Source organism: Trachinotus anak, unplaced genomic scaffold (genome assembly GCF_046630095.1).
Source record: "Trachinotus anak isolate AG129_WGS33_773 ecotype Australia unplaced genomic scaffold, CSIRO_AGI_Tana_v1 ptg000003l, whole genome shotgun sequence".
In the NCBI taxonomy this organism is placed as follows: domain Eukaryota; kingdom Metazoa; phylum Chordata; class Actinopteri; order Carangiformes; family Carangidae; genus Trachinotus; species Trachinotus anak.
The window spans coordinates 14,012,361-14,073,308 of NW_027273854.1; the positions used below are offsets into that span (position 1 = coordinate 14,012,361).

At 41.0% G+C, this 60,948-nt stretch overlaps 3 protein-coding genes across 5 annotated transcripts; 1 reads left to right on the top strand and 2 right to left on the bottom strand.

Annotated features, from left to right (window-relative positions):
- Window positions 1-19,902: 19,902 nt before the first annotated feature.
- Window positions 19,903-25,774, bottom strand: lgals2a (lectin, galactoside-binding, soluble, 2a). 2 transcript variants are annotated; one of them, XM_071473945.1, is made up of 4 exons: window positions 25,756-25,774; window positions 21,536-21,615; window positions 20,828-20,999; window positions 19,903-20,488 (listed from the first exon to the last, which is right to left on the bottom strand). In XM_071473945.1, exons 2-4 carry the CDS (start codon window positions 21,610-21,612, stop codon window positions 20,342-20,344), a joined length of 396 nt encoding a protein of 131 aa, XP_071330046.1. In that variant the 5' UTR covers window positions 21,613-21,615; window positions 25,756-25,774; the 3' UTR covers window positions 19,903-20,341. The 2 variants fall into 2 exon arrangements, with proteins under 2 accessions (XP_071330046.1, XP_071330045.1); XM_071473944.1 differs by lacking the exon at window positions 25,756-25,774 and adding an exon at window positions 24,021-24,158.
- A 4,046-nt stretch (window positions 25,775-29,820) lies between these two features.
- On the top strand, window positions 29,821-37,961 carry gtpbp1 (GTP binding protein 1). Of its 2 annotated transcripts, XM_071473947.1 has the most exons (14): window positions 29,826-30,302; window positions 31,848-31,959; window positions 32,081-32,261; window positions 32,683-32,866; window positions 33,589-33,753; window positions 34,096-34,219; window positions 34,330-34,444; window positions 34,522-34,666; window positions 34,754-34,936; window positions 35,168-35,303; window positions 35,441-35,619; window positions 36,088-36,249; window positions 36,570-36,620; window positions 36,838-37,961. In XM_071473947.1, exons 1-14 carry the CDS (start codon window positions 30,108-30,110, stop codon window positions 36,952-36,954), a joined length of 2,049 nt encoding a protein of 682 aa, XP_071330048.1. In that variant the 5' UTR covers window positions 29,826-30,107; the 3' UTR covers window positions 36,955-37,961. The 2 variants fall into 2 exon arrangements, with proteins under 2 accessions (XP_071330049.1, XP_071330048.1); XM_071473948.1 differs by lacking the exon at window positions 36,570-36,620 and having other exon boundaries at window positions 29,821-30,302.
- On the bottom strand, window positions 37,918-51,453 carry sgsm3 (small G protein signaling modulator 3). Its single transcript, XM_071473946.1, has 21 exons — window positions 51,281-51,453; window positions 46,566-46,655; window positions 46,163-46,248; window positions 45,790-45,853; window positions 45,424-45,635; window positions 45,083-45,190; window positions 44,508-44,651; window positions 44,110-44,305; window positions 43,714-43,859; window positions 43,217-43,450; window positions 42,842-43,024; window positions 42,467-42,622; window positions 42,288-42,342; window positions 42,130-42,179; window positions 41,850-42,002; window positions 41,677-41,747; window positions 41,330-41,378; window positions 41,014-41,099; window positions 40,731-40,853; window positions 40,335-40,395; window positions 37,918-39,679 (listed from the first exon to the last, which is right to left on the bottom strand). The coding sequence occupies exons 2-21, from the start codon at window positions 46,570-46,572 to the stop codon at window positions 39,596-39,598; spliced, it is 2,268 nt and encodes a 755-aa protein (XP_071330047.1). The 5' UTR covers window positions 46,573-46,655; window positions 51,281-51,453; the 3' UTR covers window positions 37,918-39,595.
- Window positions 51,454-60,948: the final 9,495 nt, after the last annotated feature.

Genomic DNA, 60,948 nt, shown 5'->3' on the forward strand with positions numbered 1-60,948 from the left:
TAAACACAGTATCCTGTATGTAAAAAAAATAATAATAATTAGTGGTAATTTCAGGCTAATGGCTTAAAGATGACTTATTCAGCTCTTTACACTGTACAAAAAATTAACAGCACCTCCAGTTCATCAGGTTCACATTTTCAGAATTTGATGAACTTAAGTAAATCAGAACGGTAAAATTATGGTTAGATTTAAATATTCTGTTATCTGCACAATAATTATATAAGATGTTGAGGGAAAATCTAAATTCTGAATTAATCTGAACATTTTTAACCTTCAGTTCTTAATCCAGCAGCACATTTTATTTACAGTGACCTGCAGCTTCACCAGCAACGATCAGCTGCCATGAGAATTCAAAAGGAAGCACAATAATCCCTGACATGGCAAACACATCACTTGAAATAAATACACACCCAGTTACCACAAATCCACACCCTCACATACTGTGTGGCATACAATCATCTGCGACTGGGATGTTGTGTGATGGAGCAACTGCTGCTTGTCAACAGAGATTAGCTGCACACGTGTGTGTGTGTGTGTGTGTGTCTATGCAGGTTTGTATCCATTGTTGCACCTGAGCACACTGAATGAAAGCACCTGGATTATATGCGATGCCGTAAGGACACACCACGTGCATGCACTCACACAAGTGGAAGTCTATCTGCAAAAATAAAGTGACACAAAACGCAGACACCCACACAAACATACTGTGTTCTGATTTCTCTTATGTCTGGCTGTGTCGAAACTAGATGTCACATAAAGATATTTACAATGCAGTGACGATTTACGGTTTACAAGGAAAAAAATATTTTCACTTTCATAAACCACCAGAATTTAATGGCAGGATATTATATCAGCTCTTCAGAGTCCAATAGCAGGGGGTTATTTTTGTTTCTGTTTTGCACAAGAGGAGTGATTCACTTTTTCTCCACCAGACACGAGAGCAACCTCTATCAGTCACGGTCTCTCTGCCTACTCTGAAAGCTGGAGTGAGGCAATCATCATATAGACTATATGGTAAATATTTATTGTTTGTCTCAGGCTTATTGGACAAAGCCCCAGCAAGCTGAAAATAAAACAGTGTCAGTGCAGGGCCACCAGAGCAGCCGAGCTGATCCAGGAAGAACAGATCCTAGAAATGTCCTGATGAAGCCAACCTGCTCTTTGTTGTCATCTGCTGCTGTCAAAAAAAAGCAGATAAGGAAAAGGGCAGCTGCTGTTCTTTTAATAATAATGGCAGGCCCATTAGTGTTGAGTAGATGCATCCTGATTGGCTGAGCTCATGCACGCATATTTGCGTCAGACGAATGTACAAAGATATGTGGTTAAAGCTCGTTTCTTTAAAAGTCTGCCTTAAAGCAATATCCAGGTTTCCATGTGTACACTTGCTTGCCCTAATAATTTCCCCTATTGTAACTCCATGTCTCTATTATGTACATATGACACACACGACATCTATTGCTCTTCCTGAGGTTTCTTCATTTGAGGGGGAGTTTTTCCTATCCAGTTCGAGGATGTAAAGTGTCATATAAGCTGTACAGACTGTAAAGTCCTCTGAGGCAAATTTGTGATTTGTTATATTGGGCTGTGTAACTAAAACTGGACATGACTTTTCTCCCGCTCACACCGGCCATTAAAAGATTCCTTCTTAACACACTTCCAGCAGAAGAGAAGAGAGGGAGGATGATTATGAAACTGAATTAGGTGACGCGTGTGAAAAAATAACACACTGGCATCTTGCTTTGTCACTAAACTGCAGAGAGGTACAAGCGCACACTTAGCACAGACAGATGCATGTGTATATGTACAGTACATGCCTATGTCATGAAGTAGTAAGTGCTATGGTTACCCATTGCCTCCTGATTAACTCAAATCCTCACTGCACTGATTTTATACAAGACCTGAATTGTGTATGGTGTCTTTTACAGGTTCAATGCAACCAACACATTTTTTTCCACACTTACACAAACATTGCAGACTTGTCATTAGGCCTACTTTCTCCCTGCCCATACCTTTACTGTGGATCGAAAGTTGTCTTAAAACACAAGAGGCGGAAGTATGGCAGACCGCAGACCAGCACTCTGTTATCATTCATTGTACAGGTTTAACATTTTATTCCAGTAACTGTAAGTCATTTCCAGCAGGTTTCCCAAAACACCATCTTTTTCTGTGAGGTACTGATTCAGTTTTGTGTTAATATTTGAGTATGTAATTTCTTTATCAGCTTAAGTGTTTGTCTATCCTGCAGTTCCTCTCTGCAAACATCTTTTGGCACATGTTGTCATAACTGTTCAGACTTTGCCCCACACCTCATTAAATATTTGAGGTTTTTAACAACTGAAGAGTTGATGTATTTTATTAATTGGGCCTTTAAACACTTACTCCTTTTACCATTCAAGTTAATATGACTCACCTGAGCAGCTGCAGTTGTAATTGTGATTTTGTGCTCTCGTTGAAAGAAAACCACATCTCGTTGAGGTGTTTTGACAATTTTGTTGACCCATGTATCCTTTTCTTTGATCTACCATATTTGCGGTGCTTTGCATGCAGTCTGTCGCGTACAGCTACACACACACACACACACTCACGCACACACACACACACACTCACGCACATTTGGCCACAATCATGTTCAGTATGAAACAATAGCAGCGCCTGTGGGTGAGTGTACATGAGTCAACAGCCTTGCCTGTTGGTGGCATTCACAGTGACTCACATTTCCAGGAAGAGAGAAGAGGGAGATACAGAGAAAGAGAGGCTTAAAGTCAAGACCACCTGATTTATAATACTCATGAAATAGTGTTTTATTTTTGTAGGGAAGACGCAGCTAAATTCTGAGGATACCAATTAAGTGAGAGACGAACTAAAAACGCTTTAGCTACACACTGTCAGTCAATTAAGATTTCTGTTTTCTTTGTCATTTTCGCTTTCAGCCCTTTTTCTCTTGCAATTCACGCTTCTCTTTTTTTCTGTCTCGTCTGTGTCTTGACTCTCTCCTCTGGTGCGCGTCCCTCCACCCGTCACATTTCCTCCTCCTTTGTTTTCTATCAAAATATCGACAGTGGCGGCAACCGAACCTCTTCCCTGCTCCCTCTCCCCCTCTCTCGCTCTGTCTTTCTGTCTCGCGCTGCCTCTCACTTCGTCTGGCCTTCACAGGAGGCTCTCACGGCGCAGTATGTGGCTGCCCTCACCACACAGTTGTCGAGCATAAACCGATCGTTTCACCTAACTGAATAATACCAGCATTCACTGCAGACCCACTCCCATCCTGCTCGCTGTGCTTCCCTCCAGCCTTTTGTCATTTTCACCCCTTCCATCTCCTCTTCTCTTTCCCTGTGTCTCCCCACAACATTCTCCCTTGATCTTTACACCTCCTGTACCTTCTCATTTCTCTTTTGCCCCCTCCTTCGCTCGATGTCCTCCCTCTGTCTCTCCTTTACGGACTTTCTTGTCTTTTTCCCCTGATTATCAACTTGTCGTTTCTTTCCATTTCTTCCTCTCTCATTTCCTTTATACACACACACCTTTTTTCTCTATTTGTGCCACCGCCTATTACTTTCAGGTCATTGTGAGCTGCTGCTACAAAAGAACTATAAATGCCCTATAAATCTCACACCTGCCAGATCTGACATCCATTTGTGTGCGTGTGCTTTTATGTACACAAAAAAGTATACATTCATATGAGCAGGCGTTTTACCTCTTCAGTGGAACAAACTGTAAATGCGCCTTGACCCTGGTGTATAAATGGCATGTCACCATCATGCATCGCTCCATCTTGTGCTCATTCGAATGATTTTTGCATTGCTCCCTGCTGTGTTTCTTCTTTTAACAGCAGCATAGAATTTGTTAGCTTACTGTCCTTGACTGCCAAAGATCCTGACCCAACAAAGGCAGGCGAGAAAGTCTCAAGGACACAATCTGCATCCCATCCAGTGCACCTCACTGTGTATAAAGTGGCACTGATATTTCCAGAATAAGACATTTGATCGTCACCATGGTCACTGATGCCAGAAATGCTGTGTTTTTGAACAGTTTTGAAAGCTGTGAGTCATTTTCAGAGTTGGTAGAAACTAATATGGCTGGATCTTTTGATACATTCAGTAACGCATTAATTTTGGACAGAGAGGCTGTATGCAACCCTAAACACTCAACAGACATTTGCCTATGCTGGAGCCAGGCTCCTCTCAACAGCAGGCAGCTAATATCAAGAGAAGGGATGGGGAGGGGAGGGGGGCAGATATGAATGATCAGGCTTATTGATGCTTTGTTCCAAGGGTCAGAGTTCACTCAAAACAATTGCCAGTTGCCTCTCGCTGTGCTGCTCGGGGGCATTTCATTATTATAGGGCCTTAAGAGCAACCTCAGTGATCGCAGGAATTCTGCCATTACCAGCATGGACAAAAAGATTCAATTAAGGACAGCAGATTGGAGCTCTGTTCCTCTTCAACTGGGAGCAATACAGGGACAACATGTGTCTCCGGGTGCAATCCAATTATACTATGTTGTAGACTTTAAGATGGCAGTTTTATGCGGAGTCACTTACAATTGGTGCAGCAGGAGAGTGAGCTTACATTTTCAGAAAAATTACAAGCAACCACGGGTGGAGAGTGCCAGACTCAAAGTCAGTCTCGCCCAGATGATAAATACACTATGACAAATGTCCCTTTACCCTTAAATGATCAGATACATACGTGGGTGCTAAGTAAAGACAGTGCTGTGCACGTGTGTGCATGGAGAGCAGAGGAGAGGAGAGGAGAGAACTCTGGTGAGATGATAGTCTCTCTGATCAGATGTTTGCATCACTGTCTTAACTGGGCACATATCTTTTGAAGTATTAGAAAATTGTTGGCTGCATAAAGTAGTGTAATTCTTCTCAATGTGTCCTCAGGGCATGACACAGGAGGCTCCAACAACTTTGTGTGCATCAGTGCAGGTGACTGTTCAGCATCATGGAAATTTGAGGGCCTGTATTTTTTGACTGTTTGCAATCGAAACCAGGGAGGGGAAATGTGGTTTTATGTAGAAGAAAGATCAGTGATTTCATTGAGTCCATTTTTAATTGAACATGTTCAAAAACATTGAACATTCTAAATTAAATTTTTAAGGCTAGTGTTATAAAATGTCGTGTTATCTTCATGGCAACTTTTTTTTAAAAGACCTTTTTACACCCATTTGCAGAAATCTGAAGGTTAAAAAAAAAAAGAAGGTAAAAAGATCACTTGTCGGATCAGTGAGGCTACAGGTCTAATGAACGAGCAACACCTCCGCCTCATCTGCGCGCTTTCTGCCAGCTTTTCTAAAAAAAACAACAACCAAAAAAAAAACAAAAAACATCGGGGCCCTGGAGGACCCCACAACAACATGCTTATCCCATGTCTATTTACACCAAGTGGAAATAGGCCAAACTTACCTTGACTGACATTAAAAAAGGTGTGTCCAGGATTTACTGAACAAAACAGCCGCTGTTTCGTCTTCTCTGAGACCCCTGGCCGGTGAACACCATGGAGAATCACTATCCACTGGCCATTTATGAAAGCGATGCACAAGGAGGCATTTAGGCGAGAAAAGGCGAGAGCGTCGTTGCGGTGCTGCGGCGCAAAGCCCCGGGTCCCCGCTGGAAAACTGGGTAGTGCGTTGCAGCCTTGGCGACTCCGAGTGGTGCGCACTGGTCTCCACTGGACTCACATTTCCATGGAAAGCCAAGAGGAAAATCAAAGGACAATTCTCACAGTGTTTCCTACCACTCAAGTTTTATTTAGGAGCTCCTAGACGACCATCTCCAGCCCGAAAATGTCAAAGATAATCAATATTTTGAGCTCCACTTTAAGCTGTATGCGCTAAGGAATTTGGGAACACTTTTTTTTTTTTTTTTTTTAAACCACGGTCACGTTGACTGAGCACACTGCAAAAAAATCCAACGAAGCAGGAGAGAAATATTTGTCCGAACTAGCGTGTTCTAACAACGTACCCATCTTCTCTGTTTCCCAGTTCCCACAAAAAAATAAAAAATGGCACGAAGAACATTTCACATCTTCCTCAGATCGTTCCGACACCTCAACTTGTTATTCCCAGACGTTGTATCCAAAAGGCGTGTCTGTTTTCAAAAGCAGCTGCAACAGTTAATCACCTGCAGCCTAAAATACCAAAAAAAAAAAATCAATGAGTGTCGGCTTTACTTCGTCGTGCGCCCTCCTAGTCCTCCTCCCGGTGGAATACACCGACGGAGTCAAGCCAGCCTCTTCGTACAGCCAAAATATCCCAAGAAGGTTCACCCAAGGATAGCTTCGAACAAATCCTATGGGTAAAGACTTTGCTCAGAAAAGTGGATCTTTTCTAATAATTCCCGCACTCCATGGGTTTGTTAATTTGGCTCCGGCGCGTCAAAACCTCGTCTTGCGGTTGAATTCTCTGCGAAGAGTTCCGAGTGTAAAGAGAGACAGAGGGAGAGAGGGAGAGAGGGAGGGGGGGGGGGGGGGGGGGGGGGGGGGGGGTTGGGAGGGAGGGAGGGAGAGGTACAGAGTCACATTTAGGCAAATGGAAAACTATAGGCTCCTGCATGAAGAGTAACACAATGCTGCCTGGGGGCAGGGTCCAGGTTTTAGTTAGTCCCCATCTGAAAGTGTTTTGGTGATGGTAGCAAATCTGAACTGAATTTAGTGTTATACTGACGCCTCTAAACAGAGGAAGGAGAGGAACTGCACCCGTCCGCTTCTGTGTGCCTGTGCGTGTGCGTGTGCGTGCGTACCCGTGTGTTTGTGGCGTGTGGAGATGCAATCTGTGGGAGAATCGTGTGTGGAGGATTTAATATTTAATGGGGCATACTTATAGCCTTCTAACCAGTTCACACCAGCACTGTGATTCGAGACACAGGAGTAACACAGCATAAGTGGGTAACACACACACACACACACACACACACACACACACACACACGCACGCACAAATAGCGTAGACAAGCATACAGCGGTGGATAATCAGGCTAAGCGTCTCACGTCTTCATGAGATCGGACAAGCGAACGCACCATCGCAGCGTGAACGCAAAAGACTCACGCACGGACAATTATACCGGGGGGGGGGGGGGGGGGGGGGGGGACACCTTGGCATATGTGAGGATAACATACTGTAGATTGCATTACAGCAACAGAAGCAGATGCGACTTAAGGTGGCGAGGACACGTGTGTGTGTGTGTGTGTGTGTGTGAATGAGAGCGAGAGAGAGAGAGAGAGAGATGGGAAGTCGTGCTTATGCAGATGAAAAATCAGCTGAGAAGGACAGTTATTTGGTAATACAATTACCAAAGACACACATTCTCTCTCTCTCTCTCTCTCTCTCTCTCTCTCTCACTCACACACACACACACACACACACACATTATATTGTATATCTTTCAGCACCATGGACAGCTAACAGGCGTGCAGGCCCTTTTGGGCGCTGTCCAGCGTGCTGAAAACTTCTCATTTGGAAAGTCTCCTATCAATGTGGGCCATTACTCTCTTGTTCCCTCCATTCATCTGCCTTAACCTCCTCCATACAGGGGTTAGGGTGCTCGTCAACTTTCTCACCAACTCTTTCAAATGCTTCCTAGGATGGATTTGACTGCTGCTTTTAACCACCAGGCCTTATCATGTTTGAGATGACAAGTATCAGCTTTTACTTTTTTCTCTCAACCTTTTCCAAAATAGTCTGAGTGACTGTCATTCGAATGTCAAGTCTTCCTCCTCCTGACCTCAGGGGAAGGAAAAATCTCACTTCTATTTTATGTCACCCATCAAATACTAGATGAATATATGTACAACAATAAAATAAAGGCCTGTAGCAGCTAATTTGATAGTTATTCATTCAACTGGTGAGAAGGTCATAGTGGCAGATTGAAGTTGGAGATCCAAGGTCATACCGCATTGTTTCCCTGATACGGAATGTCTGGGACAAGAACTTCAGTGCTCCACAAGATAAAAATGCCTTTAATTGTTTGTTGGTCATTAGTAATAATGCTGATCCATATGATGTAAAGAGTGAGGCTGTAGAGATTTCAGATCAATTAAACATGACTACACTCCTTCACATGCCAGGTCAGTCACACTGAAAGCAGGGAGTTTCTTTGAAGCTTAAGTATACGGGTTAGTTTTAGACACTCTCTACATGTATTGACAGCAAAATACTTATTATGGCACTTTTATACCCCACTAAGGAAAAAAGGCTGGAGGCATGAAAATTGTATGTTTTGCCATTGTGAGGTTATGACTAATTCAAGGCGCCATGTGCAAAAATACCCCCACTTGCCAGCTTGAGGTAAAGTGCGTTATTCATAAGTTGTGAATAATTGAGATTTAGGGAGCACACTTGAAACTGGGGGGGGTGGGGGTATTTGCTGACTCTGTGCTTTGTCTGAGTTGGCACTTATGAGGAAATACAATGCTTGGTTCAGGCAATTAGCAGGAAGAACAAAGAAACAAAGCTAGGTACCCTGTGTGTTTTTATGAAAAAGAACAAGCAACCAAACTAGTCTTTTTCTATCTACTTTGGTAGCTTGTTCTTCAGATCAGATATATCACTGACTTGGTGACACTCCTAGAATTTAGGGGGCTTTTATTTTGGTAAGAGCCACTTTGGCATGACAGTTTAACAACACTCATTAGGCTGCATTAGTTACCAAACACTGCGGGAATGTCTATGTCCAATGAGAATTGCAGCATCATGTTGCATCACATCACATCATGGCACATCATGTCACCTAGTGTCACATCACATCCCATCACTTCAAGTCACTTCATGTCGCACTGCATGGCATCACAACGAGGCAATGCAATAACACAGTAGCATAACAGAGGAAAGTAACACAACAGTGCATCACGAGTCATCTGGTGTTTTTTTTTTTTTTTTTTTTTTAATCAGGACAATAACATTAGTGTGTGATTTTCACCACAACCTGCCACAGTGAAAATCAGCTGTTTTTGTATTAATAGAAATACTGAGGAACAGTGTTTTTCCACAGTGTTTCTATTTATACTGCTAATATGGCACCCGGCTGTGCAGAAGACTGGCGCAAAATGGGAACATTTACTCACCCGGGACACAACACCCCCTCTACTCTTATTTACTGTGAGATAGTGTTGACCTCACTGGCTTTTTGGCATCTGAATACACCTGACAAAGTGCATTGTATTCTAACAACAATTACAACAACAATTCTTTACCAGCCATCACATACAACTGCTTACGTTTAATGTACATTGTTTCAGACTCACTGCAATGCCCCCTATGGCCCATTGGCTACAAATCCAAAAACTCAGATTTCAGCCTCCAGCCCAGTGCAGATACAATGCAGATAGTTTGCTTTATGGCAATATTTAAATGCTCTATTTGACACTGTTTTTAGAGTCTGGCAGTACAAACCAAACATGCCAGAAAAGTCATTTGAAACTTTGAACAAATCAGGTATGTCGGTTTGGGTGACCACGTTGATAGAGGCTGGTTTCCACAGAGGTGCTCTACACACACAGCTGTGCAGAGACTTCAGGGCTGCTGGGAAGAAATAGGCTACATTCAAAGATTCGTGTATGTGCGAGTGACTTGTGTCTATGTGTGAAAGTGAGGTGAGTCCTGGAGGTATGGAGCATGGGGGGATCTGAATGAAAGTGGTTAATGCCAAAGGCTCAAACCTCACACTCACTATACAAACTGTGTCAAAAACAACTGTCACCACATTAATATGAGACCACATACACACTTAAATATACATCAGTGCGCGCATGTTCAAGTAGCTTGTTGGTATGTGTCCTTATATGCATATGCACAGGCAGTCATGCACAGTCACACACAGACAGGCAAACACAGTTCAGTTTAATGACTTCAGGCCTGTTTAGTTGTTATGTAAACTATGTGTGCCGTAAAATTTCCTTGTCAGTTTTTGCCTCTCTCGTTGCACACACACACACACACACACACACACACACACACACATATATACATTTATCACTAGCCAACAGAAACCTGAACTGTGGCCCCCTGTGTTCTTATGAAACATTCACAGTCCCAGTTGACTGGACATGTGCTCATCTTTGAGTGGATAGGCCCCTCGATGTCTGTGTGTTCTGGTATGTTTTACATCAGTCACGTCTAGACGACACTGAGGTGTCCTTACAAAAGGGTCGCATCAGAAAAGAATGGTAAGAAGAGACAGAGAGAGAGTGAACAAAGAGGGGTTGAGAGGCAGAAGAGCTAAGACGTGAGATGAGAAAAAAGTAACAATAAAGTCAAACACAACTCACAAAAAAAGTCTTTCCACTGTTTTAAATTTAAATGTTCACATTTATCAGGCTGGGTTGTTAAATATAAACACTGGCACAGCAAAAGCAATTCAAGAACAACTCGGCTTCCATTAAACTCCAGCTTTTTTTTTTTTTTTTTTTTTTTTTTTTCTCTTTTGCCCAGTGGACTGATGGATTGTTTGTTTAGCTGTGTGCTGTTAGTATTGTGGTCTGGCAGCAAGGATTTTGTTTCAAACAAAAATTATACAAACTAAACAATATTTCTCATTGCTTTATTTTAATTTATATCTTCACAGTAGCGTATTGTTTAAGCATTGACAGTAGCCATGAACAGCACCTTGTCTTTATTAACCTACTGTTGACCCAACATTTCTGTACTGTATATATAATGTACTTACTTGTAATGACTTGGCATTTCACAGAAAGAAACCCTCACGTCTTTGTAGACAGGTAATATTCTAAAACCAAAACATCCTTTGAATACATTTGAGAACCACATATTTAAACACCTGCTGTCCCCAGACACACTCATCACTTGTGGAAAAATCCATTTACTTGATGTTAAGACAGCAGCTGAAGCATTTAAACTAATTTCACTTGATTTCAAGTCTGTTTACAGTATCACCCTTCCCCTCACGGACAAACATGTGCACACTCTCACACACACACACACACACACACACAGAGCCACACACATGAAAATTGTGCACATGCGTCTTCGACTACTGTCTCATTTCACAGTCTGCTCTTTACCTACCCAGTACTCCCCTGGAGGGATTTAGTAAATAGAAAGCTAGTTTGTACTTTCCATTAGAGCCTAATTCTATTACGCAGCCGGCTCTTATCGATCCAAACATTCAGGCAGACATGCAAGAAAAGTAGCAAGCGGAGCCCAGCGGAGGCAACTGTGGTAGAGGGTGGTGGTGAGAAAAGGTGGGAGAGTGGGGATGGAAGGGGAGGTTAGGGGGGCTAAAGGGATGAAGACAGGGGGATATAAGAATGAGAAAGGGAGAAGAAAGCTCCTCCCTCACTCACCGGTAAAAATGAAGCAATGTCACACTCATACTGATAGCCTACATAAAAATACATTTAAAGATAACACAACAGTTGATCAAACACACTCACAGACAGACGCTCACGTATACCTACCTGCGAAATCACAGACATAAACTATCATTTTATGCAATGCTGCTTTTTCCTGTATGTTTCCAAGTAATACTGTGCACATGAGAAGAATGCGTGCATGTGCAAGTGTGTGTTCTGATGTCCTGACATTTCACACACACGCTGACTGTGTGGGCGTATGGAGGTCCAGAGCACACTGATTCAAATTGACAGGATGCATATCATTTGAACAGTGCAGAGACCTGAAAATGCCTCACATACCTACACACATGCACAAGCACGCACACACACAAAAACACACGCATGTGTACACACACCCTGGACAGAGATCAGAAAGTGACTGTAGCACCGGTGATGTAGACGCAAGAGCCGGACAGATGTAAAAACCCATATCTGACAGAGAAACCTTGGGGAACATGTGGTGTGGAGATTGGAGTTTGTTTGAATATGTCTGTGTGTGTGTGTAGATGTTTAACCCAGGCAGTACTCGCAACCACAGATGTGGTCACACCTGACTCACCCTGCCTGAGGGGGCGAGTGTGAGTAAACCTGAAGTAAAAGAGAGAGATTACGAGGGACATTTCTTCAGAGACGCCGTTACATGGATGGTGAGGGAGAGAAAGGCGGTGGCCAGAGGCAACAGAGCGAATAAAGAAGAAGATGAGTTCAGAGAGGGGTGTGAAGGAACCGACGTGATAGGGGGGGATCAGGTAAAGCATGGAGGAGCGAGAGGAGAGAGGGGAACAGAAAATAGTTTTGTCATACATACAAAAATACAACACAGACGTCATTGCTACTTGGACCTAAATAAAGATGATGCTGTGTATGTGCATTCATTCAGAAGTAAAACACAAAGACAGGTCCTGGCCAAATATAGGCTCAGTGACCACAAACTAGCCATTGCCGGTTGAGGATAGCTATAATAAAGCATGTGGCTACCCAGAGAGAGGATTCAACATGAGAGTATGAAGGATAGTTTTCATTTAGACGATCATTCTTTGATAAAATACTAAGAGTAAAACCTCAATTTTCTCACACGCAGGTGAGAACTCGTCACAGTAGCTCCCTCACTGGGCATTCAGACACATAAATACACACATGCTACTGAGTGTAGCTCACTATAATGCAAGAGGATGGAAGTGACGTACAGTAAAGCAACTGGGGGACAGTAAGGAGGAGTGTGTGCACACAAGCTGCTTGACAAAGCGAGCCAGTGTCAGACAGATGGGGAAAAGGACGTTAAAAGAACATTACATATGAAATTCTTGCCCTGTGTTTACAGTCAGCAGTAAGCAAACTAGTGTGCAGAGTGCTATCTGGATTTAGACCACAGTAGAGCTTATGGCCCCTTATGCTTATTTTATCACTGGCACACACCCACAATCGCAATATAATCACAATGTGTTTCTTGTCATCTCCATCAGTGTAGTTTTGTCATTTAGAACAATGTTTCATTTGACAGTTCTGCTAAGAAAAAAAAGTTTATGAAGCATCGTCTTTTATTCCTGAGTTGTTAGAATTGAGAAGAACCTGTTTTTTTTTTTCCTGGATGAGTGGTATATTGTTCTTACAGACATATTTGAAATATGAATCACAAAACTCCCACAACTTAGCCCACAATTTACTTGATGTACATCAAAATCCCTCCAATATTTGGAGCAGTAAATTTAACTCTCTGGTCAACATTTATACAGTAGTTGCCTGATGGACAATGATGTAATAGATTATGAGTTTAATTCACTGATATCTAGATGTGGTCAGATTGAAAATTCTGTAGCATCATGATGGTGCTATCCAGGTTTATGGGGACATAAAATACAAGGTGGACTTGGCATTTAAATTATGAAGGCCTGGGTTGATTGTGACTCACTACACACTTGCTGGAGGTAAATCTATGTTCCCACTGGATTGCACATAAACGGAGATCAATGCATTGTAATGAAGGCTTGACTCACAAAACCATTATTTGTAGTCTGAGATCTCTGGCCCAAAATTTAATTTCAAACTTAGGCATTTAGCAAACATATTTATCCAAAATGACTTTTTAAAATAAGTGAATGTTCCTGAGGCATAAACAGGGTACACTGGCATATAATAGATAATTGTAAGTGCTATGAAAGACTGGTACATTTATGAAGAAAGATTAATCATCAGTTGCAGAGGAGCAAATGTAAAATGTTCACTAAAGGATACAAGGCTGTAACTCAATGTTCAGTGTACGCCTACTGTGATTTGGCTGAGCAGCTAGGTCAGTGCCTCCTGTCACACACCCTGAGGGTTTGATGTATTGTGGGATTGCAGTGGAGTGGTAGCTCTGTTCACACCTGTTGGCACCGTTCACACCCGGCATTAACATGCATCTCACAAGTGGACAGCTCTGAGCACATCAGTTCACACCTGACATTAGAATGCATCTCCACGTGTCTCACATGAACACGTACGTCAGCCCCGTTTGCCAAGACCAAATGCTTTGGGTTTTTTTAACTGGCATTTCCTGTGTCTCGTCTGCTGGAAATTAAAATAAGAATAAGAGATCAAAACAATACAGACTAGTCTCAATCCGCATGCTTCCATGGTCACACTTGCTATTTTGAGTCCAAGAGTTCGTTCACACTGACAAGCATGGCAACTTGTAGTGTAGCCGGATCGTGCACTCAAAAGGGTCAAAAAGTTGAGTCTGAAATGCTGGACACTTCTCGCTGTCAACGATCGCCATTTTAGCTACGTAGCAGAAGGGGAGGGGCCACCAACATATTTTCAAACTTGTGAAAATGGCAGTCCAGGTAGGTGGACACACAGTCAGCGCTGATGGCCCCTTAATTGCAATTTTGCACGAAAGCGGCCGGTGGAAATTTTGGTGAGCGACAATTACAATCAAATATTGCAATCATCATTCCTGGTAAGTGGACAATGGCAGTGTTTCATTTGAGACAACATCTCCCTGTTGAAATTCACGCACTGCACAACTGACTATACTGTGTACACAGCATACTACAGGTCAGTGTACTAAAAGAGAGATGTGAATTGAGACACAGCATTGGTCTATTCCTTAGCGTGTTCCTGGGAAACCAAATGCCCAAGCCAGTGTACGTGATTTGAGAACCGACTGAATGAGCATGAATGAGTGCTCCTGTCAGTTCAGTAGGCAATCCTTCCTTGGCCCCGAACACCTTCGAATGTGGTCTGAGCAATAGGATCTCAACATTTACTTAGAGCTGTCCACTTGTGATTGGATCGTCCAAGACACATGTCAATTCAACGTCATTCAACATCAGACCTTGCAAATCAGTTTTTTAGATGTGACACTAGAGGTCAATCTCAGTTTAGGCTGCAGCATTAAAACAGCAGTCCTGATGTTTGTGTGTTTTAGGCTTGTCTGTAAAAAACCTACCAGGTGGTCAGTCCATGTGTGTTAGTATTCTACGGTGATGAGCTTCATTCGTGCCCAGGAGACAACTCAAGCAAACAGGCTGAGTGACTTTGACACAATGTGTGTGAGGTGCATTACAAAACTGTTTGGAGGCTATAGGTGGTAAATTCTGCATCATACTGGCATAGTCTCTCTTGCTCTTTGTCTCTGTCTCACACACACACACAAAAACACACACCCAGACAAACATACATAATGCAGTACATTTATTTTTCTTAGATTCAGACACAGAGACTGTACATTTATTACTTTACTTGAGTCCCTCTGTAACAGGCTGTAACAGCAGATAACATTAGATATGTCCAATGCAGCTAAGGACTGATACTTTATGTTTGAAAGAGCTTACTCCATGTAAAAGGTCACCTGTGCTATTGTGCATACACGTCTGCACGCACACACACACACACACACACACACACACACACACACACACACACACTGTCACTGTATGGCAGATCAATGACAGTTTAGCTGTCAGAGCTGCTCTGCAGTTTGCCTGGGACAATGCTGAAAGTGCATGCTGACAGACAATGACAGAGCCAAGTAAACACAAACAGCCCATTTCTTGTAGGTTCATACTTAAAGCACATGACTCCAGTAATGTAAATTAAAGCGACAACCGTCTATTTGACTCCTGTAGAGCCGTTTCACGTCGCCAAATGAAGAAAAGTGAAAGTATAATAGATCCCTCTCAGACTGACAGATATTTATAGATGGACATTTTATGTGCTACTCTTCTGAGATTCAAGCTGTGTGTCAGGGTCACAGCTCAGCTCAGGTTCATCAGCCACAGTGCACAGTCAAAGAATATCAATGTCAGTCATATCATTTTGAATATCAGATCACAAGTGAAGTACTGCAGGATTTCCTCTCTATAAGACACTTAGCATTTTGATGATAGGTCTTTATCAGACACTAATATTGAAAACAGATCACATTTATATCCACAGTGAAAAAAGTGCATTTGAAAAAAGCAAGAAAAAACCATGACAGTCAGTTAGTATTCTACTATTTCTATTGATGGATGGTCATTGCTCATAATGATCACTTATTATGCAAAGTTCCACAAGGCTCATTTATTTTTTACTAGAGAGGTAAACAAAGGTCCTGATTCTGCTTTATAAACAACTGAATCATCATATCCATGAAACATTTAACTTTATAATATTTGCATTAAAGGATTAAAAAAATCTAGGCATCAAAATCATTGCTAAACTAATAATTGATGATTAGGAATTTCTCGAGTCAACTCAACATCTTGGTGTAATAACTGATGGACGTTTAAGTGGACGGACTGTAGAAGCATTCAGCTAGTGTAATGAAACCGACTCCATTTAAGATTCTTTTTCAACTTCTCTTCTTTGTATTAAAAGTATTATCCATCTGACTACTCAGTGTAATCTTATAAACCAGCATTTACAGACTAGTGTCTAGGGTGTTTTGCATCACCAATCTACTGTATCCCTTACTCTCAGCTGCACACCATCCACACACATACACACACACACACACATACTTCAACTTCCATTCCATGTTTCTTTTGTTAGTTTGTTCTGTGTGTGTGTGTGTGTGTGTGTGTGTGTGTGTGTGTGTGGTGTGTGTGTGGTGTGTGTGGTGAGTGTGTGTGTGTGTGTGTGTGTGTGTGTGTGTGTTTGGGACTTGATTTTCAGTGCTCTTTGGGAACAACCAAAGCCACCTGGGTTTTTGTCTTCCCCTGCACAGCTGTTTTATTCTGTATTTTGTTTGTTTTTTTTCGTGGCTTCTATACAAAGAAATAAACTATAATCTACTGTATAATTCCCAAGGTGACAGTATCATGATGCTGCAACACAACAGGTTGACTTTGTGTATTATCATGTTACTAAGATAAAACAAAGCCTGAGGTGAGGCAGGCATGTAGAATATGAATCCAGGACCGCAGTCAGCTCGGGGCAGGCCCACGCACATCTCAATGTGTGGCTGATAGCTTCAGTGCAGAAATCTGGAGTCATGCTGGCGCTAAATATAGACAAAGGTTTTATGTAAGCTGAGGTGAATCATCCCTTTCCACACATTTCAGCACATTTACTCACACACACTGCGTAAGTGACATGGCACAGGTGAAGGAAACACTGGGATATGTTAAACATCTGTGATACTCATTACATGAAATGGATTTAGAGAACTGACAACACAGCATATGTCTGGTGCCTGCCTGCTGGAACCACATGCATTTACATAAACGAGCATGCGTGTGTGTTTGTGTGTGTTCCTCCAGGGCCTACAATAAGGAAGGTGATTTGAATGTGTTAATCAAAGCCCTAGCATGATTGATTGGATGTGTGTGGAGCAGCTTGAGGGTCGTCCTTCACACAAGCATCACAGTGTTTTGTAGGAAAGGAGATAACGGTTCATTGTGGCTGAACAACACACAGCCAATGTGACATTTCTGTGAGACAGAGTTACACAGATTTGCTCCTCGCTTGAAACATACTGGTCAATCTGGTACACACACATCACCTTATCTTATTAGCTTTACCATCAGTGTGTGTAAAAGTGAACAAAAAGAGTCAAAGGCACAGGTCAGTCTCAATTCATGCTAAAATTAGCCAAGTGGATGTGGAACAAACACAAGCACACTAACAACATAGCCCTGGATATTGATCTTGTCTGCCACAAAATAATGAAGAGGGGAAGTGTTAAAATGAGTTATTTCCAATTAGGAGTGTGGGAAGAGGGATGGGTTACAGCTGAGGAATGAGTGAAGGGGGGGAGAATAAGAGAGACAACTCTGCAGACAAAGGGAGAATAAAAGAGGAAAGGGAGGAAAGGGAGAGATATAGGAAAAAGAGGTAGAGAGGAGCAGAGAGAAAATGAGGGAAAGGGATTGAGTGGAAGAAAGCAGGGAGACAGAAAGAGACACAGAGTGGAGGAATGGGAAAAGAAGCGAGGGACTGGACTGTGGTCATCAAGGCAACCAAATCCACTCCATCCCCTCCTCCAGAGACATCACCTTTGACACTGCCAGGTAGCTTCAGAGAACTCATTACTTCACACACACACACACACACACACACACACACACACACACACACACACACACACACACACACACACACAGAGACACACACACACACTACATACATGCGCCTGTATGTCTTAGAGAAACCATGTCAGACTGATCATATTTATGGTGATACATTGCTGTTAATGAGTCCTGACAAACAAAAGAAAGGGAAGGTCATCCAAACATGGGCCTGTCAGCCTTTGCTTTGAAGGATCAGAGCATGGGAACCTGTTCACTCACAGACACTCTCGTCCTCACTACCTCTTCTTCTATCCTTTTCCACCCAAATCAGCCTCATACACATTTCCTTCTGTTACATCAGATTAGATTATAATAATACTCACAAGTCTCTGAAACACACGCACGCACACACACATAAAAACTGTGTCTAGTTGAAACTACTGCAGATATTTACCTTTTGTTCTGGGTTTCATCTCTGTGGCACTGCATGTATGAAGAACATATGATGCTGGTAAAAGATCACTGGAGCTGTGAAATTATATAACTCTTGTTTAAGATATAATTTCCCCGTCGTCTTTACAGTCTTGAGGTGAACGACCCTGTGCACAATTCAAGTTTGGATTGAATAATAAAGTGGGCACAAACAAATTCACAGGGAAAATTCACAGAGATCATAATTTACTGATACAAAAGCAAATGCCCTGAGACATCTGAAACATTTTCCCACTAGCTTGTGTTAAATTACATTATTATAGCAATGGTGACATCTAGTGGCTGAAATGGCAAATTATATATCCTCTATTTACACACTTTATAAGGAACACCTGCACATCTGCCTATTCATACTATTATCCAGTCAGCCAATCATCAGCAGCAGTGCCATGTTGGTGAGAGAGGTCAGAGGAGAATGGCTGGACTGGCTGAAGTTGACAGAAAGGCGATAACTCAGATAACCACTCTTTACAACTGTGATCAGCAGAGAAGCTTCTCAGATTGTACAACACACCAAACCTGGAGGTGGATGAGCTACAACAGCAGAACACCACATCAGGTTCCACTCCCTCAGCCAAGAACAGAAATCTGAGGCTCACCAACAATGTAGCCTTTTCTAATGGCTCTGGATTTCTGCTGAGGCTGCAGATGGTAGGGTCAGAATTTGTCATCAATAGCAAGAATCCACAAACCCAACCTGCCTTGTGTCAAGAGTCCCGGCTGGTGGTGGTGTAATGTGCGGAATATTTTCTTGGCACAGTCAATCACCAATCAATCTTGGTTTGAATGCCACAGCCATTCTGAGTATTGTCGCTGAGCATGTGCATCCCTTTATAGCCACAATTTCCCATCTTCTAATGGCTATTTCCATCAGGATAATGCACCATGTCACAAAGCAAAAGTCATTTCAAACTGGTTTCATGAACACGACAATGAGTTCAGTGTGGCCTCCGCAGTCACTGTCTGAGTCCAATACAACACCTCTGGGATGTGGAAGAACAGAAGAGTCGCAGCATGAATGTGCAGCTGACAGATCTGTAGAATTTTGTGATGCTATCATGTCAACAATGAGAATCAATGCCACGAAGATCTGAGGCTGTTGAGAGCAAAGCTAGGCCTGCCCAGTACGAAAACATGGTATTCCTAGTGAAGGACTCAGTGAATGCGCTGCCCTTGCAAAGACATGAGATATGCAGCTTTTAACCAGCCATTATCAATGTTGATGCAGGACCAATTATTAATCCACAACATTTTAGTAGACATATGGATTATGAGTAATTGTCACGTGTCACTAGCCTGTGGATTCGAATGTTTTAATACAGCAATCTATAGTGGAAGTGGAACAATGTCACCGATTTTAGGCAAGGAAGGAGCTCTTTGAAAGACAACTGAGCAAAGGGCACAGAATGTGCATGTAAATACTGTATACTTGTGTAAGTGAGGAGGGGGCAATAAGTGCGCTAAATTGTGACAGAAATACTGAGAGGGTGAAAAGTACTATGCATCTTTTGGGAGAAATTGAATCAAAATAATTTCATACTGAAGAAAATGTGCACATGGGTGAAAAACAAACGCAGTCCATGTTTTTTCATAAAAGGCCATTCTTTAATACGTGTTGTTCCAGGAAAGCATTATGGTCAGTTACAAATCTGGAATGTCTGGGAGGGAAAACAAAAAGGCATGCAGCATTTCAAGGCACCTTAAAAAGAAACTGATCACATTTTATGTGGTACTTTTCAGCTAAACACTGCAAAGCAAATAACAGTCAGATGACATGGGCTTGGAACTACCTTATGTTTGGTTTGCTTTTCAGTAAGTAGTTCTTTCAAGTGTGCAGAAAGGGCATACAGTTACATGTGAGTAAGCATGTCTGTATCGCATATCAACAAGCTAAGTTCTTGGATAATACGACTGACATATGATAAGCTTGTAAGGCTGGTACCACATGAATTCAGGAATTTAAAAGCTGGGGTAAGATGTGACCTGATGAACCAAACCAACAATTCCTGGGAAGGTGAAGGTTTACTTGATCTCAATGCTCGTGATGCGAACACCCCCCTCAAAGCTCATGTACGAGTACTTCTCTGCACCTACGCGGTTGGGGAAGTTGATGTTAGAGCCATCTGATAATGTCACCAGGAACTCCGTAGGGGTGAATTCAATGGTGACCTAGACAGTAGGATGAGAAAAGGAGGAAGAATATGGAGACAAAGACGTTACACACTGAACTTCTGCTCCATTCTTGGACTAGGTGTTTAGTCAAGGCTATGTCAGATATAACACCTCGACATTATACACATTATATATACCTGAAAATAGCTTATCTGGTGAAAAATAAATGGATATTGCTCTCACATATCTCTGAGTGCTCAAATGATCAAGTCAAGTTATCAGAGGTACAGTGACACACTGTTTCCAGCAGAGGTCACTAACAGAAAGTCAGAGGCATGGGAAAGATTGTATATGGCAGACACATGCATATGTACAGACACACACAGGAGGCCTCACCTTAAACTCTTCTCCCTGATGGAAAGGAAAGCATCCCTCACGTTGCTCCTCACACCAGTTGCCTCCCTGGTAAGAGTTGCAGACCACTGTATTCTCATCTCCGTGGGCATTAAAACGAGGGTTCAAATGAAATGTAATCTCCTGCTCATTAGGGCCGATATTCACAGCAAAACTGTGGCACAAAGAAACAAAGACATTTATTACATTTAATAGACATTTATAAATGGGTCAGAGGACACCAGGTGCCCAAAATATTGAGACAACCTCAGCAGCTGAGCTGCAAAATTCGTTAATCATCATCTTCATGCTACAGCACTGAGGAGAAATTAATAGGTAGTCATTAACTGATTATAGATTCCACCTCCATTAGTGTGTATATAAGGAAAAGCCCTTATTTTCAGTTGAGTCACTGCATTTCACAGGGACACAACTAAGGAAGAGTTACTAGACTGAAATATTTGAAAATATTTTGGTCTTAAGGTTTCCAGCCCTCTGACCGAACTTCTCAAACAATCACATTTCACATCAGCTGTCTTGACATAACCTACACATATGTCTGCAGAAAGTATTTGGTATTGATGTCCATATAATATGATGTAAAGGGGAAAATAACTGAAGATGGGCAAAAGAAGGCCATTCTGTACTGTTTGTTTTACTGAGATGCATTTATATCAAAATATTAGGATAGTGTTTCACACGAGCACTTACTCTGAAGCGTCAGTCTTGGGAACTCCAACAATAGTCAGGGTCTGCCCAACCTTGAAGGACATGTTCTTTACAATCATATCCTGTACAGAAAAAGAAGGTAGGATAAGTACGTTATTGTGTGGTAATACTACTGGGTTTTACTAGATCCAATTATTATTGCAGCTACAGGCAAAAAAAAAAAAAAAAAACACCACCACCAGCAGTAGCCTCAGCCAACTCTCCAGTCCTCACTCCATCCTTAGAAATTACAGAACACATGTTTTCAATTATACTCCCATTGATGGACTGCTCACATATTCCAGTTCTTTCCTGTTCCACTGTTACCACGGCTCTTTTCCACTACGCCAATTTTGGCAGAGGCTGGAAATGTTGAAAATGACGAGGGCCAACCGTTAAACAAAGCGATATTTTACTAAGTGCAATAATAGATGGCAAGTACACAGCAGGGAAAAAAGGACCAAGCACAGCAGAAATTCTCAGCACGGCTGCTACTGTACATGTGGCACGGGAATACTGGGCTGTGTCATGATTGGGAAATTGTAATTGAGCAATCTATCATTTGGTTATGAAACACAGATCACAAGTGTTCAACAGTTTGCCACTTTGTCAAAACAAGGGGAAACAGTGAACTGTCACCAAGGTAACACGTACAAAATTAGAAGCCCTTTGAGGACTTACAATTTTTCACAATAATGTTAACTATGTGTGCGAAAGTGACACAGAACATGAAAAAAAAAAAATCAGATTCTGAGCAGAGACAGTAGAAAGAAAGATGAACTCCTTAATCATTAATCCTCTGGCCTATATTTCAATTTCTTAGACCTCATAAATGACATGTTTCATCATTCACAAATCCATCTGGGAAACATTCCATGCATGCAAAAGCTTAGAATTTTTGCAGATGTGATTTTTACTTGATAGTATTACAGAGGCTGATACTAGCCCCCCTTTTTCAGGGGAGAGAAGCAAGAGTTTTACTCACTGCAGCTGTTGGAAAAATCCTTGCTAATGTTAAGAATGCTACATACAGTCAACAAGAGACCAAAACCTCTCACTGAAAGTAACTTTAAAGTCTGTTTATTTAGTTGATAATGTTCAGGGTCAGAATGATTAGCATGGCCAGGGAGACAAACTTGCACAGCAACTGGGGTGAAATAGCATAGTTTCCCAGTGAAAAGTAGTGACACTGTTCACCTGAACACCTCTATTAAATAGTCCTCAGTCTGACATAGGCTGAAATAGTATCAAGTTGCTGGTGGTTCCAGAACTCAAGAGGCTAAATTTGGAGTAAAAGAAAAAAATATTTGAAAGATCAACCAAAAGAAAGTGAAAAGAAGGGAGAGTAAAGGGATAGGATGACATGGATTCAACATTCTTTCCATGTTAGAGTCCAACTGTAAAGTGCGTATGTAACACATGGCGCAGGGGCTAGAGCTGTGTGGGGCTGGGCCGAGGTCAGAGCTGGCTATCACCCTGCATTTCACCCAGACACTGCTGTCTGCAGGAAACTGCATATTGTATTACATAAGACTAAGAGACAAAATGTGGCTCCCAACTGACTAGAAACACTCCAAATAGGAGTACAAGTAAAACACATGTATACTTCACAAATAGGTGAATTATTTTAATGAATAATTTTACTCTGAAAATACTATTATCTTGCTGGAATTTCTGCATAATATAAATTCAAAATAGTCCTTTTACAGTAAAAGAGACATTTGCTGGCTATATTGGATGAAAAACAGCCTCCACAATCTACCACTGCTGACTTGTTTGTACCTACAAGTAAACTTGAGAATCACAGTATGGCAGCTTCTATTAACCTCCACATGATGACTTTATTTCATTTTATCCTTTAATGTGATTTAAGCCTGCTGCCCCCACTCTCCTGTGTCCTTTCCAAACACATGTTTACCCCTGTGGCCAAGAAAAAAAGCCAGAATGATACAAGGCCTTTATTGTAATCTACTCAGTTTATGAGCCCAAAGAAACTACAATGAAACCACATTGCTGCCTTTGTTCAGTTCTAGATACTGAGACTGAGAGAAGGCATGATTGGAATGAAATGGACAAATGGTAACAAGCATATCTGTTGCAGTATGATTAAATGACAGCAGACTTATTTATGCATTTGCAGTAGTTGAAAAAACATGCACATAGTGTAATCCAGTTAAAAGGTGAATAAAGTGCAGTGCCATGTGCTTAGTAGTGAATATTTTGACCATAAAAGGAGATGAAGAAAATCCACAAGCCCAGAGATCTCAAAATCTATAGGTAAGTTAGTTGCAATTAATTACTTTTATTAAAGCAAAGATCAGCTGGCTCAGTTACATCAGCATGACATAGAGTGAGCTGGCAAATTTTAAACCAGCCATCAGTCACACTTTTAAAAGTATCGCCTAATACTGCTTGTCCATCTGAGTCATAAAATACAGAGGCTAAAAGACAAGCAGGAGCATTATTCTGTCATCAAAATGATACTTACTTTCATCATCTTTGCAGATATAGTCAAGGCGTTCAGCTGAGAAGAAATGAGAGTGCTGCAGGCAGGGCCTTTCCTCTCTGCATCTTGGCTGGAGAATATATACTGTGTGGGAGGTGCCCTCATTCCGAGTGACATTTCAAACAGCGAGTGCAATAGGGCCATCAGTGAACTTCAACCAATGGATTCAAAGTGAAGTTATACACCATAAATAACTAATTTAGTGCTTAACAAGTGATTGCAAACCTTAGTGAAGTAAGGATGATTTGTGATAGATTATTTGTTGACACGAGACTGCCACATTGTAACTTGGTGTTGTTGAGTCTGACGGCAAGAGGAAACAGAAGCCAGAGTGGCAGACTAAAATAGAAATGTATTTGTTGCCAGGGAGACGACTAAATATTTAGCACAGCCTGTAGCCTTAGTGCCCACTTACTGTACATGGCCAGTAACTTATAGCTGGATCAAATTGCAGCATTTGAGATCAGTCTGCTGCTGAACTAAGTAAACTTAGGTTAGGAGAGAAAAAGGCCAAAGGGAAATGTTGAAACTGAGTCAAATTCTCAAAATGGTTTGAGTCTCTGACTCACAGACAGTAATAGGCCAGACTTTCATCTGCTGAAATACATCTGACACAGCTGTATGCTCTATCACTCAAAGAGGGAAAAGCGACACACTTGCACAGCAATGTATTACAACCTTACAATCTTCTGTAATTTATATTAAAATCAAGACGAGCAACTGTCAAGGGATTACACACACGCACACACACAAACACTTGTCTTACTATATTCATGGGGACTGTCATTGGCATAATGCATTCCCTAGCGCATTTCCCTAACCTTAACCACCAAAGGAATGTCTAATTTTACCCTTAAAACAGCCATTTAAAACTTGCGGGGTCCAGCAATTTGGTCCCCACAAAGCTGTCGGACCCCACAAGTAATATGGACTCCTTGTTTTGAACCCCACAAATAGAGTAAAACGAGTGTCTTAGTAAGGTATTAGTACACTACATGCTGCCAGAACAGCTATAGTGTGTCTTGGCAATGATTTTATAAGTCTAGTGGAGAGATGGAGCAGCCCCTGGGCACAACATCTTGGAGGCCCCGCACCAATCAGCTCCCCTCACACTCACAATCCAAGGTTTTTGAATTTGAGGTTCTCAGCAGAGGCTGCTTTCTTTTGCAAAAATATACAGGATTTACACTTGTCAGGCTACAGCCTGTGATACAACCTGAAGCACAATGTCAGCACCTGTGGATATACTCTATCATACAGGATTTACAATGCATGATTGTAACAATACTGCAGCAACAGTATCAGTGTATTAACCAACATTGTGTAGCTGAATAGTATAAGTAAGCACTTACTGCTCCATCTCCACCAATACAGCTCTATGATTCAGATTCTTCTGTCAATCTCACACACACACACACACACACACACACACACACACACACAGATCGATTCATACTGCTCTGCTTAGATAGACCTATAACAAATAATATATATAACCTGTGTCATACAGGATTTCCACCATATCAACCATCCTGATATAGAGACACAATAACACAATAGTCAAATGTTTCCAAATCCAAACAATGTCAACTACTTCTCATTGTAAAAACACAACCCCTTGGAAACAACAACAAATATATATATGTATATTTATTTATTTTTCCCTTAAATCAGGATAGTCCGTAATGAGCGAATACGGATATGAGATAAAGCCTACCTCATGTGGTCTTCTTTCTGGCCTTTCTCCTCGAAAACTCCTTCAAGTCTGACGAGTTCCGACCCTGTTGCCAGTATTGATTAAGATGTTGAAGCAGCGTTGCCTCATCCTTGTTCTCAGTTCATTTTTAATTCTCGCAGTGTGGGGAAAACAGGTAGAAAGACACCGTGGAAAAAACGTGGGGCTTCTGAACTGGTAACCTACTCAACCTTTCCCGGGTGGAGAAGAGCATCGTCCTATCCAGGCTCGTTGCTAATGCTAACAAGCGGAATAGCCAACTTTTGCTAAAAGTCGAGAGAGATGGTATGTTTGTCTGAATTTCGGTTTCTTTCTGGGTTTTTTTTTTGTTTTTGTTTTTTTTTCGCATTTCCCTTTGCTCCTCTACTGGTCCGACGTTTGTTTTCCATTATCCTTTGCGACAAGCCGACTTGGCTGCTAAATTCCCATACACCACCTGGCCTGACCTCTGACCTTACCTCACGTGACCTCAAACGTCCTAATCATGATATACCGTGGATGTATTATGGATGAATTAATACATCCATGTGATATACACACTGCTAGCAAACCAATCATAATATTTTGATATTTTTATTTGTAAATAAAAGTAACTGCGCACACTCAGTTTGAGGCTAGTTGGTGGGAGTTTGGGGGCATCCTCTAGAGGACATCAGGACAGTTTCATCCGGTTTCATCGTAGGATAAAGGTTATCACTCAGAACAGTTTTTGTATTGATATGCAGTGACTCTTCCCTCTAAGGAGACAAGCAGACCTAAACTCACACACTTGTCAAGAATATGGTGAAAGATGACTCATCTGACTATATCACTGTTTTCCACATCTCCGTGGACCAGAGCCTGTGGTTTTTGCACCACTGAACTCTCAAATGTGCATTTATCTTTGTAATGACGGGTTCATGCACTGCAGCCCGACTATAATATCCCTCTCTACATAATTGTCGACTGTTGTCGACAATTATGCACTGACATTCTCAGTCACCTGAAGAATCGTTGCTTGGCTGTTTCTCCTTACATAAAACACTAATGTGTAAACATCACGGTCATCAAGTGTGCTGCTGACCACAATTTCTGACCCCATTTACTGACATCACTTCACTACCTTTGTCCTTGCTGTTCCAGTTTTACACTTCTGTGCAGCAATGTCTAAAAGGGCACATGTCACACTGCTCCCCATCAACCTACGCTGGCTACCCATGGCTGCCTGAATCAAATTCAAGTCACTAATGCTTGCCTTCAGAGTGACTTTTGGGTCTGCATCCATCTATTTGAATTCAGTCACACTTATGCTTCTTCTCGGCCACTGCATTGCCATCCCTGCACATAAGGCAATCTCAGTCCAAACTGTTCTCGTCTGTGGTTCCCCAATGGTGGAACAAGCTAAATGCTATCAGATCAGGAGCGTCCCTCTCTATCTTCAAGAATCTCTCAAAGACTCATCTCTTCTGAGAGCACCTCCTCTCCTAACACCTTTAACACCCTAACATGCCTAACTAGTGCATGATATGCACTTTTGGTGCTTTACCTGATCCCCTTGCACTTATTGAAAAGATGTAGTACACCAATGTCTCCTGCTGCACTGAAGCCTTTAATGTTGTCTCTCACTTGTAAGTCAGTTTGGATAAAAGCATCTGCCAAATGAGTAAATGTAAATGTAAACCCCAACCCTTACCCTTACCCAAACCTAATACTAAACTGAACCCTAAAACAAAGTCTGAACCTTCGAACAGTCCTCAGAGGTAATGGAGACCAGCCAAAATGTCCTCGCAATGCAGAAATGCCCTCACAACAATGATTTAAAACTGAAACTGGCCCTAACAAAGAAAGCAATACAAGCCCAAACACACTATAAGATTATGTATTTGGTTACAGTTGCTGTTGGCTTTAATGAAAATACATCTGTGAACAGAGTGTGAGAGAGAAGTGTTTCAAACCATGTCTACTGAAGTCTGCTAACACAATCATGACCTCTATGTTTGCTAATTACTGACAACACGTCTGCTTTTACATTATGTTCACTGACAGACTAACACACAAACCAGTTTTCAAGTGGAAATTTGAGCAATTCACTGTACTTCAGCTGTTCTCTCTGAATGTTGGCTCACAAACTCAGTGTCTGTTTTTATCTCAAACAGCTGACATGTCTCAGTGATCCAAGGAATTGACAGTGTCCGGGCCACAGCTCAATCTATATCGACCTCTACCTCAACAAACAGAGACGTGCATTCGTCATCACATAATTCATTTAAAGGTTTGTGGGAAGATAAACCAGTGTGGCTTGTCACAAGGGAAATGCAGCTTGAGCATCAGAAGTTCAATGAGGCACAGAGATGTGATATGTTTCCTCTTGCCCCAAGAACCAGTCTCAAGACAGTCAGCAGATGTAGTCATACAGAGACCTTTCACTTAAAAACTGGAAGAACACACACACACACACACACACACACACACACACTACTACTACAATACCTACAATATATTTTCATATGAAAATAATTGATATATTTATACAGATAATAATAGTAATAATCGTTATCATTATAGTAATGATATTCATCATCATGTTTAACCAATGTTAATCTGTATTTAAAATCTACACTTTGAAACATGTGAACAAATAGTCCAGCAATAAAACTAAATTTGTGGATATTTCTACCCCCTTTTATATAATTTGAGGTGGACACATTTTAAGGGCTTTGCCTGGAATTATTAGTCTGGTGTTGTGTCTGCTTTGATACTGAGTGGAGTGGACAGTTGATCTGAGCGCCCCCTGGTGGTTTCTCTGCAACACAACATTTATTTGATTGCTTGTGTTAAAAAAAAACAAAAAACAATAAAAACCAACAATTAAGACTAGCACAATCTGAATCCAAGTCTCAAAAATGACTCATCTTCATTAATATACAGTACACAGAACAAAGAGACCAAGAAATTTGTTGCAGAAGACAGGTTGAATGGAGCTCAGTTGTATGTTTAAGAGCTGCCATGAAGGTGTTCTCACCAAGTCCAGGCCTTTGTAGCTGTTATTACACAGTGGCATTTGTCAGCTTCACTGCTTTATTGTCATCAAGGGCACCCTGTGGAGCACTTATGCAGTGGTGCTGACCGCTGAGGACACATCTTCCATATCTACCAGACCATATAAAGTGTTACTGTATTCAACAGTCTGTCTTCAACAGAGAATGTCTGTCTTGTAATTGCAATTATTTCATAATTTGTGGTATACAATTACTCTTAGGAGTGACTAACTCCGTTCAGTTTGTACTATGAAACATTTCGCTCATGACAGGTCTCCTGCTGTATTCAGTTAAACAGGTCTGGTGTTTATATATAAAAACATAGCGCAAGGGTTGTGCTCAAAAGCAAGAGTGAAATCAATGGGTTAATTTTTCAGATACCCTCCTCTTACTGAATTAACATTGGGAATAGCCAAAAGAAGAAAAAAAACATTATCAATCATTAATCATTGAAAATATAAATATATATCATTGGTGTTAATTGTATTATGTTTGTATATCCTGTTTAGCTGATCTGAGCCATTGCAACAATACTGATGATGAAAGATGATGAAATTACAATGACTGAAAGGTAAATCATTTGAGAATTACTATTCCTTCCTTGTCACTGATTTTAATAAACCATTACTTGTTTTAATTAACAAACTGTTTTAGCTCATATTCCTGGTAACATCTCGTGATTCATTTGTTAGAACAAACTTATACAATTACTGCTATTACAATCAATTACTGTTTCAAAGTTTAACATTTGTCATATGAACAGGAAAAAGTAAATTAAATTAACATAGGAAACATTTATTACTTTATTAGGGAGTAACCACAAAAGACCATTACGTTGTTTTTATTTCCATTGCGTCAACAGTAGTTACACTGTGATTACACCTGTACAACAACATTAGCAGGCCTGTAAGAGTCAGGGCCACCTTGTAATCATATGAACGACCCCCTCACTGCAATTGGTCCATTGTTAATATATTCACAGTGACTGAGACACTATTGGTGAGCGGAAAGTAAAAAAAAGGCGTGTAAATATCCTTATACACACACACCTACCTCATAATTATAAAAGAGGTGGTGGTAATTTTATCTTTAAATGGCTCTAATGCGAACTGACAGCGCATAAATAAGCAGCATGTTATTGTAATGTTAGCCGATTAACCCTGTTTTGACTTTTTTAGCGTCAAGTCATCTAAAGCATAGCTGGCGCTGCCTGGTTCACGCTGGCGTGTGGAGCTTGCGGGGAGCTGACTACCGTGTGTTTGGCCATCACAATAATTGAGACAGCTTGAGATTTATTACTGCAAGCCTGGCATAGAAATGGCATCAATAGCAGCGGCGCATGAGCCAGGTGTAAGCCCGGGCTCCGTACCGCTGGCTGATGCTTTAGTCCCTGCGAGCATATTCGCTCCGGACCGGGGAGGATGCGGGGATGACGCCGGGGACGAGTGCTTCGAGGACGCGGACCTGATCAACGGCGAGCCCGAGGACCGCGGTGTTGACTTCACTAGCAAGGTAAAGCAAGGCCCTGGATATAGCAGCGCTGCGAAGCTAATGTTAGCTAGCTGCCCCTGGGAATGAATGAATGAAACAAATGATTGCTTGTAACTGTGTAATTACCAAACATGGCCTGCTGTCCCATACTGTTGCTGCTGAGTACCTTAAAACCAAATTATCACGCACGACTGGTTGTGCGGACTCGGGAAATTGCTTTTGCTGACGTTAAGTAAAACAGCTAGTTGTGGCTAACGCTAGCCAAACCTAACGCTTACATTAGTTGCACATTGCACCATATGTTGCCAACAGTGTCTGTAGCTAACCACCTCTGATGATGCTGTTGCCGCCTAAAGCAAGGCAGAGCTACATGGCAACTCTGTTGTCAAACAATACAAAAACACTGGGTTTGACATCGTGAGGCAACCCTGATACAAAAACACAGTGGCTGATGAAAATCAGGAAAACTGAATAGTGAGGTGGGGTTTTCCCGCTGAACCACTACAAACACAATACCTGTGAGCAGTAACTGAGTAAAGACAACACCAGGCTGTGGACTGTTGATTTTAGTACAGGTAGCCATAAAAAATATTCTAACTTATCAGATGAGTTTGAGTTATGACATGATGTAAACCTGAATGTGTATGTGTAAGAGTGACAGCAATCAGGTTTGTGTCAGGAAGGGTCAAGTTGCACACTACAGTGGTATTACACGTCCCATAAACAGCTTGCACGGTGTTGCATCAGGAAGGCCGCTCCTTGTTCACCTTTGGCTCCTGTCAGTGTCATCAGGTTCTGTCAGCCTGATATGCTCCGTGGTAACTTTATCAATAAACTTTGATTTACTTTTGTAGATACTATTCATGTGACATTACACTGTGCCTTTTGGTGTAATGATACTAAACCATGATATGCTTATACCGTGCCATCAATTTACCTCGAATTGCATACATTTTAGCCACAATCTACTGGCTTGACTGTTAAAACATGAAACGGAAAACCTAAAACACATTTTCACAACAGGAACACACATTTGTTCCATTTGAAGGTCATAGTACCAAAACAACTTTAAATTTTTAGTTGATTTCAAAAAACACACCATAAAATGATTTCAGGGTTGTGCTTAAATTAAATAATGAAAAAAGTGATTTTGGTCTTCTTTTACTTTTGTTTACTTGTCCTTTACTCGTGGTACTGGTCGTGCTAATCAAGCTTTTTAGATCTATATAAGCAGAGATAATAGTTTTGTGTTCACATGTAACCTTGAGGTGTTTCATGGGAAGAGAAACAGCTGTGTTCATGTGTGGAGAACAGCTTTTGAACTTGCCATTCCCTCTAGGTCCACTTTCTAGTGAGGGAAAAATGTCCAGAGTGGTTCATACTCTTAAATCCTGTCCCTGCCACTTTTAAAAGCAAACACACTCGATGCAATCACCCCTGACTTTTGAACTCCTTGGATAAAGAATTGTCTTTGATTATACATCCATCTAGAGTCATAACTGCATCAGTGGTCATTGTTCTTTCTATTCTTTTCCTCCCTCCCTCTCTCCCCCTGGAACCCAATAGCTGGCACTTGTTAGCCCAAATGGAGAGCAGTATGACTCCTTACTACGCCAGCTACGGGACAGGATGGAGGAGGGATGTGGCGAGACCATCTATGTGGTTGGGATGGGCTCAGGTGAGAAACATAAGACAATGCACGTGCTGTTGACAAACTATTTATCATCTCCTTGAACTTTTTTTTTTTTTCAAAAATTACAAAGTTATAGTAGGTCTTGTTCTCCTCTCCTGTGTTGTAGATGGTGGTGACTGGGGTCTGGATGAGAAAGATATGGAGGCCTCAGTGGCCACCGTGCGCTCCATGTGTGAGCAACTGGACGCTGACCTTATTCCACTACGAGAGCGCAATGAGACTGCGGGATTGGTGCGTGACTATCTGATCCGCAGGCGTGTGGGTGAGCTGGACTTCCTGGAGGTCAGGTGAGTGCTCAGAGATGAGAATACAGAGGGTTCATGATTACAATCGAGTAGAATATTCCATGTATAACACCCACAGCTATGGTGATAGTTCTTGTTGATTTACCAGTTCAGTTGTTCTTCTGACGTCTTCCACCATTTTTTTCTTGATTGTACCTTTTATCCTAGATGTTAAGATAAAAAATGCATGTGATTAATGTTGACTCCACTGTTGTGAATTTTGAAAGTTGTGTTAGAATTAAATAATAAAGACTGGTTTTGGTTATTGTTTTACATCCCCATCATTTTCCACAATGTTGATGGATTGCCACCTTTTTTTTTTTTTTACTACACTGATTACATTTTCTTTTAATGAGACATGTCAGGAGGTTATGCTTTTCTAGTACAGTTTAAGTGATGTTTTTGGTACTCCTGTATCCCTCAGGGTTGCAGTAGTGGGTAACGTGGATGCTGGTAAGAGTACTCTATTGGGAGTGTTAACGCATGGAGAGCTGGACAATGGCAGGGGCTTTGCCCGTCAGAAGCTCTTCAGGCACAAGCACGAGATGGAGAGTGGCAGGACCAGCAGTGTGGGCAACGATATCCTGGGGTTTGACCAGGAGGGACAGGTGAGGGGTAGAGAGGTGGCAGAGCAGAGAGGTCTACCTGTCGGCTTGACCCTAAAAGAATTGTAGTTGTTAAAGAATTAAAACTGTGGTTTATATGATGTGCAATGAGTTACACAAACATCAAAATTCTGAATGAAATATAGATTTTAACTAGAGAGGCCTGTAAGAAGTGAAGGAGCAAAGATAATGGGAATATAGAGTAAAGACTTGTGATTGTACTGCACTACCTATTGTATGTAGCATGCAATAGCACCACTGTCTTTAAATTTTCTGTCACTGCCCAGTATTGTGTGTGTAATATACATAAAAATCTCTCAAAAGTGGAACAAAGCTGGTTGTAAATGCTCTTTTGTATGCTTGGTTTAGGAACAGTTCATGTATGTTCATCCTGTCAATACATTTTATTGGCCACTGTCCATCTTTGGATCAGGATGACAGGCTTTATAAATTAGAGCTCAGGTGCTCTTGCTCAGGGGCTTCTCACCAGCACTGGGTATGGATATAACCTTGTATAATGCTTGGCAGCCTCCTCTATAAACTGCCAAAAACCAAGAAAGAATTGGACAACTACTACAAATACCAACTTGCACAAATACCATTCAATACATAGCATAGAATGACATAGACATAGGACTTGGCATAGAATTGACCTTGTTTCGAAGCAGCACATGGAGGTGGAGACAGTGTGATTATGATGTGACCCCTCCTCTGTCTGTCCCCAGGTGGTGAACAAACCAGATAGCCATGGAGGAAGCCTGGACTGGACCAAAATCTGTGAGAAGTCCTCCAAGGTCATTACCTTCATAGACCTGGCCGGCCATGAGAAATACCTCAAGACCACCGTGTTTGGGATGACCGGACACCTGCCTGACTTCTGCATGCTCATGGTCAGAAAGGGTGTGGTGTGGTGGGGTGGGTGGGCTCAGGAAGAAGAAGATGGGGTTTTTGTGGGTGGTTTGGGTTATAGGAATTTGGCATTAGGCCTGTAAATATCATGAATTGTTGCCATATATTAAAAGAAAGGGTCTGTTTAAATGTACTTTTTTCAGTTTTTTTTCTGTGTGTGTATATATATGTATATTTAAACTTGTGGTAAACCCTTCCCAGTTTTAATACTTACAAAATGTGAAATGAAGACTATACAGTGCCCACAATGTATAGAAGAAGGTTATTTTCTTGTTTCTAAAATAAAGAAATAAAATTCCCTCCCTCCCTCACTCCCTCTCCAGGTGGGCAGTAATGCAGGTATCGTGGGGATGACCAAAGAGCACCTGGGCCTGGCCTTAGCTCTGAATGTGCCTGTCTTTGTGGTGGTAACCAAGATAGACATGTGTCCAGCCAACATCCTACAAGGTGAGTCCCCTGGAGCCACGTCTTTTGTTTGTAATTAAAAGCCTAATGTGTTGCACTCCTTATCAATCTTTGTGCTGTTGTTTTTGTGGTTTTGCTTTCCCCCCTAACAGAGACATTGAAGCTGCTCCAGAGGTTACTGAAGTCCCCTGGCTGCAGGAAAATCCCCGTCCTGGTACAGAACAAGGACGATGTCATCGTCACGGCTTCAAACTTCAGTTCAGAGAGGTATGAAGTCTGTCCCAGCGAGATTCAGAATGAGAGTGAAAATGCACCTTTTAAAACCTGCGTGTGTGTGCCCCCAGGATGTGTCCCATTTTTCAGATATCCAATGTGACGGGAGAGAACATGGACCTGCTCAAGATGTTTCTCAACCTGCTCTCCTCCAGGACCTCCTACCGAGACGACCAGCCTGCAGAGTTTCAGATAGACGACACCTACTCTGTACCGGTACACAGAGCACTGACTAACTCGTCACACTAAATGCATTTTACTGCATGTAGATCTACCAAATGCTATGTTCTGTTTATATCTCAGGGAGTGGGGACAGTAGTATCAGGAACTACTTTACGTGGACTCATACGTCTGAATGATACCATGCTACTGGGGCCGGACCCTCTGGGCAGTTTCATCTCTATTGCCGTCAAATCAATCCACCGCAAGAGAATGCCTGTGAAGGAGGTTAGAGGTGGCCAGACTGCCTCATTTGCTCTTAAAAAGGTAGGAGGGAAAACATGCACAGGTTTATCACGTTAGAGCCTATTCTCAGGCGGGCTGCTCATTAAGTGAAAACCCAATCAGTAACTGTGTTGTTTTGCGGGTTCTGTGTCAACCGCATGGTCACATCTAATTTAGTGTTAGCAGCAAGGCCTTGAGATGATCTAGAGAAGTAATTGTACAACGGTGTGAATGTGTAACAGTTCTGTTTCGACCACCTGGTTCTTTGTACAGATCAAGCGTTCATCCATAAGGAAAGGCATGGTGATGGTGTCCCCAAGGTTGAGCCCACAGGCAACTTGGGAGTTTGAGGCCGAGATCCTGGTACTGCACCATCCCACTACGATATCCCCAAGATACCAGGCTATGGGTGGGTAACAGTGACATATAAAGGCATATGTATCGTGGATGACTTGGTGGTGGTGACTCATTGTTGCCTTCTTTATAAACATAAACTCATCTTTCCTGTTGTCTCTTCTCCTTTATCTCTTTCTAATCACCACTCAGTCCACTGTGGCAGCATAAGGCAGACAGCCACCATCTTGTCCATGAACAGAGACTGCTTACGGACAGGGGACAAGGCTTCAGTCCACTTTCGCTTCATCAAGACCCCGGAGTATCTGCACTGTGACCAGAGGCTGGTGTTCAGAGAGGGACGCACCAAGGCAGTGGGGACCATCACTAAGGTAGCGAAGCCCTCTGAGGGATGAAGAATGTTTACACTGGGATATGGCTAATACGATGTAGGACAGTATATTCAAAGATGTGTTTTTTTTTCCTGTTGCAACCTTGTGCTCCGTTCTGAAGCTCTAATTGGATGGAATAATTTTCAGGATATTAACTGTGATTTCTATCAAAGGAAATCAGCTGGTGACCAGTTCCCACAGCATAACAGAATACTGGGAAGGCTGCTTCCCAGAAAAATTAATATCTATCAAGAATTTAATTGCTAACACAGTGCTACGTTCTATTAAATCATATTAATAGAAAATGCAGGATTATAATGCAGGATTTGCCTCAATAATTACTTAACCTACTCCCTTGTGAAAAATGTTTGATCTAGATGGGGCTTCAGACCGTGACATACAATTTGTCTTACGAAGTGTTCCAGCTCATGGCTGATTTCTTTACTCATTGACTAAAATTCTTTTCAGCTGCTGCAGTCCACCAATAATTTGCCATCAAATTCCAAACCTCCACAAATCAAAATGCAGTCTACAAAAAAGGCACCACTCCGGAAAGAGGATGGCACCACAGCAGCTGCTGATGATGTAGCAACGATAGCACAGTCGGCAGGACCAAACACGACACAACCAGTGAGTCACAAGTCAATAGAAGCGTTGCAAATATTATACTATGAAAATACTGTGAGCTGCTGTGTATTCTATTACTCTGGTGTTTCTCGATGCATTTCCATTTCTTACTGTTTTACTTGCCCTAACACTGCTGTGTTTTTTAAGCTTATTAACTCCTCCGTATCTTCCTCCCTTTTGTTTTCTCTCTGCACCATGTTTTCCACCACCCATTACATCCTGCATGATTTTGTTTTATTTCCTCCCAAACTCTAATTTCGTCATGCAACATCACTCCTTTACACCCCCCCTCCCCTCTTTGCTTGCATGGCTGACTTCCTAAGGGAGAGGGAGATGAAGACCCTCAGATAAAGGAGGGCAACAAAGAGAACAAGGTAAAATGGGTTAATACAAAATGAAGCAGAACAGTGGAGACCCTGGATAGTAGAGATTGTGTTTTACAAAGCAAGATGGTGGAGTTCATAGCCTGGCACTCTTATTCCTTTTTTAAACATGCTGCCTGACGTTACCATGTTAAGTACTGGTTAAAAACATCAAATGTACATATGAGTTTGGTCTTATGAAATGCTTTGGGTTATCTCTTCTTTGTAGCCAAAGTCTGGAGGAGGTGGGAGGAGAAGGGGTGGCCAGAGGCACAAAGGAAAAGGCCAGAACAGCAGCACCAACTCCACAGCAGCTCCCTCCTCATCAGGAATAGGAGGCTGCTAAACTGCCCTCTCGTCCCTCTCGTCCCTCTCTGCGATCACTCCACCAAGTGTCTTCATTCCACAAACCACAAAGGAAACTGATGTTTGGAGAAAGACACTCTCCTCAGTCTTATTACTACTTGCCTTTTTACACCAGGTCCTATTGTTTTCATTTTTAAAGGGAACACAAAGGGGTATGTCCCAAACCAAAAGGCATACACCCTTTATGCATTTTAATGTCAGCTGCCTTTACTATTTTGAATGGTTTGGTTAATGGAAAGCAGTGTGGTTTCTGAGGTTAGCCTCACTCAGGATGATGATTTATTTAATTTGATCCATCTTTAACGTGTGTGTGTGTATGAAACCTACAATTCAGTCCTCTGGCTGAGTTTCAGTGGTGGGGAGGGAGGCTAAACCCAAAATAAGGGTCCAGTACCAATACGAGCAGCTATAAGTGAAACTCCCCCACTCATTCCCTGTGTATTTGCAATGAAAAACAGTTAATGTACTATTTATACTGCATATGTAAATTTGCTGTTAGTTGTGCTATGATTGGAAAGATGCCATTGTACAAAATGTATGCAAATCACAAATGAATGTAGCAGAAGCCACAGTGATTTCAAATTCTAGATATATAGAGAATATAAACTGTTACATTTTATAATTGTCAGTTATTTATTTGGCATACATGCAGAGCGTTGACTTTTGGATGGTCTTGGATCTTTCCTCCCACTCTCATCTGTGCTTTTAGATTCAGTAGTATCCATCATGCTTCCACTGTCAGTCCTCCATCTACACACCTTATACCAATAGCGTTAGTACAAACAAATACAGCACATGATCTTGTCACTCCAACAGTTGCTAATGATTTTAAAGACATGCAGTACTTGCAGTGCTACTTGTAACTTGTCTAGTACCCCATGCGTTAAGGCCTGTTGCTGTTAACATGTTGTGACATTTTTAAAAAAAAAAACACACTTTGCCGTTAAAAACTGACCATTAATAAACAGGCTTTACTGAACTTTTCAACAGTGATTCTTTTTCTATATGTGCATCATCTCAAATTTCTTCATTATATTTTTGAAAAATCCTCATGTTATATAATCTGTTGGTGTAAAAAAAAAAGAAGGAGTAGGTTTTTAACATATATTATTTTTCTCAAACATACTGTATGTACAGTCAGGCTAAAAGTGTTAATAGTCCGTCTTATTAGGTCTACATATTACAGGAGCAAAGTGGGAACTGTTGGCTGGATATTCCTTGAGTAGACACCAGACAGCAGGATATTCTGCTGCATTTCGAGTGCTGATCAGTATATTGTGATTTCAACAGGCTACAATCATGTAAACTGAATTGATTGTGTTTTCTGCACATGGGAAAGTTACAGAAAACAATGAAAGTAAAAAAAAGTCCTCACTGAATTTACATGACAGTTTGAAGCTTTACACCTGGAAGATCTAATTAGCCTTTCAAGAATAACAACCAGTACAACAAAATTGTTGCTACTGTATTCAGTAAGTACCCAATAACTGACCAGATAAAAATGTAACAAGTGAACATAAACTTTAGTTTGCCGTTTATCACAAAATAATCAAATTCATTCTGCTTTGCTGACATATCAGCCCCTACCCATTTACAGCCTAGCATTATTTAGAATGGTCCACAGTTTGAGTTAGTAACAGAAATCGCTGTTTATAAAGTATGTGCAGTTTTAAGTTGGAGTTGGAAAATGAAAAGTGGTACTGAATAAGTCCTATATCGAGTTGCTTTAGCTTGTAAGAGTACATATAGCCACAAACAACAGATGTGTTTACTTTTTACACAAAACATTGTAAATTATATATATATATATATATTGTTTATATTTATGTAACATTTACTGTAGATTGTAACACAAAGTATTAATCTGCTTCATTTACACTATGTCATACAAGTGCAGACTACACACTACCACTGATAAGGTAGCATACACACTCATACTCTTGTATTACAATGTGAAAAGGCTTTACTTGGTGTGTGCAACATTAGTATTTCATGAAATATTTGGGGGAATTCATGATACTGAGGTAAGCAGCATTCCTCTCAAAAATAATTTCTAACTTTGCTGCTCCGTGTTCAAGAATGTTCTGTTTTGGTCTTAATTTCGGGCAATTTACATGTTAAAAGGCCCAGTGTTTGTGATCACCTGATGCTGCATTTAACAGACGCACAACCAATGACAGAGAACGCACCACATGTCTCACTCCTGCACAAAACACAGTCAGCTATAAAAAGCTGAACAGCCAGTGTAGTCAGTACTTAAGAAATACTTCAGTGTTCCAGTCCAGTGTATACAGACTATTCTGTATGTGTGGACTTGTATAACTTTACGTAGTTTTTAACATGAAGTGAGACCTCCTATGGTGGATCTGAATATAAATAAAGTATGCACCTTAATGCATACATGCCTCAGCTCATACAAACCAGTCGACCTTTGTGGTGGCATGAGAGTTGCAGAGTCATCATCGTTAGGCTGTCACCAAAAGGTGATGTGACAGAGGGTCTGTGAAGTAGTCACTTACTGTAGCAGACAATGGTGTCTAATTTATGATTGACAGTCTCTAAGAAACAAGACATCAAATATACACAAGACGCACAGGAAAGAGTAGGATTCAGCTGTGTTTCTAGCCATCAATGTCCCAACTGAAGAGGTGATGTTTAACCAACATGTCCTGCACTCCTTCTTTCAATGGTCTCTGCTCCTTCTCCTGGAAAAGAGAGATGGGGAAAGCTTTTACCTAAAGACAAACATGACACCACAGAGGGTAACTCCTATTACATTGGACCTCTTGCCAAACACCAATCAGCAATTTTAAAGGAGAGCAATTTGTATTAGACAGCTAATGAAAAAAACTTGCTGACATCACCGACTGGGGTCTGGCCAGAGGTGATTTCAATATTCAACACACAGACAGTAGTGCACTAATGTTTTTGCCCTATGATGACTACTGACACCAGTGCATCTTTCAGTTTGCTGATAGCTCCACAAAGATACAAAAGGACAAGCTCTACTGACTGAAATGACATGATCTGATAAATGGTGAGAAGGACAGAGACTGGAGAGATGATTCGTTTGATAGGGTATCTTAAATCAGCAGCTTAATAAACTAATGGAACCAATGACTATGCTATAGCATCTACAGTCTCATAGGTGACATGTTACCTAGAGATCCCAACTAAAGAGGTGATGCTGAACCAGCACATCCGTAACGTCTGCTTTCAGAAGAGCAGATTTCTGAAACAGCATAAAGTCATTATGTTTTTTCCCTTGATTAATAATTAGTTGTCCCTGAGTAGTAAGACATGTTTACCAATGCTCTATATGAAGGTAATGTGGTTATCTACGTTAACTGCTTCGCTCACCTCTTTCTTGTCAGGTAGCTCACAATCTTGGGAGAGACTGAAGGCAAACTTTGATAGGACCCTGAGAAAACAACAACAGCAGTTTGTTTGTTTCACTTGTCAGATCATGTGTCTTGTTCTTAAAGTCATTTTTAGATATTCAGTGATATTTTCAAACTACTCAATAATGTGTAGTAAATATCGAAGATAGTGGGTGGATAAGACACAATACATTTTACATTGCCAGTCAAAGCCAGGAATTCAGTAGTGAGTTTGTAAGCACCTTACGCCATTTCATCATCTCAAATATATTTGCTTTTGCTTGCTCTTGTTCTCCAAATCTGAGTCAGCCAGAATCAAGAAACTGCAGTTTTATAGTTATGTGTATATAGTTATTATACGTTATGTGTTTCTTACCTGAGCTCACACTTGATCTGTACCCATCCAGGACTGCGAAGGAATGACCAGGGATGATACCATTTCTCTACGACAGCCATGCTGGAACACAGCACCTCCAGCCATAAATGCAGCACCTGCTCACTGGAGGGAGGAACACACACGTTAGTGTGCACGTTACTCATTAGTGGATTTGCACATTTTAAGCCTGCACCACCTGACACTGTGTTCAAAGTGACAGTGATGATTTCAGTTCTGTGTGTGTGTGTGTGTGTGTGTGTGTGTGTCCATCTGGAAAACTCACTTGAGGCCGACACAGACGAGAGACCTAAACTTGACATCCATCTGAGCATGAGCCGAGTCGTGGCTCATGTTGACCGACTGCACCGCCTGGAAGAGTCGACAGAGGGCGCTCATGCACTTCCAATAAACCTTTATTTTTTCAGGCTGAGTTTACAGACATGACTAGGCCTCACTAGACAGACACTCCTTTAAACAAACATACTGAGACACATTTTTTCTTGTCCATAAATAAATAACAAAAAATTTATTAATACTCAACTTTACATTGAACTAGATAAAACTAACTTGCAGACTCTTTATGCATATTGGTTACTCACTCTGTACAGCAGCTCTTCTGGTGTTAGTACTTTCCCATCTTCATCCAACCTGGTAAATACCACAGGCAACGAGCTGTTACTTTATAATTTTGGGCTGCTGAAAGTAATGTATTCTGTCCAAACATGTATCGTCACACTGTGCATGCAGACAAGGGTTAGTTCCCTATTTATGTTCTTAACAGACAGTATCTAACGTCCTTCTGCAAATCAGTCAAGTGCATCCCCGATCGCTCCTGGAAGAGTGTGGATGCTCTTGGCTTCAAAACGTGATTTTTTAAAATGTATTTTTTGCTTTAGCAGATTACAATTTTTCACGCCTATCCTAAATGTGAGTGTCTGTGTCCCACCTGTAGGTTTTACATAGCACCAGTCTCGAGTAGACAGAGTTGAAGTCCCTCTCCACCTCTCTACTGGCTGCCTGAGAAAAAAAACAGAAGACAAAGAATGCTATAGCTTAAATTTGTACAACAATAGTGGGCAGTGAGCTTTCATGTAGAATTTTTAAAAAAAACTCTCCTACCTCTTCTATGAATAACCAAGGGTGACAGGGCCCTCCCAGTATAGACGGTTTCTTGAGACCGTGCTGAAAGATGGCCTTTAGGGCTGGACAGAGTGTGCCCCTGGCCAGGTCTGTCACTGCCTCTGTCACAGAGTCATCACCTGCTAATGAGTACTGTGGAAACAAAAGATTAAGACTGATAAAATATCACATGGCCTGAACACTGTAGCAAACATCTGCTGGGCAAATCAAGTATAGAAACACTTTGCCTTATAAAGCTGAAAATTAACCACTTCCATACCTCTTTGCTTCTTTCATCTAGGATCTCCACAAACTTTGCTGGAAACCAGCCTGTTACAAAGAGCAACAGAAAATTTGTCAAATGAGCTGCGAGACAGAGTAAATAAAACTCCAATGTCCAGATGGTAACAGTGGGTGTTGATTCATAAGCTCACACACCTCTGAGGCCATTAAGCTCTCCTACCCAACAGTGTTCATCTTTCTGTGAGATGATCTGAGGCAGAGAGATAAAAACACAGTGAGATAAGAACTAGAGATACGGTGTTCTATATAGTGTACATGACTGGAAACAACAAATTATGTTTTATTTGTGTGCCTCTCTCTAAGTCATGACTCACAGTGATGATGTCATTCTTTCTGAAGCCCAGTTCATCGTCATCGTGCCGCTCGAAGTCCAGCAAAGCCTTTGCCCGTCTCCGTCGGTTACGGGACACAACAAGGAAATTTTCATGATCTCGCTGGTGGCTCTCCATGGAATAGTCAGGAGTCAGGTCCTGAAGAGACAAGATGGGAGTTAATTTAATAATAACAGTAAGCTATACTATAGCTATGAATTGAAGGTATTACAATATTAAATTTAGGACTAAACCATTTAGCCTGACATGCAAGCAAATGGAGGAATGCCTCTCTCAATGCTCTTCTTATTTTGGTTGAGTCACAGTTCACAGCAGGACACAAACACACTGTTCTTGTGCTGCAGTGTGTTAACTCACGGTACTGGAGTGACATGGGTCCAAACAGTGGAAATGCTCTGCAGTGCGGGCTATGGCCTCTCGCAGAGCAGCCACCAGCTCTGTCTGCTTAACGTTCTTAGACTTCAGAGCCTCTGCCTCATCCTCCCCAAACAGCAGGGAACTCAGGGTGGACTTCCTGCGCAGGGACTGTCTCCTCACCACCTGCTCATACACAAACACAAAATAATGTATTTGTTTTTTACTACGTTCAATAAAAAGAATGGACGTGTACACCTCCTAATCTGTCCAAGCCACATGTGGCCACAGTTTTTTTAGCACAGCTAGACAATACTTGTTTAGTCTCTGACAAAAATATTTTCTGTGTTAGCACAATTTGCAAAAACTACAACTGACCTTGTTGAGATTTGTGTTGAGTGCTGTGTTGTTTCCATTGTTGAGCTGAGCCTGTTCATTTAGGATATAGGCCAGGTGCTTGTGCCGGTGGGCCTCCAGAGTCTCCTGAGACAGCGTCCCTGCTAGTCTCATAGCTTCCCCAAGAACTGCAGGCCCATCTCTCAGCTGGCTTGGCAAGTCCGACAGAGTATTAAAAATGGAAGCAGAGTTCTCTGATGATACAAGCTCCTCCTCCTGGGGATCGGGGAGTAAATTTCACAAGGATTAATACAGAACATATGCAGTTTTTCTCTATAGTAGGAGTAGCTGGTGAATAGTAGTGGGATGATTTCTAGCTTTAGTAGTGTAAAACCACTGTTGGTATTAATTGCTGTACTGTGACAAATAGAAACCATCATGAGTGAAACAATAAAATAACTACAGAATCTCACCACTATAAAAAATAAATTGAATCAGGGAGGTAAGACTCAGAAAAAAGGGTGGTGTAGTGTAATCACCTTGATCTTAAGCATGCCCAGTGTGACCTGGAAGAGCACCAATGAGCCCTGGTAGAAGAGGAGGTCCCAGATCCTCAGGAGCAGACGGATGTCCACCACACTGGCAAATGATGTCAGGAACCAATGGAGTGTGATCAACGACAGCTCTGGATGTGCAAAGGAGGCAGCGGTTACTTACTGTATGCTATAGACTGTTTATACGCTACACAACAATTAGTCAGTCTTAGTTTTGTATTAGTCTAGCAAAATTAGTTAGTTTCATCGCACAATTTTCATGTTTTATTTTATTTAATGTATCTGAAAGGTGGTGGTAGTCTGAAGTTCACTGAATGCCCATCTTACCTCTCTGACCCCAGGCACCGCACTTTCACCTTCTTCCCGAATACCCATCCTTACCTATGTCATGCTCCTGCAGAAGGCGGTCGAGGGCTGGCAGGTACTGAACAATGAGCTGGCGGAGAACCCTCTGGTCCGTTTGGACGCCCAGCAGAGTGGAGGAGAAGTACGATGGAGGGAGGAGGTCTTCGATTAGGGCACACATCATCCATAGTACATCCTCCTCCTCAAGAAAGAGCAGCAGACAGGAAACCACCTGGGACGATCAAGACATAAGACATAAGAGAGAGACAGTGAAAGTTGAGCAATGAAGATGGAAATAGTAAGAAGAAAGCCACAGGAAAGACAATAAGTAAATAAAATAAAAAAGTGTGTGTTTATTTATCTCTGTTCAGTAAAATGGCTGGTGTAATGTCTTTTTAGGTATTAGGTTCTGTATGTACAGCAGGCGTTCTTACCATGCCAGTACCCTGACAGTACCCAATGTCTGGGTAGAGCCAGGCTAGGCCTCTCAGTACCCGTCTCAGCCTTGGCACTCCAACACTGGTCAAACTATTGAAACAGGCATTGGTTGGCATAGTCCGTAACAGGTCCTTCTCTATCTGAGGGACAGAAGTTAAATAGAACAGTTACTTCATGATTAAGAGGCGGACCTCACCACCGATGATCTGACTGTGCAGTTGATTGCACAGTAGCGCTGATATTTTTCTTCTATGTTAATGTACCATGGTAAATGCCAGGTTTCATGTGACAGTGCCATCTTCAATGCACTGTGACATTATGTGCATACCTACACAGATCTGCAGAAGATAGCTGCTTCATTCGTGTGTTCTGGGTCTGTACAGGATTCATGAAATCAATTTCAAAAGTGTGTAATATGTAAATACACCAGAGAAGATTCTCCTGATTCTTTGATTCTATATAAGTAGTTTACCATTCTATTTAGCCATGAAGTACTATGCTTCCATGCTGGGTAGGATAATCAAGTGGGATTGTGTTTGTTTACACATGTACATATAGCCAGGGATCTTACTTGTTTTGCTGTGGAGGAGTCCTCATTGGAGCTGTTCTTAATGATTTCTCTGTAGGAGATCTCAGAAGTCCTCTTTTTCTGCAGTGCTCCAGACAGCCGCATCCAAAGCTAGCAGACAGAACACCTTTCAATCTCTAAAGCTTGTTATGTGTACTAAATAACTAAAAAAAAGCAAACACTCAATGGCAACTGTAACTCTCTAGTGATAATAAACTCAATTTCAATGTATTTACTTATTTCCTTACACTAAAAATTTTGTATTATAAAGCATTTTAACCCAACCACTTCTGGTTAGCTCCACAAATAGTCCACCACTGCTGTGCCAAGTCTTACTTACTTACCTGTGGCCTCATACTGTGAGGTATGCCCCCTAGCACCAGGGAACGCAGACGCTCAGAGCGTGGAAGGACAGGATCAATGAGCTCCCAGGTCAGGTCGCCCACCGTGTGGTTGTGGGTGAACTCCAGGTGGGCTTGCCAACGCAGTCGCTGCTGGGGGTCCTCACGCTGGGGTGAGCCCTCAGTGCCCAGCCAGGACCTGGGCTCCTCCCCATCTAAGTGACAAGAGAAATGCATCAGAAATTAGCAGGTATTGGTGCTTGTCTTCTTTGTAATTATAATGCCAATCAGGAATTTTATCAATATGGAAAAAGAGCATGAAAACACAAGAAATAGGTTTATGTCTGTACATGTGAGTAAACACATTACCTTCAGTGTCCACCCTGAAGCCAAACTCATCATATTGGAGTTCAGGCTGGTCTGAGGAGTCTTTCTGTAGATTCAAACAAATAACATGCTAAGAATCTTAGCACAGACCAGATATCAGTGTCACATGAAGATAAAGCTCCTGAGGCATTTTTGTTTGTCTTTATATTCTGTCACACTGTGCAGATGGGTCATTGCTTGAAATCTTATTTTCTGCTGTTTTGTTATTAAGAGTTGACATGTTTTGCATGAGATACATTTCCTATTCCAAAATTCTCATATTCTTTTCAATCTCTATTTATTGTCATCAAAACAAAAGAAACATCTGATGAAGATTTGCATGTAAACAACATGCAACATAAAGACGCATCCTCACTTGATGGTACTTTGCCAAAATGTCCTGAGGCCACATGCTTGGGGTGAGAGCAGAGAATGGCCCACCAGGGGCTGGCGTGTAGGTACCTGAAACACAGACAGATTTATGTATTAGAGAAAATATGGCAGATACCATAAGGGCATTTTGAGAATAACTAAGCTGGTTAAAACCAGAAATGAGTTATCAAAATATACACAGAGTAAAGAGTAAGGTATTTGTGCCTGTGATGAAATCTAATACAATGAAGCAAATATTAACAATTCATGTTCATACTGCAATCCAGTCAGTGTGCATTTGCTGATGCCTTGAAAAACATTTACAGAGCCCTCCCTTCAAATTGAGAGTTTTTAGCGCTTAAGTTGAAAAAAAGTTGACAAAAAACCATAATTATTCAAATCCATACCTGACATTTTGTTGGTAGTAGAGTGAATGGCTTCTATATGCAGAGACCGCCGTCACTCTGGAGAAGGAAGGTCAGTAGATAGTATGCGCGCTGTAAAAAGCACAGGAGAAGAGAAACGGTGGGTGGTTTAATTCCTGACTCATTCTAACAACATGTGAAACCTCTCTTTAGGGGAAGACACTAAACCCAAACTGTCCGCATGATGAGTTTGCTCCATGCTTTAGTGTGTGAATGTGAGGCAAGCCGATATAAGTGTACCTTCTATCTCTCTCTCTCTGCACCCTAGATACCACTGCTGTTCTTAAAACAAACCAAAAAAACAATGCAAGTACCTTAACAATGAAGAAACAGAGTCCAGTCTTCAGTCCAACAAATCTGTACCAAAGCAAAGTTCACCTCTTCATGAGTGAAGGGAGAGACTAAGAGGTTCTACACAGTTACAGTACAGGAGAGAGGAAGAGATACTGAGATAGGGAAAGAAGGAGATTCTTGATTCTCTTCTGGCCATATGACTGCTACATTTACCAGAGGCTGATTACCTCGCTTAACTTTGTGTGCAAGTCTGTTCATGCTCTATTTTTACATAGTGAAGGTCCTGGAGCAAAATTAACAAACAGTCTGGGACATTACTGTCGGAAAACTCTTAACTAGAAATTCATAAAGACTATACTCTCTATTCACTTTTGTCATTGAGGGAACAGCTTTTTCTCTGAGGATTTACTGTCATGTTTTTATTGGGAAACACACTTCACCACTTTGTAAACTCTGGAATATGACTCTAATGTACAGAGGTCCTGACAACAACTTTTCCTGTACACTAAATCTATGAAGGCTGTATAGTGTATGTGACCACCAGACAATAGATGCATATGGTTCCCTCTAGATAGTTCATAATGTGATAATAATAGTTATTTATATTTGCAGGGTGAGTGATGCACACACACACACACACACCAATATTTATATTTGATATCTTTCATCTAGATATTACATCTCCTTTAAAAGATAATTTTAATGCAACAACAACAACCCATTGGGAAAATGTCTCATAAAATTCCAATGAGTAAGGAAAATACCAAGCATTCATTACAACCATAATGAGGTAAAAAATGAAGTGAAACTGTTGAGGCAATTATCATCATCTCTTGTGGTAAGAAATCTGTAGCCATTGTGCAGCCATCCAAGGCCCTCAGAATTCTGAGATTTTAATATAAAACACTGTTATCTCATGTCAGTCTAACGACACCAACATGTTTATACTATTTTCTCTCACTTTTCCTCTTTATGTAAATATTCAGTTGGTGTGACAGCTACAGAGTTTTTTACACATTTTTTTTTCTCCAAAAAGTTGACAGTATGTTGTTGAAGTTGAAAGTATGGACAACATGTGCTGCATATAAAAACATGAAATCTGGAAGCCATAGCCAAAGAAAGCCAATCCATAATACCCACGACATTTTTTTTTTAAAATCAGGGACAGCCCCTACATCAATCAAGCCTTAAAGTATGAGGAGGAAATGTACTACTAACAGCATAACATCTTCATATTACAAAGACTTCTACAGTGATGGGTCCATGGAAGTAACATCTTAGCAGATTCCTACAAAATCTCTAAATTACTCTTCATCTATCTGAAACTCTGAAGTATTACAATGAAATGTGAAATAGATGAGGGGGCACTTTGTAGAGGAAAATGCACAGTAGAGCATTGAGGGGGGGGACAGCATTTTGAATGTAAGCTTCTAATCCACACGTAAATACACCTAGACATACACAGGCAGACACAACAGCATAACAGCCATAACCAAAAGAGCCTCACCACCATCCTAACACTGCCAAAATGATTCATTCCAGCAGCAGACTTGTGGCATCTGAAGAGGGATTTAGGACTTAAGAGAGATGAGAAATCAATTTGAGGTTTGGAGGATGGCCAAGTACTTTCAGGCTAGCTCTGTGTGAAGCTCAGGGGAGAACTGGGATTTTGAAGCTACTCCCTTACAAGAACACAAACAGTTTAATCACCTGCCAAGAAAACCAACATGACAGGATCGCTCTTGCAAACTGTTGCATGCACTGAATATCCAACTGCAAAGGAAGCACCAAATCAGATCTGAAATGATTAGTCGATTAATCAATTGATTTAAATCAGTTTAAGTCATTTTCAAACACAAGGCCAAACATTTCCTTGGTTTGTCAAATAAATATAAGGCTTGTCTTAAATGATACTGTAGTAAACCGATCTGAACTTCCAGAGTCAAAGTATAATATGTTGGTGTGAACAACAAGGTTGTTTACAGTTTGATGGCAAGTAGTTAAGCCGTTACTGCAGCTGAAGTTAGTTTATTGGTATTATTGTGTAAATTGGTTTGCCTCGGGCTACTGCAGATATATTTTATTGAGTATATGTTTGCAGATATGGGGGAAAAAAACAACGGTTTCTTATTAGCGAATTGTATACATTATATCATTCACAATTTTAAATTGGTACATCTTATGTCACAAGTTTTCTTATTACAGAATTCAGGGTTACTTGGCAAAAATGTCTATGTAAGGCAAAATATAAGCTGATCTATTATTATCCTTTTTTAAACTTCCAATTTCCAATAATGGTATTGACCTTAAAGGTCCACTATCAGGTCTGGGCCACAACAATAAATCATTCAATAAAATACGAAAATGTGAGTAAGCATATTAAAAAACACTCCACTATTAAGATTTATGCAATTTTATGATTCAATTGTGAAAAAAAATCATTAGAGGAAGTGTTGTCTTGTTCATTAATTTACAACATTCGCCACAATGGCCACATACAACCAGACATATTGAATGAAGAGAAACCATGATAAAGACTGCAAACTATGACATTTTACAAATTTACATTATTTCACTGTATACAATAAACCCCCATACTAATTATTCAGATAAGCATCAGTTAATTCTAGATGAAGACTACTATTTGGAGTGAAATCTAAAACTTGCGTAGGCAAAAGTCAACCACTGTCAGGCAATGAAGAACATTGTTGTGGTACAGTACAAAAAAAAAAAAAACTTTTGGAAAATTCCTTAATTTCAGTTACTGTTATAAGCTTCATTAAAACGCAATCTCTGACACTACAGTCTTGTTATAATCATTTACTTCCAGGATGAAACTCCCAGAAACACCATGTAGAAACCAAAATCAAGTCCGATGACTTAGCAGAAGACTTGGCTGGGCCTAGAACAGTGAGTCTTTCCATTTAAATCTAAGCACAAGAAGATCGTTTCCATTGTTGAGGTGCGGCTGTGCTCACCTATGTTTGCTCACACTGGTCAACACCCTGCTGCAAGAAAAGCAAAGAATAACATCCTGCTCTCAAGTCAGGTCAAATTTAATATAGCCCATTATAACCAACATTATTAATCACTAATTAGCCTCAAGGGGTTTAAACAACCTCTACAGAATTACAACACTGTCTGTCCTTAGACCCTTAGAAAGGTCTTATTACATAGTAGTATTGATAATTGTGTTTGTATTGCCCTGTTGGTTTGCCCAAATGACACCCCCTCCCCTTCCCAAATACCTCCTCCAGTTGGTCTTCACAGTAACCACAACAACTGTGAGTCATTTCCCCCTCTTATTTAAAACACGCCCACCTAAACAGCCACATATGACAGAGAATTACCGCCTCTTGCCCCACCAAGTTAGCTTAGGCTGAATAATGATAGACAGTTCCTAGTTTTGTTTGGCAGACCATGTATTCCCATGACTCTCTCATTCACACACACACACACACACGTGTCACATCTATCCATTCGCAGTTTCAGTCACACGCAAAGACATGTGCCACTGTAGTGAACAGGAAAGTCACTTCATCAAGAGCAAGGAAATAAGACAATATTGGGAAAACCCCTCCAAATCCTCCACTTTCTAGGGACGTCTGAGGTAAAAACACCAGTCTGCAGGGGAAAGGAGCTTATATACAACTTACAGCTCTTGATCATTCTGGTTTAAAGCTGAGCTGCCCACAGCACTAAAGCTGTATCCACAACAAGCCACAAGACATTGGCTCACATAGAGCAACAAGTGACTCAAGTGGATTTGGTGTCTCACACACAGCATACAATCGCACAGCATAGCAGTACGTGTTATGTTGTAACATAACGATTATTATATATTTATATTTATATAGGCCTGTATATAAACTGTATATAAGCTTTTATCCGCTTTGGAAGTGTCCCTGTTAAAACAGTCACCCAGATGAGGTTCAGAAAAACTGAGTGTTATGCACAGTTGCTCTTTAGACGCACACGTAATGAAGCAAAATTATCACTTTGGGTGTTACAGTAGGAAAGTCTTCTGCATACTTGTACGCGAGTGTGTATACACCATGTCACTGTGATCCTCTTAAGATCACAAAGCTCAATTTAGTTAAATGATGGTCTCGTCAAACACAGCTGACGTCAGGTGCGGAAAAAAAAAAGAGTCTACAATGAGCAATTCCTAATTTTTCAATTTGCCCGAATGCATATACATTTATTTACAAATGTTACTGTATAAAAAAATGCAGTATGATAACGAGTCATTCCTACGAATTCATAAAACTCCTAACATCCGTCTCAGAGATCAGTGTAATATATTCACTATGAGTTGTCAGCTGTTAGCCATACATGCTACCTTTAGCTTTTAGCTAACACTTACATGCAACATTGTACAATGACCTGCTCGCACGACTTACCGTGACATTATCCTAGTGAAAACACAAGGTTATGGTTTATGGCGGATATGCGGTCTGTCGTTTGAAACGGGAAAGCACCATATGCTATGCCATCATTCCTCCCGTGTTTGTGATTTCCCTGCGTTATGCACCTGCTAGCGACGTATACCTCCGTCGTATTCTTACGCCCTTTAACGTTTTCCCTGTCCATCCTAAGAAGTAGTCCCACATCCCGGAACTACACTTCTCGGCGAAGATATCCTTCCGCAGGGGAATGGATGACGTAGGCACACGACGTGTATTTGTTCCACTCATTCATTTTTCTCGTCCCTTTCCTCATTCACTCAACACAAACGTCAAGGAGTCACGATTCAGAAATGTACAAATGATAATGTAAGATGAAATCAGCGACATAGGATTGTGGAAGTCTGAGCACATGCGGATGTTTGTGGCTTATATTTAAATGAGACGTTTAACCTTTTGAGTCTTTTGATGCCTTACTGAGGTTTGTCCCTAATAAACTGACGCCATAAGCTGTACGCCTGTGGGACAGTGTTTTACGATCTGCAGTATTTCATGGGAAGGTTTTTATTTGAAAGGTGCATGCTCTAATAAGGTTTCAACAGGTATATTCTTCTTCTTCTTCTTCTTCTTCTTCTTCTTCTTCTTCTTCTTCTTCTTCTTCTTCTTCTTCTTCTTATTCCTAGTAGTAGTGGTGGTAGTAGTGGTAGTAGTGGTAGTTTCTCTTGGTAGGCTATTAAAAATACATTGGCACCCCTATGTTTGAGTATAGGTTACCCACCAACAGGCTACATAACATTACTAAGTCAAACAGGAAAAGTTTTTGAATATAAAAATAACCCATAATGAAAAACACAGAAGAGTCATATTGTTTTAATATGGAATCTTTTCGTCATTTCATTATCATGAGGCAAACCTCGGACTTCTTGTAGAGCTGTTGCTCTTATGATGGATGTCACAAAAAGATGTTTTTACATTCCTGCTCCACAAGATGTCTCTATTGCAGTGAAGCTTGTTGGCACACTCACTATAGCTCAGCTACTGAGAGAAAGACCTTACATTAAACCATGGGTTTCCTTTATTACAGCCCCCACAAGCCTCCATCCTCCATCTCCACACAGGCGCCAATCCACACCCACACACACATGCATGCATACAATCACACACCTGTGATAAAATATTATATTTGCAGATGTGTGCTCATATACTATAAACTGGCTTTAGGGGGCAGTGCCCCGTGTTATCTTACATTAGTTAGTAGGAATCAAGTGGAAAGGGCATTAGAACCAAATGATCTGCCATTCTGCTATCTCAGAGAAGATTTGTGCGTGACAAGAGCTGGCTCTTTGATGCTAGAGCTGAAAATTTTGCACGGTGAGAGACTACATTTAATTTCTTGTTCTAAAAAATGAGATTGTGTGTGTGTGTGTGTGTGTGTGCACGTATATGAAAACACACGTTGCATAGCCTCCTGACTGAGGATCCAATAATCCTTTGAAAATGCTAATCACTGTCTCTCATCCTGTCTTTACCTATTATACTTTCACAGGAGTCCATGCTCCAGTTCCTGTATACCTCCTTCATGTTTCCTGTGTTCTGGCTTCTTTTGCCTCACACATATAACATAAAGTGAAAAGTTAGTGTCTCTCTTCTTCTGAACTCCTTCCTGTCTGCCTCTGCTCTCCGATAAATCAGTATGATGCTACTCTTTTCTAACCCTCTTGCATGCTCAGTTTGCTGCACCATGCCAGAGTGAGTCACACCATTAAAAAGGCTGCAGCTTAAGCCGACCTTGCCCACAGCTTGCTGGGCAAATAGCTTTAAAACTGCATCCACCTTACATGTCACTGTGATGTGGGTGTGGCTTGGTCCCTCTCTTGCCACCTCTTTCCCCCCCCTACTCCACCTGCTCTAGTGCTCATCTGTCTGGCTGTTTTCGTCATTTCTGATAGAATGATGTGCACTGTCCAGAAAGCCCTGGATCGTACACTGCAGTTGCTATGACGTCAGACAGAGGCAGAGAGAGGCAGAGGGGGATGTCAGGGGAGAAATGAGGAGACAGACAGAGATCAAGATACATAGAGGATGGGGGGATACACGGGAGAGGGAGGGGAGAGAAACAAAGCTGCGATAAGGGACGTGTGAGTGAAGAAAAATTACAGGAGGATGAGCAAGAGATTCCAGAGGGTGTGTGTCTGTGTGTGGCTGAGGCACAAGAAAAGGGAATGATTAAGGGCATGGGTAAGGTTAGGAATAAAGAGGAGGCAGTGGAGCAGAGAAAGCAGAGGTAGGAGAGAAGCAGTGGGATGAAAGAGGCATTTTTCTGATATATTGTTCATATGAAGCAACAGAAACCTCAGGCTCACAGCCTGGCTGTGTATATGTGGACGGGTTTTTTGTCAGCTCAAAAGCTTGTACGCAAACACATACACATGAACAAGCGTTATTGACATGTTCATTGGAAGGTGAAAGAGTTTATTGATCCAGATGAACCAGCAGGTTTTGCCATCAGATAGATGAGAGTAGAAAAGAAACAGAGAACCACTTGTTCACACTGGATCAATTTGCTGCAGTCTTGCAGTTTTTCTTCAGGACAGAAGATAGCGCTGTTGCATTACATCAGGCCCTATACAATTAACCATGTAAGTGGGCCATATGAGAGTAGATTATCGTAAATGTAAATGTGTGTGTGGCCATGTGTGTACACGTGTGCAAGCATGTAGCGATGCTTATGAAAATGGGCTCACGTGCCCACATGTATCAGTGCTGTTTCATGTGTATTCTTAATGTGTATACATGCAGGAATATTTCTCTTTATTATGTCTTATGTATATATGTTTTCCCAGCATGCATAATAAAATTACAGTGGGTCATGAGTGTCTTTTATGTCCACATATATTTTCATCATGTGGACTAAGCCCAACTTGAAATGTCTCCACAGTCATATAAAATATGCTGGGGCAGCCCTTAAGCAACTCAGAGCACACACGTTTATGTAGCCTGTATGACGTGGCCTCGGCCTTTGGGATAATTAACATCATTTATGCATATAAGGCCAGGATAGACTACTCTCTCTCTGGGGGTGGATCATGAGGCTGTTCTCTCAGTCTCAGAGGACCTCTCCTGTGAGGAGGAGGATTTAAGGTAAAGGGCAGAGGCTCTGAGGCTACACAGTGCAACGACAAGTGATTTCTCTTGGGTGTTGTGGTGGGAGTGGCTGCTCTTTGTATTTATGACTCTGTGTTTTTAAATCTATACTGTATGCGTGGTGGAGCACGCGAGGCAAACAAAAAGGAGGGAAAATATGTTTTAAATCTGTGATACCGATTTGACAAAAGAAAGAAAAAAAAGTTCTATATGGCAGGGAGAAAAAATATATTTAAAAATCATGTTTCTTGTTTTCTGGGTCATGGGGAGGGTAAGGGGGAGAGGAAGAATGAAAGATAGGGGGAAAAAAAGAATGACAGGAGTCTCGTATGTATCACGACATCTTTAATGCACTTTGCAAACCTTACATGTCTTTGCCAGCTTATTTATCTATTTATGGAGGTCAAGTCATTTGGGAAATGAAGCTGTGCGCTGCCACATGTACACACATACAAACCCATCTTCACAGTCTGGCAGCTGATGTGCTGTAAACCAGGTGAGTGTGATGATGGACACAAAGGTCGAGAGGTGCCAACAAACTGAATGTTCAAATGAAGGAGAGGGGAAGCGCAGGGGCTGGATTTACAGCATGAGATTCAAAACACAGCCAGAGAGGAAGTGATTGTAATCACAAAGCCACAGCCGACTTTGCAGATGTTATTTTCACGGCAGCACATAAAAGATATACAGTGATTAATACATCACTGCAATAAAATCTTTATATTTCTGACTTAATAAAGGGCTACAAGAAACATAAGCCACTGTGCTATCACCATGAGTGGAAATCTGAACTCTGCAGAATAGCATCTGTTGAACTACAGCAATCACTTGATTGCTGAAGTTATGTAACAAGTGCATCCAACAATTGTAAATATCCTTTGTACAGCTGTACAGTCACAGATTATGGATTTCCTTCTTGTCATGAGTGGCTGTTTGTATAACAATTGTGTCTCTTCATTCTGCTCATATGCTATGGCCATTTGTTGGGTGGAAGGCCAGTCATTATTTGTCTTAGTGATAGACACAGATGAATGGAGGTTGTAGCTGCATAAATCCCTCTGACCTCTTCCCTCCCTTCTTGTATTAATGACCATGAGCGTAGTGCCTGTTAACCCTTGAACCCCTGGCTCTGTGTGTTACAGTGTCTGTGTGCTTGTGTGTGTCTGCGCCTGTTCAGATTAACTCACAGCCGACAGAGATGTCTAAAAATGGTTTGGATCACAGTCCATTATAAACTGGCAGATTAGTGTACACACTTTCAAGTCTACATCATGTCAATACTCCAGTCATGTAGTGCACAAATGAGAACTGCAGTGTAGCTGGGAATATGAGGGCATAAAATACCGTAACCTTGCATTATATGTTCAGACACTTATTGTGCAAAATAGTGATGAATATAATCGCAATAAATGTGAGCAAATCATCGTCTATGAACTCCATAACACCCCTTTACCCTCCCCTGACTATCATTGTTTCTTAGAAATTGTGAATTACTTTTTTTCTGCTGGTGTTTGCCACTGGCATTATGATACTTTCATGCTGGTATTTTATGTAGTGGGGAAATAAGTCTGTAATAAGAGCTCATGTTAGGAGTGTTATGGGCTGAACTGGTTTTGTAGCACCTAGTGCAGGTTTCTAACAGAGGATAATAGCTACTGTATGTTGACTTTAGGAATTTATCTTGCACAAAGCCCATTCACATTCCCCAGTAATATTGTCTTTATGGGAACCTCAACATGGCGTTTGTCTAATAAGACAGATCATGACATTTGCATTTTTACCGCAAACTTCATAGTCAGCTAAGCATTAGAGAAATACTGCAGCTGGAAGCAGTGGGTTTATGACACAGCGTGCTTTACTATTGTTCATTTCATAAACTGCTGAGCTCCTGCTCTATGGTTTATACTGCTGCTACACACAGCCCCAGTTATTGCCAATATTCAGTTTGTATCCATGTAGGGATGGTCAGCTGCTGCGTCAGTGATAACATTTCCCATTAAAGAATGTCTATTGAATTTAACAAACTTTGTTTGTTGTGCTAAAGTTACTAATTATCAGCTGTACAGCTGCTTGTCTTTTGCCATATATCAGGTGGTCTGTGATGTGTAGCATACGGACACTATACAACAAGCACTGTCAACAAGTTTACCAGGGTTTGGTCCTGGTGACACTGCTTTTTTCTTCTGAAACACATCATGGAAAAAAAACTGATCTAACTGAAACAACAAAAAGTCTCTGCTCCTCTGTGGGCAGACAAAGTTGTGTATGCTAATTGTATCATTTATTAAGATGGATTGAGATGGTCCTCACTGTAGCTTGTCTTTGTCTCAGCCATTAGTCTCTGTCAAGAAAAAAAAAAAAAAAGAAGGGCAAGCAGCAGACTCAGGGGACAGTAAAGATCTCAGAGTGAAAATAAGTGCAGAATATAGATAATGACTTATATTTACACATCTGTCTGCATCTATATGTGTGTGTGTGTGCACGTCTATGTGGTCTACATCTGTCACTAAGTGCTGGCTAAGAGGATGATAGAGCAGTGTGTCCTTGATCCGTATGCTGACTTATATCACAGTTACAATAATAATGGGTACACACAGACTCTGCATTGGCAATAATGGCTGTAATCATACATTCAGTCTGTAAAGACAACGTGATACGAAGCTTTAATGGGTAAAAAGCAGGACGATTATGAAAATGTATGTGAAAGACCATCAGTCAATAAAGTTGTTATAAGTTAAATAACTAAAGGCATATCTTTCTCTCTGTGTGTGTGTGTGTGTGTGTGGTAATGCAGCTTTGAACAACAGATGGTATTTTGTCATAGTTCTCTTGACTGCTGCTGGTGCCTCAACAGAAATAATTTACACACAGGTTTTTTTGATTGGTGTCAGTTATGAATATCATATGGTTAACAATTTATAGAGGAGAAAACTATAATATGCTGGACATATACTCTTCCTCCTTACCTCCTTACCCGTTTTTTCTTTTTCATCTAAATCCCCTTGTATTTTTCTGTTCCTTGAAATCCTTCAAACTTTTTCCTCTTTATCTCACACTGTCAAGGATAATCAGTTCAGTGTGCCAGTGTGACTGATCTAATCTAATGTAGACCCCCTCTGAGATGGCTCTGAATGATGCTGCCAATATTGTTGCAACAATATCAGGCAAAAATAATATTTAATGACTTGAAGTAACAACTTGATTTTAACATTCATGCACAAAAACCAATATAATCCATGTCTTTCAGGATATGTGTAAACCCTGTCAATTGACTGATTTACATGCATGCAACATTATGGGGTGACTGGAGGGAGCATTTTCCCAGAAAGCATGAAAAATTTTCAGTCTTTCTCCGAGTTATTTATGGTTGGAGGTTATCAGTAAAAACTTGCTTCTTCCTTAAGCATTTGATCCCCCATAGTCCCTGGGCCTGTACATGTTCAGTATACACAATCCTGCTAGTGCTTAAGCCTGCTTTAGTTCGAGTATAGGCTTACATTGACTCATTTTTCCCATGTTCTTCTAGGAATGTATTTTAACTGCGAAACAAATCTAGATACTAATGTAACAACTTGCAAAAAGGTTCCTGCAAATCCACAGCTAAGCTATTTTTAGGAAACTTCTCACCTCATCCTTCCTGCAACTATGAATGAATTAACAGAGAATGGTAAATGAAGGAAATAAGGATATTCATATCTCTTAGGGGTAGTTACTGTAGTGTCTGATGGTAGAGATCATTTGGCCTGCTAGTGCAGATAAAAATCAGGAGCAGGAGGAGCACTCAGTGGTGGTAATCACTGATAATAGGAATGAATGGGGTCCCTGTAGCCCTGATACACATCAGCTGATAGAGACAGTGCTGTTTACTTTCTGTCAACACTCTGGCTGCTGATAAATGCTGTTGAGCCTTTGTGTGTATTTGTGCATGTATATTTGAAAGAAAGAAAGAGTGAGTGTGTAGTACAGAAGATATGTGCACGAATGAGTGTGTCAGAAGATGGAGAGTGTGCAAACGTGTCAGAAACATCATTAACATGTTCCTATGCACAGTTATGCAACTAGATAAGAGGTCATGGTCATGTGTACATATTAGTGGGAGTGTGAGGGCAGGAGCAAAGCAAAATTCACAGCCTGCAGTAGAAAGGACACTGGGCCTTTCCTTTTCCAGATTGGCCCACGATGAACTCTTGTTCTTGGGTAAGAGATGACAGCAAAAGCCCTCAACAGTCTGTTACACTACAAAGCACAAGCAGCAGCTCGCAGATCACAGCCATGTGTTATGGAAATGACACACTAACAGCATAAAAACTAAACAAAAAGACTAAAATTATGCTTCCTAATATTCAGTCAAAATGCTGGGGGCAACTTGGATGCAACTAATGTCTGAAATGTTGCCACTGAGACTTAATTAAAACTTGTTTTGAGTAAACACATCCCAGTGGGTATCTGAATGAAATGAGCAACACTAATGCCTCCAAGTTTTCAATAACTCCATCTGCAGGTATACAACACACAACCGTGCACAAAAACATAGATAAACAGACACAATTCACTTTGAAGATTTAGGTGCAAAAATGTGCTAGAGGGCATGCCTCCCTCATACCCCTCACACGCATGCACTCCCTGTACGAGAGAATGTCCAAATATGTACAGTTTCAGAATTAAATTAGCAATGAATGAGTCATTTCTATGTAAATATTATACCATGATGATGTAAGTGCATTGCAAATTAAGCGTGATGCAGCTCTGAGAGGACATTTTACCTATGCTAGGACCTTTTTAATTAATGACAAGAGGGAAAAAAATGTTCTACTTGTTCTTGTGCACAAAAGTCACGTAACGGACATCATATATTCATGATATTTCATGAAGTGACTTAAGCCACAAAGAGTAACATGAAAAAACATAACAGAAAGATGTTTTCAAAACCCCATTTTCAATGGCATCAACTCAACTCTGGTAGGTTGCAACCTTTTCTTCTGCTCTTCCAAACCATCCTGTCTCATCAGTGTGTCTATTTGTATTTGTGCATATATGAGGGAGAGACATGGCAATGAGCTTTGAATAAATTGTTTATTTATTGCTGTGAAATGGCCCTAAAAGCTTTGCAAACCTCCAGGACTGTCTGACTGAGTGAGTACAAACTGAAACATCAACACAAGGTCCAGACACCACAAATGAGTCCTAATTCGAACAGTAAATATAGTATCACAGTAGGTGTCTTGATATATGTGTCAATGTGTGTCCATATGTTATTGTGGTGTCATGACTTGATGGATAAAACACCATTATAGATGGCACAGAGTAGGTGTAGGTCTTTCCATTTGTACACTCTCAGTGGTATGCAGTTGATGAGCCAAGGCATGTTTACTCAGTCAAAATCTAATAAACATGAGCTGAATTGAAACCAAGAACTAAATTGTGTTCACAAAACCATTTATTTTGTATTTTTAAGCCTCGTCAGTGTTTTTTTTTTTTATTATTTAGAAATCAATAATCAATAGAAACATAACAGCAGGCTGAAAAGTTAAAAAGTTAATTGTGTCTCTGTCTCTTGTTACACATATAACAACACATATCAGTGATGACACAGACACAACAGGGAATACACCTCTACATCACTGCAGCAACGTGAGAAGTTAAATCAATGGGCTCAAGCATAAGTACTATTTGAGCTGGATTTAGATGCTTGTTTTTTTTTCAGATTTTTTTAGATCAACACTTTTCTTTCCTTTAGCTGCCTCAAATCATTTGGTTTGTGCATGCTACATGCCAACTAATGAATGCTGAAGGGTTTTATTTATTTATTCTCCAGATCCACCCTGCCTAAGTGCATATTGTAGTGCACATGTTTGTTAGGGATATTATGTGTAACACTGAGTGACTTTGGTAATGTGTATATACCCTAAATTTATTTAAAATAATTATCTTCAGTGTGATTTTTTATTATAAGCATAGGGTTTATATTACCTTCATTGCTTACACAGTTGCTTCCCTCTCTGTACTTAAGTGCTTTGCACATCAAATCACCTGGACTGGCTGAAACAGCTCTTCACAACCTGCATTGCATGGGGTCAATATAATTAGTTTATTAACTCAAGAGCTCGGTTAGTGGTTATGCTCATGCAGAGAATGCAGTGGTTGGACTGCATTTACTCTTGAGACAACGCTTATTACCTCTGCATTGCTTGTGCATTCAATTTAAAGCCAGGGAGGGTGAAAAAATGATTTTATGACATAATTAAAGGTGTGTAAAATAAAAATAAAAAAAAACTGTTGGTGACACATAGATGAAAACATCCAGCTCTTTGGATCTGGTGGAACCTGAATCTGATAAAAAATTAAACTCCCTTTATATTCATGTCAGTACATGCAAATAGCCAGTCTGAAAATAAGCCTTAAAAGAGCTACTTGACAGTTTTGCAAGGCTATTGCTACATAGCAAGAATTACCATTGATAGTTGTTTATAATGACCAGTCTAGAAGACACATTGCAAGTTCAACATCAAGAGCTGTCTCCA

Bases quoted from the DNA above. Each gene is read 5' to 3' on its own strand.
- lgals2a (XM_071473944.1), bottom strand. From the start codon at position 24,155: ATGTCACTCGGAATGAGGGCACCTCCCACACAGTATATATTCTCCAGC. The intron at 21,616-24,020 runs GTAAGTATCATT...TTTTCTGTACAG, and splicing joins TATCTGCAAAGATGATGAAA to GATATGATTGTAAAGAACAT. The intron at 20,489-20,827 runs GTGAGGCCTCCT...CCTACTGTCTAG, and splicing joins ATCAGGGAGAAGAGTTTAAG to GTCACCATTGAATTCACCCC.
- gtpbp1 (XM_071473947.1), top strand. From the start codon at position 30,108: ATGGCATCAATAGCAGCGGCGCATGAGCCAGGTGTAAGCCCGGGCTCC. The intron at 30,303-31,847 runs GTAAAGCAAGGC...GGAACCCAATAG, and splicing joins GTGTTGACTTCACTAGCAAG to CTGGCACTTGTTAGCCCAAA. The intron at 32,262-32,682 runs GTGAGTGCTCAG...TGTATCCCTCAG, and splicing joins CTGGACTTCCTGGAGGTCAG to GGTTGCAGTAGTGGGTAACG.
- sgsm3 (XM_071473946.1), bottom strand. The intron at 45,191-45,423 runs GTAAGTAAGTAA...TCTGTCTGCTAG, and splicing joins CTCACAGTATGAGGCCACAG to CTTTGGATGCGGCTGTCTGG. The intron at 43,860-44,109 runs GTAAGGATGGGT...TTGCACATCCAG, and splicing joins TCTGCAGGAGCATGACATAG to AGCTGTCGTTGATCACACTC.